General features: G+C 40.9%; 1 protein-coding gene across 8 annotated transcripts; it reads left to right on the top strand.

Annotated features, from left to right (window-relative positions):
* The first annotated feature begins 26,168 nt into the window (after positions 1 to 26,168).
* LPAR2 (lysophosphatidic acid receptor 2) lies at positions 26,169 to 70,615 on the top strand. Of its 8 annotated transcripts, none has more exons than XM_070741082.1 (4): positions 26,169 to 26,189; positions 53,536 to 53,614; positions 54,479 to 55,226; positions 68,600 to 70,615. In XM_070741082.1, exons 3-4 carry the CDS (start codon positions 54,494 to 54,496, stop codon positions 68,899 to 68,901), a joined length of 1,035 nt encoding a protein of 344 aa, XP_070597183.1. In that variant the 5' UTR covers positions 26,169 to 26,189; positions 53,536 to 53,614; positions 54,479 to 54,493; the 3' UTR covers positions 68,902 to 70,615. The 8 variants fall into 8 exon arrangements, with proteins under 8 accessions (XP_070597183.1, XP_070597177.1, XP_070597178.1 ...); XM_070741076.1 differs by lacking the exon at positions 26,169 to 26,189 and adding an exon at positions 32,405 to 32,998; XM_070741077.1 differs by lacking the exon at positions 26,169 to 26,189 and adding an exon at positions 32,455 to 32,998 and having other exon boundaries at positions 53,536 to 53,690.
* The last annotated feature ends 1,474 nt before the right edge of the window (positions 70,616 to 72,089 follow it).

Here is a 72,089-nt window from a genome sequence, read left to right as displayed (position 1 = left end):
GCGCGGAAGGATAAATCTTTTAGAATAAGAATGGCATAGAGAATCTACTTCTATTCACCAGTCATCAATTTCCATGTACAGGTGCATATATTTTTTAATGGATGTCAGGTATATTGCACTCTGTCTCAAAGTCAGATTAATATATGTAATGATTTCTTCTTCGAGTATAACAATTTTACACATTGCAAAAAGTAGTTGTAATTAAGTGCTGTTTTCATTGCTGCTCTAAGAATATGATGATTTACTTGTTGGTTCCCCTACAAATTCAATTGGCCAATAAGTCTGATGTTTTCTTGTTGCATAAGCATGGTCTACATTGAATGCTTTGAAAGACACTGACAGTTCCCCATTTTTTAAGACAAAATGATGACTTCCATTTTTTTTATCCCGTTCAGTATTTAAAATTCACATATCAAAAAGAATGATCAATAACAAGATTTAATTGTGGGCTTTTTTGTTTTCAAAAGCAATTGTAATCATTTCTAATAATTTTAAGTATTTTGAAGCTGAAAATGTTGATTTAAATCAATATATCGGCAGATGTTGTAAACACTACAAATTGGTGGCAACTGACAGATGATATTTATCCAACATAAGAAATGTTGAAAACTCATTATTATCACCCAATAACTGAACTGTAAAAATTACAGCTTCTAACCAAACCTTTTGTGTAACTCTCATTGTTTTCAGTGTGTTGGAACAGTGCCCCAAATTGTAAATCCAGTAGATCTGCACTATAATTGTATTCCTTATCTAGAAGAACTGGTTGCAGAAGTTGATGGAGCTGGCAGAAATGGGAAAACTGAGTACAGTGGTCCCCCGAGTTTCGCGATCTCGATCATTGCGAAACACTATATCGCGATTTTTCAACCCGGAAGTAAAAACACCATCTGCGCATGCGCGCCCTTTTTTCTATGGCCACGCATGCGTAGATGGCACCGGGCAGATCAGCTGCTGGGCGGCTTCCCTGGGTCTTCCCCCTCTTGCTGGCGGGAGGGCGAGCGGCGGGCATCAGCGAGGAGTTTGCGTGGGCGGCGGGGAAACCCCAGCGCCGCTTCCCAGCTGACTCCTGAAGCCAAACACGGAAGTTCGCTTCAGGACTCAGCTGGGAAGCGGCGCGAGCGAATGGCGTGGGCGGGCGAAGGGTGGGCGCGCGGGCAGGCAGGCGGCGGACAAGCGGCGGGCGGACAAGCGGCGGGCGCGGCAGCAGCGAGGAGTTTGCGTGGGCGGCGGGGAAACCCCAATCTTCGGCTCCTCGCTGCTGCGGCGGAAGTAAAAACACCATCTGCGCATGCGCAGATGGTGTTTTTACTTCCGCACCGCTACTTCGCGAAAAACCGATCATCGCGAGGGGTCCTGGAACGGAACCCTCGCGATAATCGGGGGACCACTGTACTTTGATTAAAGAAAATAATAGAATAGAATAAAATTCTTTATTGGCCAAGTGTGATTGGACTGCATCTCTATAAGTGTCTGGTTTGGTCCTGCAACCCAACCAGACACAGACTTCAGAGGATAATCAGACCTGCAGAAAAAACAATTACTGCCAACCTGCCTTCCATTGAGCACTGTATACTGCACGAGGCAAAAAGAGGGCCGTTAAAATATTTACGGACCCCTTGCGTCCTGTACATAAATTGTTTCAACTCATGGCCTCAAAATGTCGCTATAGAGTACTGCACACCAAGACAACTAGACGCAAGAATAGTTTTTATTACCGAATGCCATCACTCTGCTAAATAAATAATTCCCTCACCACTGTTAAACTATTCACTAAGGCTGCATTACTATTACTATTAGTTTTTCTCATTATTCCTATCACCCATCTTCTCCCACACTTGTATGATTGTTGTACGAATGGGTGTGATTGATTTTTAATTTAATCAAGGATTTTAGATTGTTTTGTAATTTTAATTAATTGGGTTGATTTTATTGTGATTTACTGGGGGGGGGTTATATGTTGTAAGCCGCCCTGAGTCTTCAGACAGGGAAGGCACAGAAATCCAATAAATAATTAAATAAATAATAAAATGACTGTATGACTATAGCTTGTTGCTTTTATCCTTATGATTTATATTGATTGTTTCCTGATTGCTTATTTGCATCCCATGACGATCATTAAATGTTGTACCTCATGATTCTTGATAAATGTATCTTTTCTTTTATGTAGACTGAGATCATATGCACCAAATGTGTGTCCAATCCCACTTGGCCAATAAAGAATTCAATTCAATTCAATTCTAAAGAATAGAATAGTACAGTGGTCCCTCGATTTTCGCGGATTCGAACTTCGCGAAACGGCTATACCACGGTTTTTCAAAAATATTAATAAAAAAATACTTTGCTGTTTTTCCCCCTATACCACGGTTTTTCTCGCCCGATGACATCATACGTCATCGCCAAACGTTCGTCCACCTTTAATAATTTTTTTTAAAATAAACTTTAATAAATAAACATGGTGAGTAATAATCTAAATGGTTGCTAAGGGAATGAGAAATTGCAGTTTAGGGGTTTAAAGTGTTAAGGGAAGGCTTGTGATACTGATCATAGCCAAAAATAGTGTATTTACTTCCGCATCTCTACTTCACGGAAATTTGACTTTCGCGGGTGGTCTCGGAACGCATCCCCCGCGGAAATCGAGGGAACACTTGTACTTGTTTTTCCACATGAAAACCCCTTCTGAACTTTGTGGGGGGAAATGTTGAAAATAATATAAATTTGACTTTGGGTTTTACAAATTAGACTGATAGATCTTTATAGAAATGACTTGTTCATACTATTATGTAAAAGCAAAAGGTGGTGATTTGATGTTAATGCCTTATTTTACTGTAACAGAGTCGGAAGTCAATGCTTCTCTCCCCCCCCCATCTTTTTTCATTTCACTTCCCCCTCCCACCATTGGTCTTCTATATACTTTTGTATTTTATAATACTCTATAAGCTAATAAAAATTACCAAATAGAAGAACTTCTGAACACTGTCAATAGCCTACAAATGACTTGATTCACCAGTCAACCTACTCAAAGAGCTTTCACTCAATGCAGGTCCAACAATCTGATTTACCCTTCAGTAGATTATGCTTTTTAGCTATCTGTAAACAAATTCAGAAACCCCTTTAGTGACATTTATTGGATTCTTACAATCCCAAACTATACATAACGAATTTGCAAAAGTGTCCCATTCATCATATTGAGTTTGTCACCTCTTTATATATAGCTTTTCTTCCATCTCCCCTTTTGGAGGGGACCTTGAAATGAACATTAAAAATGTAGATTGGCTCTTTTGAGAAAACTTTAAGTCTACTGGCAAATCATCTGCTCTATTTTTCTTCTTTTTTCTGAGCAGCTCTACCTTTCTCTGCGACAAACCACATTCTCTATTGCTTGGTAGGAAGAAACAAATCAACAACCACCTACATTCATTAATCAACCGTGTACAGAGAAAGGTACATTCATTTGCATTTGTACTCAATGAATCTAGCCCATCTCCATGGCTCTTGTTGCTAACAATCTAAAACCTGCTGCCTAAGCAAAAGCCAGAATTGCAGCTTTGCAAGTTCTTTTTTTAAAATAAATGATAGAGCAGGGGGCGACCACAAACAGCTGGTTGAGAATGAAGTTGAGCTTGATCTGTTCCAAATCTGCTCCTTGGCACGTTCTCTGCTTGTTTTTACTAAAGCAAGAGTCGGCCTAGGGTATTTTCCGAATCTGGGGCAGAAATGATAGAAACATTGCCAACCCAGGGTATCCAACAATGCCTTTCAGGTAGTACGGTGTTTGATTTGTTGATCTGGTTTAAGACTGGATGTCATATGTCTGGTTTATCAAGTAAAATGTGCCCTGAGAGAAAAATGGCTTGCTTTGCAAGAGATATCGTTGCCATCTTTTTGGAAATGTTTGATAAAAGTTGGCATCATCCACGAGTGCCCGTTTTCCCTACTCAATATCAGAGTATCACATAAATTGCACTTCCTGTTGTCTAGGATCAATGACTCTTGATCTGTTGTCGTTGTTACTTTAGGAGCACTTGTAGTCGTTAACTGAATTCTTCCAGTAATTCGGATCACTTGAAGAATAAGTATTTTGTTTAATATTATCCTTTTCTGTTTTCTATAAACTTGAAAACTTCATAGCTAAGAATACTTCTAGCCAGCTCCTGCTGTTATCAAAACTTCAGCTGTCTTAATAAAACACACATCTGAGCTAATTCAACCTAGAAATAAGGAAGAACTTCCTGATGGTCAGAGCGATCAACCAATGGAATGGCCTGCTAGCGGAGGTTGTGAACACCCCAACTCTTGACATATTCAAGAGGAGATAGGACTGCCATCTGGCTGGAGAGGTGCAGGGTTTCCTGCTTGAGCAGGCAGTTGGACTTGATGACCTGCAAGGTCCATTTCAACTCAGATAGATAGATAGGTAGGTAGGTAGGTAGGTAGGTAGGAAGGAAGGAAGGAAGGGAGATAGGTAGGTAGGGAGGGAGATAGGTAGGTAGGAAGGAAGGGAGATAGGTAGGTAGGAAGGAAGGAAGGGAGATAGGTAGGTAGGTAGGTAGGTAGGGAGATAGATAGATAGGTAGGTAGGTAGGTAGGAAGGGAGATAGGTAGGTAGGTAGGTAGGAAGGAAGGGAGATAGGCAGGTAGGTAGGTAGGAAGGATGGAAGGAAGGGAGATAGATAGATAGATAGATAGATAGATAGATAGATAGATAGATAGATAGATAGATAGATAGATAGATAGAATGTTTAAAGCAACAGATGGGATTTCTGTAATACAATAGTACAGCTGTCTCTGTTTAAGGCTAACCATCGTCACAGCCATTGGTTGTTATATAATAACTGAGGCAAAGAACTAATACTGATTACTCAACTGACCAATGATACTCCTTGCTAAACTTCAGCTTTCTTAGAGCTGGTCTCTGAAGAGAGATGTTCTGGCTAGAAGAACTAGGAACTCCCCTCCTGAGTAGTTAAGAGAGTGTCAGACATTTTGGCCAAACTGATGGTAAGATCTGATGATTATCTTTTACTAGATAACCAGGGCCCCATTGGGTCATTGTTTCAAAAATATTTCCTTATCTAAACAGAGAAACAGAATTAATGTGGGTGGGCAAAAAAAGCAGTGGGGGTAGGAGTGACATTTGACTTCCTACCAACTTCCCCAATGAGTTTCCTTGTGTGAAGCTCAAGCAAGCAGCATCAGAAATCCCCCACTTCCTTCCCTCCCTCCCTTCATCCCTCATCTCCTGATTAGCCTCTTGTCAGCCTTTCGAGACAGTCAAGAGAGGAAGCAAACCAAGATGAACTAATTTTAATTTATTATAAGGTTACATTAATAAAATCTTGCAAGTCTACTCCATTGCCATTATGCGCCAAAAAAATAGGGAGGAGCCCTTCTGATATGCTTGCTAAGCCCCATTTCTTTTGTGAGTTAAGCCGTCTTCATCACTCCATGCCCCTGCTGTGGTTCCTCCTTTTTGTCTTTCAAAATCATACCTACATAACATTATACTTCCTATCAAGCTGTCAGAAGTTTGGACAGAGTTTACCCATTTTCCAGAGAATTGGTTGAGAGGTTCATTGTTGTCACCTGAGTTGGAAAGGGGATCTGACAGAACTCTTTAATTTCAACCCAGTTCCCAAATGTCCCACATAAATAAGGTGGAGGATAGCAATATTGGAGTGGCCACAGTTGGCAGCACCTAGAAATACTCCATGGAATATGCACAACTGTATTAGAATAGTCAAAATGGAACTATCTTTAGTTCCATTAACAGCTCAACCAACTATGATGCTATGATGAACTCAGCCAATGTCAGTCTATCACCAGGACCTTGAAGGGTATCATAATAGCTATAGCAATAGCACTTAGATTTATGTATCACCTCATAGTGCTTTATAGCATTCACTAGGCAGTTTGCAACATCAGCGTATTACTCCCCACAATCTGGGTTCTCATTTTACTGACCTCGGAAAGATAGAAAGCTGAGTCAACCTTGAACTGGTCAAGATTGAACTCCTGTAAGGCTGCGTTCTGATCACTCAGCTGCTATGGCTCTGTTCTTATGTTCCAATAAATTGTTCCTATGCTAAGATTTGCTTTCAGGGAAGAAGGAAAATGCAACCTTAAAACTGGAACACACGGGGATGAATTTAAATTGCTGCCAAGAATAAAAGCCTCTATTATGAGGGCATGTTCTGTAGAAACGGTAAAAGGAGCATTTCAAAACCCAGTTAATAGGATATACAGATGGGCTTTGACTTAAAGGTCATTTGCATATTCCAATACTGTAACTACTAGTGTATGAAGATATCCTACTATCCAACTGCTAGGATACAAGACAGAAACAAAACAAATCAATCCAGCAACTGCTAGCAGCAAGCCAATTACTTTGAAATCCCACACATCAACCACAGATATTTTTCAAAAATATTTATTGACAGTCTTCTCTGTTCATTCCAAAATCATAATGCTGAACTGTAGCTTAAAAGTCCTTTTCCTCCCCTGATTATGAAACATATACATATGTTCCCATATAACAATTAACAATTCAATAAAAGTCGATTGAGCCCAAGGGAAGACATCACAGAGAGAATTTCAATTTAAATCAATACAGTCAGCTTTCCTAATTAGCTATATGTTAGGTTTTTGAACACAAGTTCTATAACGTGATTATTGCAGAGAGTTTGATTGGAGAGAGAGACAGAGCTCTTGTTTGACTGTCTAAAGATAGCTCTTCCCCCACCCCTCTTCATTTCTTCTTCTGAACATGCGACCTTGGCTTCATAAAATGCAAGGGATAAGTGAAAGCAAGCTGCTTCCAAGAGAAGACTGGTTTGTTGTTTCTCAATCGATGGCAGTTCTCCATCTTGGGGGTCTTGGCTTGAGCCAACAAACCAAATTTATTCATTCATTCATTCATTCATTCATTCATTCATTCATTCATTCATTTATTAGATTTGTATGCCGCCCCTCTCCGAAGACTCGGGGCGGCTAACAACAGTATAAAAAGACAATGTAAACAAATCTAATATTAAAAATAATCTTAAAAACCCCAATTTAAAGAACCAATCATACATACAAGCATACCATGTATAAATTCTATAAGCCTAGGGGGAAGGGAAAACTTTCAATTCCCCCATGCCTGATGACACAGGTGGGTTTTAAGGAGCTTGCGAAAGGCAAGGAGGGTGGGGGCAACTCTGATATCTGGGGGGAGCTGGTTCCAGAGGGCCGGGGCCGCCATAGAGAAGGCTTTTCTCCTGGGTCCTGCCAAATGACATTGCTTAGTCGACAGGACCCAGAGAAGGCCAACTCTGTGGAACCTAACCGGTCGCTGGGATTCATGCGGCAAAAGGCGGTCCCGGAGCAGTGTTCCCTCTAATTTTTTTTTTGGGGGGGGGGCGGAAAAGTATAAACAAACAAGCAAACAAATAAACAAACAAATAAATAAATAAACAAACAAATAAAAAACCCACCCTGTTTTGCCTCAGAGAATTTCAAAATAAAATACTGTACTGTGTGTCTATAACAGTGAGCTCATAATAGGGCAACTCTATCAATATCAAAATGCCACTTAAATAGTTGAGCTAGTTTCAAACTAGACTTTGATTTTCTTTCTCTTCCTTACTCCCATTCTTTTTCTTTCTCTTTTCCTTCCTCTCTTTTTTCTATCTGTTTCTCTCTCTTCCTCTGTCTCTCCTTCCCTCTCACTCTTTCCCTCTCGGCTTCTGGGCAGGTTTGGAAAACTCTGAGTTGATGATGATTTTTAAGTGAGCGATTGCTCACTGCTCAGCTTAGAGGGAACTATGTCCCGGAGATATTCTGGTCCAATGCCATGATTCCCCAAAGCTGAACCCAACATCCTCAGATTATCGCATAAAATTGTAATGGTACAATGAGAGATATTTGCCAGTTCCATCTACATAAATGGCCTTACAAAGGAGAGTTTTAGGGAGGGAGACAAAAGACATGCATTCAATTTACCAGATTTTGGGGGGCCTTACTAGAAATTCAGAAAGTGTCACAATCAGGCAGGGGTTGCTACTTAACACCGCTACCGCAACGATGCATGTGCAAGCGCTGTGCGCCTGTGCCCGAGCAAGATTTTACTTCTGCATATGCACAGGAAGCAAAATCTACAAGAGGACACATGTGAGAGAGATTTAGGCATGTTTTTAGCTTCAGCGCATGGGCAGAAGCAAAAAATTGCCAAAATCTTGCTTATGTGCATCCTCTTGCAAGATTTTGCTTCCTGCGCATGCGCAGAAGCAAAATCTTGCTGGGGCACATGCACACATGCCGGTGACCCAGAACTGCATGCACAGCTCCATTTTTGCTACCGGTATGCAGTGTGGCCCCTACAGGCTAGCAACCCAATACTGGTCACAATGGATTTGCCCTCTCCTTGAAGAAACATGCATGTACCCTGTTTCCCCGAAAATAAGACAGCGTCTTATATTAATTTTTGCTCCCAAAGATGTGCTACCGTTGGATATATGTTTCTTTTTATCCCCAAAAGCCCCACTATGTCTTACTTTCGGGGTATGTCTTATTTTGGAAAAAACGGTGCCCGTTAAGTTACCTCGTTGAGCAGGAAGGTAGCGCTGGAGTCAGAAAAAGACATAGACAGATGGGGAGGGAGCCGGCCGGCCGGCGAGGCCCGGAGTGCACTGCCAGCTGGGAAGGAAGGAAGGAGGGAGGGAGGCGGCCCCCGCCCCGGCTGCTTTCCCCGCCGCGCCGCTCCCAAGCGCCTTCCTCGCCCTCGCCGCCGCCGCTGCCTTCTCGCTCTCCAGGTCCAGCTAGATGAGAGGCGATGGCAATGGCGGCGGCTGCGCGGTGCCCGTTAAGTTACCTCGTTGAGCAGGAAGGTAGCGCTGGAGTCAGAAAAAGACATAGACAGATGGGGAGGGAGCCGGCCGGCCGGCGAGGCCCGGAGTGCACTGCCAGCTGGGAAGGAAGGAAAGAGGGAGGGAGGCGGCCCCCACCCCCGCTGCTTTCCCCGCCGTGCCGCTCCCAAGCGGCTTCCTCGCCCTCGCCGCCGCCGCCGCCACCTTCTCGCTCTCCAGGTCCAGCTAGATGAGAGGGAGGCGGCAATACCCCCATGTTTCCCCGAAAGTAAGACATATGTCTTACTTTCGGGGTACGGCTTATATTAGCCGACCCCCCTGAGACCCCCGATACGTCTTACAATCGGGGGTGTCTTACTATCAGGGAAACACGGTACGTCTTATTTTCAGGGGATGTCTTTTTTTTTTTTCAATGAAGAAGAATTCACATTTATTGCTGAACAAAAAAAAAAGAACATTTTTTATATACTGTACAGTAGCTGTCATCACAAACCAGCATAACCAGGCAAACTGTGAATCCTATCAAGAATTTCTTACTACTACCCTATTATTATTTCCATGTACAATTATACTTTCTTCAAATATATGTTATATATGTTCTGTTCGGGAATGCTGAGAAGCGACGTCTCCTACGTCTTACTTTTGGGGGATGCCTTATATTAGGCAATTCTACGAAACCTCTCCTATGTCTTACTTTCGGGGGTGACTTATTTTCGGGGAAACAGGGTAAATACAGGTTTTCCTGGTCCTAATATTGTCACGGATTTAAGAGCCTACTTTCAAACTTGTCCAACCTGTCCCATCCTGCACAGCTTTCCAAGTACAGTATTTCCCAGCCTGGCCGTTAAGACAATTGAAAAACTCCTTGCTCACATCTCTTGCCAAGCTTTAAAATGCTCAAGTATGTTTTCTGAACTCTTCAGTACTGGATGAGGTGGTTTCCCCTGCCCCCTATTATTATATGCTATAAGGAAGAAATATTATATATGATCTTGCTGTTCTCCTTGCTTGCTGAATGTAAAATATCCAGGCTACTTTTGTCCTGGTTTCATGTAGCAATTCAGGCTTTTGGCTTTCATTTTTTGATTCCTTGTTATCTAATGTATTATAAATTAGATGAGACTTGGTTTTAACTCGATCCTGCAGAATCCAGTGTGATTACATAGAAACATAGAAACATAGAAGTCTGACGGCAGAAAAAGACCTCATGGTCCATCTAGTCTGCCCTTATACTATTTTCTGTATTTTATCTTAGGATGGATATATGTTTATCCCAGGCATGTTTAAATTCAGTTACTATGGATTTATCTACCACTTCTGCTGGAAGTTTGTTCCAAGGATCTACTACTCTTTTGTAGTAGATTGTCCAAAAACAAAAAACAAAACCCATGCCATAAGCTCTATGTAAATGGGTGCACCTGCAAAAGTGGCAATTGCTTTGACGTGTTTCTTTTTTGCATGTCTGTGTAGTTTAAAAGTTTCCTTTTCTCTCATGGCTTGATCATATCAGTACTACTAATGTACTGGACAGGTTTCCTCCTCTTATGTGCCTCTGCAATCAATTTATAAGCATAATGGAAATAACCAGCAGTGAGCGTGTGGGCTGTAACATTCTCTGAAGCATGACACCTATGGGGATTATGTGTGGGGAGGATGCTGGATGGAAGCCTAAATTAAAAAAGAATTTAGATGACGCTTCAAACCACCTTATTATCAGAGACCACATTTGGAATACTGTGTTCAGTTCTGGAGACCTCACCTACAAAAAAATATTGACAAAATTGAACAGGTCCAAAGATGGGCTACAAGAATGGTGGAAGGTCTTAAGCATAAAACGCATCAGGAAAGGCTTCATGAACTCAATCTGTATAGTCTGGAGGACAGAAGGAAAAGGGGGGACATGATCGAAACATTTAAATATGTTAAAGGGTTAAATAAGGTTCAGGAGGGAAGTGTTTTTAATAGGAAAGTGAACACAAGAACAAGGGGACACAATCTGAAGTTAGTTGGGGGAAAGATCAAAAGCAACGTGAGAAAATATTATTTCACTGAAAGAGTAGTAGATCCTTGGAACAAACTTCCAGCAGACGTGGTTGGTAAATCCACAGTAACTGAATTTAAACATGCCTGGGATAAACATATATCCATCCTAAGATAAAATACAGGAAATAGTATAAGGGCAGACTAGAGGGACCATGAGGTCTTTTTCTGCCGTCAGTCTTCTATGTTTCTATGTTTCTAAGCCAAGTGAGAAAACAGTCTCCTCATGAATTTTCAGCCTTGTAAACTGAGGCAATTTGCATTTTTAAAATCAACATTAAACATTAAAAACACACCCTGCAAAAACACCACACACAGTTTGTCCCTAACATGATACATTTAAGAAATCTGTGGGTCACGTTGTTTCCTACTGTTTGTAAGAATTATCCCGGTTGCTATTTGGTGAAGAGCGGGTCAAAATAGGACAAAGGGCACACAACCACAGACATGAGGCCTTATTTCCCCTGGCCTCCCTGCAGATCGGAGGCGCCTGCTTTTGTGTTGCACATTTACCCATAGCTCAGCTGGTCACTAAAGCAGCACTGGACTCAGTGGGATTGCACTGAGTTCTAATTCCACCAGAGGTCAGCACATTTAACTCAGCTGGAGCTCCAATCAAGATCTCTCCAGCTGCAAGGCCTTCAGGAGGCCTGTTATTGAGTTGATGATAAGACAAGTTCCTGATTATTTCTCAGACACAGACTCCCTTTTATTGAGGGTTGATTATGGACTTGTTTTGTGAGATGAATTACTGTTGACTCCTACAATCTATACAAACTTTAACTAATTCCAAACAATTTTTGCAAATGATTACTCCCTGTGCCAGATACCCAGGAGGCAGAAATAATGGAGGTAATTTGGAATTGGAAAACAATCCATTATAAGGGAACAGTTGAAAACCTCTACGTTTCTAGCATTCGTCCATTCATTCTTAAAGAAGTCTGTTTCATTTGCCACTTTTGCACATGATGTGTAATGTGCTTCTACGAGCGCATCAGAATTCTTAGATGATTAGTTCACAAAAACATCCTAAATCAAAAACTGACAAATATCACCTATACACACCAAGAAATATTTTAGTTCTTTTAATGTATACCTGTCAGAATACATATTTTTAAAATATATTTTTTGCTATGGGAATGCGCGGCCGGTGATTAATCCCTGGCCCGGATTTGCTGCCTTCGGCGCAGACACGGCCCTCGGCGCAGCCGCCATTTTGTAGCCAGGATCTCGCGAGATTTCGTGAGATCCCGGCCATTTTCTGGGCATCGGCCTCGGCCGATGTTGTCGTCAGGGGCAGAGCCTGCCAGCCCTATATAAGAGGCTGTGCAGGCTTGGGGGCCCCTTTTCGCCTCGACAACGACGAGCAGCGAACACCCGCCTGCCCTCCCTATCTTCCAGTGTGCCACTGTGGGTCGCCCTTAGGGGGCCAAATAGGAATTTTTGGCGGTCTCGGCATTTTCTGCGACCGTTTTTTCACCTATTCCACACTGTGGTGACAGATGGCGGTTAGGGGGTGCTTCGCCCCCCGATTAGTCTAATTGGCTTACCTTTGGTCATTTGGGTAGGCAGGTTAGGGGCGGAAAATTGGGTGTGTTTAGCAACTGCGTGTTCTCCGTTGGGCATCTTTGGGGATGATTGACAGGTTCTCTCCAAAGGTCATGGTGCCTTTAGCTCAACCTGAGCAATTGGGGGGAACCTGTCTTTGGGTCCCGCCCATTTCTATCCCCTTGCAGGGGTTAGACGGCGAGACCTCCCACATGCAGGTGCATGGCTGGGATCCAGGTGAGGGCAGGGCCCTTCACCTGGATCAGCATGGAGCTACGCCCATAAGTTGCCCAGGAAGTTTTTCTGACATCATTTTCCGCCCCAGAAGTAATTGTTTGACCCTGTGGGTCCTTGTTAGGTTTTTAGTTAAATTTATGCTAATTTAATGAATAAATTATGCAAATGTAATTAATAAAAATGACCCAGTTTAAATCCAGCTCTCTGTGTCCGTGTCGTTACTCCACCTCTGCTGCAATTTGGGAGGGGTCATTGCACAAGGGATGTCTGCATGTAGCCATAACAAATTCCTTCTGGACTGTCAAGGTCATCCTTTGTCTTTGCACTTCTGCACCTGCCCAGAAGGAGATGGGAGTTGCTGCTAAGTTGGTAGGTGAAGATTGGTCAATGTGATGAATTTGAGGTTGTGGGGAGAAGGGATTGAACTTTCAACTGGGTGGAGAAACTTCAGAACTTCAGATTTGGGGTTCTCCCAGATGTGCCAACATGGCTCTGCTAATAAATTGAAACTTTGAAAAATACTTTGCCTCGGACTCTGATTTAGGTCTGGATAGTATTTGGAACCCTGACAATGCCACAATGAAGAAAATCCTGCAAGTTAGGTGCAACTAACTAAAGAGGTTTTTCCCACGCAACAAATTGACAAACTGAACCATATAATTTTCCCAGATAATTGGGATCAGATTTGGCTCACCGGAGAAAGGTGATATTGCCATGCCTGTAGTAACTTGGGGCCAAAACACAATAATCTCCTTTGAAATGAAAAGTGTCTTCTGAACAGCTGACAAAAAGATAAAACATTCCATTCAGAATGTCAAAAAGCCATTAGACTTTTGACATATAGATAACAAAAATAGAAAAAAGAGCCTCTGGGGATGTATATCTTAGTGCAAAGAATTTGTATGTTCTCAATGGATGGAGATGGTATGGTTCATACCTCCCCAGAGGAGACATAAATTTAGACATCTCACACTCAAGCCAATCTAAGATAAAATGCACTCTCAGTGCCAATCAATGTTCACTGTATGGAGTTCCATAAATATAGAGATAAAGTTCCATCTCTCATCCCAAAGAGGATGTTCAAAAATTTATAAAATAAAGAGTAGCACTACTTAATAGAAGGCTTTATGAATTAGGATTAATTCACTATAACTGAACAGTGACTAGCCAAAAGTAATTTTTGGTTGACAATATCTGATTTTGGCTGGAGACAACTGATCTGGGTAGCCAGAGTTATAGTGAGAATAATTCTGAAACATTTTTAACAAATTGTTGAAAAACTGTGTTGTCAAAATCTATGTAACAAAATGCTTTGGTGCATTTTATTTTTTTCCAGAAAAGACTTATATCAGATAACTCTAGAAATCAACAAATTAATAGTTATTCTGAATTCCAGAAAGGGAGCGTATAACCCTGGCAGATATGACTTCTACATGTATCTGAGCATTGACAGTTGAATAATATCAAGTAGGGCCAGGTTAAAATGTAATTAGAAATTATCTCACTTTTTGGTTATTTATTAAAGGCAAAATTGAATGCCAATAGCATTGAAACTTATATACCACTTCAGTGCTTTTACAGCCCTCTGTTAGCAGTTTACAGAATCAACATATTGCCCCCAACAATCTGGGTCCTCATTTTAACCACCTCGGAAGGATGCAAGTCTTAGGCAATTGTGGAAACACCAACCAAGCCATCAATAGCTGGGTCATATCTGCTATATGATGCATTGCTGGGATTATTAACCTGGATGTAAACAGAACTGGACTGAAAAAAAGAAAATTGATAACTATTCAATATGCATTACATCCTTACAGTGGTATTGATAGATTATACCTACCCTACGGAAATGAAGAAAAAGATGTCAAGTCAAACAAATTGTCAAAAAAGAAAAACGTGCATTGGCTGATTATGTAAAAGTCAAGAACAAGCACCGATGCATGTTAAAAATGGGAGCTTACTGAACGTACAAGAAACAAAATTTGAATATCAAAATAATGTAATAAAAGCATGAACAGAATGCTAGCAAGAAAAAAAATAGTGTAGATAGTCAATTTCTACAAAAGTTTGAGAGGAAAGTGGATAAACAAAACTTGGCAATGACTTAACAGTGAAACACTAATAGCAAAAAGAAACTGAAATCTTGACTTTGGTTGCTCAAGAGGAGGTTGTATGAAGTAATGCAATCAAGGTCAAAATTGAAAAATCATCAACTGATTCAAAGTGCATAGTGTGCAAAGGACAGAAAAAAGAGCAGCTCATACACTCAGCTTGTGCAAGGAGATTGCATAAACAATGACAGTTGCCAAAATTATTCACTGGAGTTATCGGTTAAAAATGATCATCTATAAGATAAAATAGGTGGGAACATATAGCTGAAAATATAGTTGAAAACGAGCCGGTTACAATACCAATACAATACAATTTCCGAATGCTACTTGATAAAGTTTTGGTGCCTAACACATCAGATTTAACTGTGATTGGAAAAAAAAAAGAAAGTGTGGATAAGTGATCTGGCAATACCAGAGAATAGTAAAATAGAAGGTGAAGAATTGCAGAAGATCACAAAGTATCAAATTCTGAAAATCAAAGTTGAAAGATTATGGCAAAAACAGGTACAATACCAAAAAAACCTTGGGCAATGCTAGAAAATGTGCTCATTGACAAAATGTCCATGTCAATTGCAAAACGCCATACCATACTGCTTGGATCCGCAAATATATCCCAATACTTTATAACATCCTAGGTCCTTGGGGGGAAACTTGATGTGAATGAAAGCCAACACTATATCTAAAGAACTGGCTGCTGTGATTTCACATTATTGAGTATATTATAATGCACCAGTAATTAAAAGAACTGAAGAAAATTACAAAATACAAAAAACTGTAAATTGAAATAGAATAACTGTGGCAAAAGAAAACAAAGATAACATCAATAGTAAAAGACGTTTTGGGTGCAAATTCAAGACATCTGGCACACTAATTGAACACCATTGGCATTGACAAAAATCATCAATCAATTGCAATAGGTAATTTTACTAGGAACAACTTGCATCCTGCAACAATACCTTTAAAACCATTAAACAGCCACCTCTGCCTATCCCAAATCCTTGGGAAGGACTCAATAGGTAGATAAATATGCCAGTTCCAATCTAACCCTCTGGCTAACTGTGAGACATTGTAATAATCTACTGCTGTTTACAAAACCTTTTCATCACTAAACTTCTGACTTGCTGATGTGATAAACTGTGACCCTGCTGGCAATTATAGGCCAACATATCTGCAGTGCACAAGGTTTGGGAAGACAGCATGAAAGTATATTAGCTCTGTCTGCATCTGCTTATCATTGCTTATACAGAAAATTATTTGTGTTAAAGCCATAATTATACCATGGCTTACAAACTGCAGAGTTCATCCAACATACTAAGCCAGAACTGAACAAACCATCTTCTTAAATACCCAAAGGCAGTAGGAAATTGACATGACCCAAGATGGAAATTTTTCACATTCTTATAAACCTGTCACAAAATCTTCAAGAGTATATCCTGTAGACAAAGAGCTACAGGAATTATTCAAGAGGTGAAAACAAGCTGTGCTTTATGAATTTGAATGAGTTTGGGAGAAGGAGGTAAACACGGCCCTCAAGAAGAGGAAAAACAAAACAGCTCTTCAAAATGCACCTCAAGTTCCAGTGAAACAAGGATTAGCTTTTAAAAAGATGTGCATACAATCAGCAATCCAGAGTGGAGAACAGGGTCTATTCAAACAAATCCCAAGAATTCATGGTTGTTTTTTAAAGTTTACAGAATGCTTAGAGACAACCACATTTTGATGCAATCTAAACTTACTTTTTAACTGCAAGTTAAACTAGAATGATAAACTTCAAACTAAATGAGTCTAGATTGCAACTCCAGTCAATTATTTGCAGAATATCCCAAAATCTTCATACTGGGTAGTTAATTGCAAAAAGTAATAAAATTGTGAAAGTTCAAGATCATCAAATTCTCTTTTTTGGTACAGGTAAAGCTAAAATTATCAGGGATGAAGTTTCCAATATTTTCTTTTTATTTTACAAGCCATTGTGGCACAGTGGTTAGAATAAACTATTGCAGGCTGCTGACTGTCAGCAGTTTGATTCTGCCAAAGCTCGAGAATGACTCAGCCTTCCATTCTTCCAAGGCCAATAAACGAGGACACAGTTTATTGGGGGCAATATGCTGTCTCTGTAAACTGCTTAGTGAGGGCTGTAGTGTTTAAGCCTAACTGCTATTGCTATTTTCAGCTTTCAGAAAATGTTAACTCACCCATAAGTCTCCCAATTTTAGCTAAATATGACTGTAGTCTTCCAAATACTGTATGTACCTGCTTAACATCATAACTGTCTCCTCACCAGTAAACATTGAAGGGGAGAGGAAAATCCATTAAATAGTTTGACAACAGAAAACAGTGCAGAGCTGGGAACTGGACTTCTCTTTTCAAACAGAATATAGATCCACTAAGAAAAGGAAACAGAGATTTTAGCACCAATTGTTAATTAACAAAAAATGTTTCAGTTTGGGATTAAACACATGAAAGACTGCCTTCCCTTAGATTTATTTTGTTTTATTTATGTAATTTCTAGGCTGTCCAGGGGACTCAGGACATCTTACAAAATAAAATAAATACAACAATTATAAACCCCATCATAAAACTCTAAATCCTAAAAATCCCATATTTAAACACATTCATTGGACCTCATCCAGTCACAATCATACTATCCACTGGAGCAGAATGTCCATGCTCAACGACCCCAGGCCTGCCAGTAAAGGTATGTTTTTAAAACCTTTTGAAAGGCCAGAAGAGCGGGGGCATTGCAAAACCCCAGGGAAAGTTGGTTCCAAAGGACCAGAGCTGCCACAGAGAAGGCCCTTCCTCTAGGCCCCACCAGACGACATTGCTTGGCTGACCTGGAGAAAGCTAACTCTGTGTGGGATCTAACTGGTCACTGGGTTACAGTTCAGAGGTGGGTTCCAGATTCTTCAACTATTAGTTCGCTTAGAGATGCTCTGCGCACCACTGTACTATGGTCAAACTAATACTATAGAGATTAGTTTCATTCAATATGGCAAAAAAAAATAGTTGCATCATCTGTAAAACTCCACATGCTTTGTTTGCTCAATGATTGCCTGTTTATCAAAGTAGGTGAGGTCAAGAAACAGAGTCAGCAGACACTTTTGGGTGTTCTTTGTTTCTGTACAGCATTGTAACAAAAGGAAATCTTCAAGAGGTGGGAGGAGGTTTCTACTACCTTATGCCAAACAAAATTAAGGTGGGGTTATTTTGAAATTCATTCTCATTATTATTTTTTTCTTTCTTTCCCAGTACTAAGAAATCTTTGTTTAAACTCCACCTTAACAGTTCATTAATTCCATCTCCATTTTCAAGGTCAGATCTACATAGCATTACAACAGTCACAATGGTATGTTTGTAAAACATATTCACTTGAAATAGAAATCATTTGTTAATCTGCAGAATCCTCATCTGTGATCATACAACTATACCATACAAAACAAAACAGAAACCAAGCTCTTACGGTATTGTCCCATCCTGTCATCCTGCCTTTTGCCAAATGAAAATCTCTGCACCACATCTCATAGTGGTGGTTGAAGAACATTTTTGGGTGTAGACTTTCTAATAAAATGGGTGAATGTATTTGTCAATATTTACGGTATGGATATTGTTGTTGTGATAGTTTTTCATCATCCCGGCTTTATTATGCGTTACCACATTATATTTGCTGAACATTTAGCTCTTCATTCATGCTTTCCTTTGTTATGTGATTCAGTAAGCAGTTATTGATTTACTTAGTTTACAGCTTGATTTGATTTGATTTACTGGATTTGTATGCCGCCCCTCTCCGGAGACTCGGGGCGGCTAACAACAATAATAGAACAGTATACACAATAATCCAATAGTAAAAACAATTAAAAACCCATTAAAGTAAAAACCAAACATACATTCAGACATACCATGCATAAAATTGTAAAGGCCTAGGGGGAAAGAGTATCTCAGTTCCCCCATGCCTGACGGCAGAGGTGGGTTTTGAGTAGCTTACAAAAGGCAAGGAGGGTGGGGGCAATTCTAATCTCTGGGGGGAGTTGGTTCCAGAGGGCCGGGGCTGCCACAGAGAAGACTCTTCCCCTGGGTCCTGCCAAGCGGCATTGTTTAGTTGATGGGATCCGGAGAAGACCCACTCTGTGGGACCTAACTGGTCGCTGGGATTTGTGCAGCAGAAGGCGGTCCCTGAGATAATCTGGTCCGGTGCCATGAAGGACTTGCTTTTCCCCCCAATACTCAACTACTAAGATAATCAATATATAATATATAAACAAACAAATAAGGAGGCTCATGATGTATATAGTTTTAACATAGTAGCAAGCATGGGCAAAAAAAAATAGCCTGTGACACTCTGGAAAATGAATATTGTTATGGATGTTTGCCTTGCTCCTTGTTGCAGCAGGAAGACATTAAGGCCAATGCTTGTTGAAGATCTTAGATGCCAAAAAGTAAGCCAAGATAAAAAGAAACAAGAAGAATGAAAATGAACATCAACATTGTGCCTGTGACCTAAATTACATTAGTCTTACTAGAATGCAGAACTTTTTTCATTTCACTAGTCCTTAATTCATAACCTCTCGCTTCAATAAATGCATAAATATAAGAATCCCCAGAGGATGCAAATCTCTCCAGACTAGTCTAGTTTATCCTGGAAGCTCTGGTGCCTATTTATTATAATCAAATCCCACATGTTTTCTAGGAGCTTAAAACAACATCCATTAGTCTCTCTGTTCCTTCTATTATCCTCAGAACCAGCTAGTGAGATATTGTTCTTGCCATTTGCAAAGTCATGCCCGACTCATCGTGACCCCATGGACAATGTTCCTCAGGTCTTCCTGTTCTCTATCATCCTCTGGAGTCCATTTATGTTCATGCCGACCGGTTCAGTGCCTCCATTCAGCCACATCATTTATTTATTTATTCTCTGTCGTCCCCTTCTCCTTTTGCCCTCAATCTTTCCCAGCATTAGGCTCTTCTCCAGTGACTACAGTGATATAGATAGGGGCTAAAGGCTATTACACAGTAGATCAAAAATTTGAAGAGGACCTGACCTTGACTTCACATTAGAAGACAACTTGGATAACTTGAAAGTATTTAATGAGTTGTTGTTGATTTTTTGCTTCCCTATTGAAGGTTTTTTAAAGGAACTAAATTGCAAATAACTTTACTAAAATTGGCTATTGTACTCCAAAAGTTGTGCTATGTCTTATTTTCGGGGGGATGCCTTATATTTCTCAAATAAGACAAATTCACAGGCAGAAAAGCTGACACCCCCAAAGAAAGTGTACCGTACTGTACACTGATTACGGTACGGTACCTGTCAGTATGGCATCCACACACACAAACGATGGCACTTATATGGTACAACAGTATACTCCTGTAATTGCAGCTTCCAGCCACCAGAGGAACTATAGTCTACGCACTGTAGTGGAGACTGTAATGGCGGTGAGACAGCAGCAGACTGTGTCTGCTGTACTGGACGGTACAAAGCGATGGAAGGGGCCAGCAGGGGACGCCACATTATTACAGTACCGCTATGAACAGCTTTGAATGGTACCGTATGTTTTTCCACCGTACCGTATGTAAATTTGACTACGCCTTATTTTCGGGGGGTGCCTTATATTAGCAAATTCTGCAAAACCTCTGACATGCCTTACTTTCGGGGTACATCTTATTTTCGGGGAAACAGGGTATGAGTTTGTAAGATTGGAGTGTTCTAGTGGATTAATTTGGATTTGGACTATTAATGTTATTCAACAGAATACTGTACCAGTTAGAAGAAAGGTGACAGAAGAACAGAGGGGGGGGGGAAGGTTAAATAAAATTTTAAAATTTGGACAACTGGGAAGATACATATTGGGAAACTTTGAGGTTATAAATTAACAAAGAATTTTAGAGAGTATAAAAGGAGACTTTGAAACTACAGAAATATACAGGTAGTCCCTGACTTATGATGTTGATCCATTCCTATGGTGGATTGTAAGCCGAATTTCGGTGTAAGTCGGAATCTTCCTCCATTTTGTTATAACGCTGTCTTGCCTGATCCCCCCCAAGCCTATAGCATGGCCAGCTACTCTACAGCTCGATTTGAGCTTTGAATACGCAAATTTGAAGGACCTTGCTGCCCCTGGGGTCGTCACATCATGACGTCACCGCGACGACTAAAAAAACTGCCTGCTTGCTAAAGTGCTTCATTCATGCCTTCTTCCAACCCCCGTGGTTCAGAAAGCACCGGAGTTGGCGAATGCCAGCGATTCTGGAACCTGCTGCCAAATTTGGGGCACTGAGAGCAAACCAAGCGAGCGGAGTGTGGCAGAAGGAGGGGCCAATTTCATGTCGTAACCATGAAACACTGTAAGTCGGGGAGGGTGTAACCTGGGGACTACCTGTATTGAGCAATTTTGATTTATTGTTATAAAATGGATTTTCAGGAGATGATAGAAGTATATGAAAAGATAATTTTGATGTTAAAAAGTGTGTGTGAATCTTTAGAGAATAATGACACAGAAATGAATGTAGATGTCACTCCACAAGTGTGTGTATGTGGGGAAGAGATACATGATAATCAAGAAATCAATGAGGAATTAGAAGAAACTCAAATGAGATGGAAGAAGCTAAAAACAAAGCAGAGAAAGGATTAATAAATAAGAATCACTTAGATAACTCCTTAAAAGCTTAGAATAGAATAGAGAGAAAAGAGAAAAATATTCCCTCAAAATGAAAGATTTAAAGAAAAAAAAGAAAAACTTATTTTAAAAAAGAAAATGATACAGCAGAAAGAGACACAGGACATTCAGAAGGGAATGTTTAGCAGGCACAAAAATATCAAAGAGCTATAGGAATCCAAGAAAGAGAGAGATAATAAAAAACTGACTAAAAAGTCAATAAACAATAGGACCTTAGAAAGATTTAGAGATGATGGGTAATGAGAAGACATATTAATAAAATGGGACAATACTAGGAGAGAAAATAATATTGTATATCAGGGGTGGGTTCCTCTTGGTTCAGACCGTTTTGCCCAAACTGGTACCGACCCACTAGTGATGTAATGATGACATCACCAACCCGGTTCAGTCAGTGCCAGTCTGTGGGTACCACCATCTTTTTTTTCCTGAATTTTTTTTATTTTTCTTCTGAGTGTGTGTAGAGTTTCTGTCCCCAAATGTCTATGTTTATATGGATTTTTTAAAAAATTGATATAAAATAAAATTGAATTTAAATCTCCTATATCTGTGTAAAAGTACAGGTAATCCTCAACTTACAACTGTTTGCTTAGTGATCGTTTAAGTTATGACACTGAAAAAAGCAACTTACAATTGTTTTTCTCACTTATAACTATTGCAGCATCCTTGTGGTCACATGATCAAAATTCAGACACTTAACAACAGATTCATATTTATGACGGTTGCAATATCCCGGGTCACATGATCCCCTTTTGCCACCTTCTGACAAGCAAAGTCAATGGGGAAATCATATTCACTTAACAACCATGTTACTAACTTAACAACTGCAGTGATTTGTTTAACAATTGTGGCAAGAAAGGTCTAAAATGGGGCAAAACTCACTTTACGACTGTCTCATTTAGCAAAAGAAAGGCTCAGTTATGGTCATAAGTCAACTACCTGTACAGTAAAAATATCTATAAGCTTTTTGGTTGGATAGAAATTTGGAGACCATTTGCAAAATGGCTACAGGGGACTTGTCCATTTACAAAAGATGTCATAGATAAGGTTACCAGACATTCAGCAAAAGGAGGACAACAGCCTTAAAATCAAATATTATATAGCTTTTTAAATATCTTTTTAAATTTTATTTCATTTTGGATTGTTTTTACAACCTGCCATTCACATTTTCATGTACTGTGACATTCTCTGCTTCTTCTTCTTTCTTCACCCAATGACAGACACAACAATCTAAATTTACCTTCTGTCCCGATTCCAGCAATCAGCTTCAATCTCACGACTCATCGTTACGTTTCTGTGGTGAAATTTGAAAATTAGGTCATTGCTGACTCTCTATTATTGCTAACATAGGTTCTCAAAAATAAATATTAGGTAGAAAAATACTGCAACTGAAAAACTAGACTTACTGATGTTGGGAAAAGTAATTTCATAAAAATGTAAGCTTATGTACATGTTTTTGGCTATAATTTTTTGCCATAAATACTAAGAAAGTAAAGCAATTAGTGTATTCTCTTCCCCCTCTCCTGTCCTTTCCAATGGTCGACATCTCCCTTTGCTTATTCAAATACCTTGGCACACTAGTTTTGAGAGACCTAGCCAACTACAAAGCACACAGTCACAGTTTATCAAAAACTATGGTCTAGCGGTTAGGATTCCTGGTTTTCACCCAGGTGGCCCGGGTTCGACTCCCGGTATGGGAAAGTTGGAATTGTATAGATGATATACAATTCTTTCATAATGCTTCCCTCCAGGAGGCATTCTGATGCCTGCTTATTGTTTTCCCTTCCCTGGGCAGAGCAGTGGAATTCTTGAAAATAGAAATAATATTGGAGATTACAATCTTGCTTTGCAATACAGTGTTCCCTCAATTTTCACGGGGGATGCGTTCCGAGACCGCCCGCGAAAGTAAAATTTCCGCGAAGTAGAGATGCAGAAGTAAATACACAATTTTTGGCTATGAACAGTATCACAAGCCTTCCCTTAACACTTTAAACCCCTAAATTACAATTTTCCATTCCCTTAGCAACCTTTTAGATTATTACTCACCATGTTTATTTATTAAAGTTTATTAAAAATAATATTTATTAAAGGTGGACGAATGTTTGGCGATGACATATGACGTCATCGGGCGGGAAAAACCGTGGTATAGGGGGGAAAACCGCGAAGTGTTTTTAATTAATATTTTTGAAAAACCATGGTATAGACTTTTTGCAAAGTTCAAACCCGCAAAAATCGAGGGAACACTGTATATATACTGTACATATTTTTTTACTTTTGAAAAAATGGCAGTTGGGGAAAGAAGCCTGGTAGATAGATGTTAAAGGAGGCATTGAGGGGAGAAGGAATTCTGAAACCCCGGCTCTAACCAGTATTTTACATTAGCTATTAAAGGGAGAGAGTCAAAAGCACAGCAGGTAAGGGGTGGCAGTCGCATTGAAGTGTTTTAACATGTGGATGATAACTAAACTAAAGGAAGACAATTTTATAGCTTAACCCTCCTCCTTCTCCTCCTCCTTACACTTTTCATAAGCCTTGACATATAGTGCAAGCAGTGGGGGAAAATGCTGGATAAAAATGCAAATAGCACCTCCAATTTATAGATAAAGAGTAGTCTATTATAATTTAACGTTAAAGTGGAGATCCGGTGTGTACTGATTCCTCAACACGTTTTCCACTGATTGGGAATATGGACCATTTGTAGCAACCTTCCCTAATCTATTATTCTCTGGATAGATTAATTTTGAAGAGATCTGATTAGGAAAGAGTCGTCTAGGTTGTATTTGTTGTTGATGCTTTTAGTAGTATTTTTTTTACACATGCTCTTATGAATTTTTTTTTTAAAAAAAAATTGTAAGCCACACTGAGCGCCATCTAGTGGAAAAGTAGTCACGAATGTCTATCAATTAATCAGTCAAACACCACTGATTAGAAAGTTTTCTATGAAATAAGTCATAGCCGGGTAAAAATGTATCATCAAGTAGAGGATTTGTATGACCATGGAAGCTTGAAAATTCTCTTGCAGAAATATCATCACAACTAATTACAGTGGTTTTGAACTGCTGATTTAACTTTCTATAAGACAATTATTGATTCAGCAAATCTATACCATAATACTAACTGAAGAATACAAAGGAATATAACTTGCTGGGTTTGGGCCAGGGGTGGGTTCCTCTTATTTTCCTACCAGTGCGTTGTGTCTGCATTGCGACGTTTCGCATGTGCGTCTCCTCACACGATGTTGCTTCTGCGCATGCGCAGAGGGACTATTCCTTCTGCACATGCTCAGAGCACAAAAAAACCACCAAAAATTAGGGGGAAAAGATGGTGCCACACATGGACCGGCAAAATCCTGAGTCCTTTGGGATTGGGCGGCATAGAAGACAAAATAAATAACTAAATAACAAAAGAAAGAAAGAAAGAAAGAAAGAAAGAAAGAAAGAAAGAAAGAAGGAAGGAAGGAAGGAAGGAAGGAAGAAAAGAGGGAGGGAAGGAAGGAAGTAGGAAAGAAAGAAAGAAAGAAAGAAAGAAAGAAAGAAAGAAAGAAAGAAAGAAAGAAAGAAAGACAGCACCAGAGCCCTTGTGCGCAAATTGTGCAATCGGTGGGCCACTACCGGAGCGGTATGCCGGGGTGCACCAATAGGAACCCACCTCTGGTTTGGGCTTAGCATCAAAACCCAAGAAAAATGATTTTTTTAAAACAAAATCACAAATCCTACTTTATACTATGTCTGAACATAGAATACTGGCTTATTCCTGCTCTAACAAGAGACCAAGAGCCTAAAGAAAGCACAGATTGAGAGCTAGATATCGATTCTTCCAAGATTTACATAAGAACTGCTGTTTTCTAAATCCTCTGATTCTGAGGCTGACATGTCTAGGAACTTGATTCCCCTCCCCACTCACCCCCCCCCCCAAATCCATCTAAATAATGTTCCACCCTCCTTCAGTCAGGTTACATTTGCCATCATTCTTAAGAGAAAAATCCTGGCTATTTACTATTATTTTCAGAAAATCTTTATTTTCTGTCATCTTTAGCTTGGAATTGGATGACTCACACCCTGAGAAAGGGGAGATGAATAGAGAAACCTCACGCATATGGCAGCTATTACAGCAAGTTGGTTTTAAATTACTCCATGCTACAGCTGGCTGTTAAGGGGGAGGGGGTGGTGATGGGGAGGGGGCGAGTCTTAACATCCCTACGGCCCCCTACTAGAGAAAAAGGAAAACGGGGGGGGGGGGGGGGGACGACTATTCTACTTCCTGCATGCCCTGCAGAAATTTTTGGCCAGGGGTGCTATAATTCACTGACTTGTTCAAGAAAGGGGGATGGGGCCCCAGCGGGAACTCTGGAAGAGGAGAAGAAAATTAATGTTAGAGCTTCTACCCAAAGCTAAACAGCAGCGCTAGAAGGATGCTGGGAGTCAGAGGGTGGGGGCTTGAGGAGAACATCACTTGGTTGATTTAGTACCCTTTGCAGATAAGGTGCTGCAAAAGAAAAGCAGAGCTGAAGCAAATTCTGAAGGCAAAATCAGCTATCACAATTTTATATACAGGAGGCACAAAATGAGAGAGCATGCAGGGCTTTTAATCAGTACGTCGAGCACTTAATACGGTACAATTTTGTCTATTGAGAACTCCTAAGATTCACCAAAATTTCTCTAATTAGAGCCTTCTAGATGGATTGGGATGGTAATTCCCAGAAATTCCAGTGAGATCTGAACGTACTAAGAGAGCAACAGGTTAGTTCTCTCTTTTCTCTCTCTCTCTTCTATCTGTCTATCTGTCTTGGTAACAGAATGCAGGAGATGCTACCAGCTGCAATAATACACAGAGGATGAAAAATCCTGAGATCCACTACCTGGATGAATCATTTTCAGTGTCTGCTTCAAGTCTTAGTATTCCCTAGACCTGGTTTCTGCTTCACTTCATCTCATCATAGTATATTGAATATATTGTAAGAGGTTAATGACTGCACATCCTAAGCCAAAAATCAACAAAAACAATATAGTGCTTTAGTGGGATGTGTGATCTATGTCGCAATCACCTTAGTGCTTGGAAACCAGGTTCAGGAACTGCGTCAGAGCCAGCAAGTCCCACATGATACTAGGAAAGGAGAAGGAGGAGGAGGAGGAGGAGGAGGAGAGTACTGGCAAAAATTTATTCTTTCTATCCAGTCTTTTCTATTGATAAATTAAGATTGCAGAATATATGGATTTCCTTTCATTTTATCCTGATCACAAACCTATGGTAGCATATGGGGCTTCAAGAGATTGATGGAACTAAACTCAAACAGCTCTTTTGTATGTGCCTGTATTATCCTCAGCTACAGTATTGAATTTCTGCATTATTCTTGCTTTTAGTTATGTGCCACCAGGTTGATGCTGACGTCTCTCAGCAATGACAAGGATAGATTTTCTTCATGATGCTCTGTCCCCAACCTGGTTCTTCAGGTCTTGCAACAGTGTTGTACTGTTACAGGAATAAACTCTGTCACACCTCCTATTTGTATTCACCTAATCATAGGGGACAGAAATAACAAGCTTTTGACATGGTGAACTAGTTTGTATCAGATTTTGATTCTAACTTTCATGATTGAAGAAAAATATTTGAAATGTGCAGCCTGTTTTAAGAATGGCCTTGTATTAGTAATTATTCACTCTGTCCATGCTTTCTAACTAAAATGCATTTTATCTCTTCCCTGCATATAAAAGACCATCATTTCTCCTTGTCTCAGCCTACTGTACTCGCATCTGATCAACAGATAAGGAAACCCATAAATATAACTGCTTCTTTTATTTATTAGCCACCCCGAGTCCTCAGAGAGGGGCGGCATATAAATCTATAATAATAATAATAATAATAATAATAATAATAATAATAATAATAATACTAGTAGCAGCAGTAATAATAATAACAATAATTAATAATAATAACAATAAATAATAACAACAATAATAATAATAATAATAATAATAATAATAATAATAATAATATTCTTGCATATAGCGTCTGGATTTAAACTGCAATTGAATCAAATCAGACTGTCTTGTTTCAAACCAGCAACACATTATCCACCATTAGACTGCAGCCTTAAATTCGCTAGTTTGGCTACTTCAACTCAATGACCATATCTATTTATCCAGAAGCAAGCCTCACTTACTTTGGAGTTTGTTTTTCTTTAAGTGAGCTTTCTTTTCTTCAAGTTAGTGTGCTTAGGGCATATTTGCCTGGACATTAGCTCCATTGAGAACCACAGGACACCTTTCTGAATAAATACACATGGGCCTTGCTTGCCTGTCCCATTGAAATAGCAAGGGCTTATTTTCAAACAAACATGGGAAAGAGCAGGGCTTCTTAGCTGATCTTAAGCACCGTATTCACAAATAACTTTCCCCATCAGAAATCCATAGGGGGCTGATTCCCATATGAAGACATTTCATAAGGCCTAAGATGTGGGATTTCCCAGAGTCACATGAAAGATCTTCTCATAAATCTCTTTGCAGCAGCCACACCAATTCCTAAGCAAGGATTGCACTTTAATCCCTTGCTTCCTTCCTCTTCTTTTCCCAACATACCCTTCCTAAAACAGCCTTCCTAGAAGCTAAACTATAATCTAGAATTCTCAGAAGAAATGGAAAGAGAATGCACCTCCCCAGAAGCATCCTTGGGCAGCAAAGCCAGCTTGATATGGCGTGTTAAGGCATCAGAAGAGATCATGTGTTCTAGTCTCACCTTGAGCAAGAAGCCAGCTGGGGGACAAGTTGGGCCACTCCATTTCTTTCACGAAGGAGACAAAGGCAAGCCACTTCTAAAAACAGTGCAGTTGCCAGGCATCAAAAACCGACCTGAAGACATACGCAAACAAAAAATTGGGAAGAATTCACATATTACTTATGTATGAATTAATAATAATATTAGAAACATAGAAACATAGAAGTCTGACGGCAGAAAAAGACCTCATGGCCCATCTAGTCTGCCCTTATACTATTTTCTGTATTTTATCTTAGGATGGATATATGTTTATCCCAGGCATGTTTAAATTCAGTTACTGTGGATTTATCTACCACGTCTGCTGGAAGTTTGTTCCAAGGATCTACTACTCTTTCAGTAAAATAATATTTTCTCATGTTGCTCTTGATCTTTCCCCCCTATTTTGTACCAACCCATTCAATTCTGGGCAGTGGGCACACTAATAAAGTAAAAGGGTATCTGCTAAAAACATCCCATGCCCCAATACAAAAATAATCAAACCAGCCTAAAATACAATAATTTATTTTTAAAAAAAAATATTTATTTATTATTTATTTATTTATTCCAATACACAATACACATTGAAGACAATAGATATTTAGTAATATAACTAAAGAAACGAATAGAAGAAAAGATATAAAAGTATAGGTGAACAAATTTGAAAGGAAGAAAAGATAAATGAGATAAGGAGAGATAATTGGACAGGGGACGGAAGGCACACTGGTGCACTTATGTACGCCCCTTACTGACCTCTAAGGAACCTGGAGAGGTCAATCATGGATAGTCTAAGGGGAAAATGTTGGGGGTTAGGGGTTGACACTACTGAGTCAGGTAATGAATTCCATGCTTTGACAACTCGGTTGCTGAAGTCATATTTTTTACAGTCAAGTTTGGAGCAGTTAATATTAAGTTTGAATCTGTTGTGTGCTCTTGTGTTGTTGCGATTGAAGCTGAAGTAGTCATTAACAGGTAGAACGTTGCAGCATATGATCTTGTGGGCATTACTTAGATCGTGTTTTAGGCGTCATAGTTCTAAGCTTTCAAGACCAAGGATTGATAGTCTGCTTTCGTAGGGTATTCTGTTTCGAGTGGAGGAGTGAAGGGCTCTTCTGGTGAAGTATCTTTGGACATTTTCAAGGGTGTTGATGTCCGAGATGTGGTATGGGTTCCAGACAGATGAACTGTGTTCAAGGATGGGTCTGGCAAAAGTTTTGTAGGCTCTGGTGAGTAGTGTGAGATAACCAGAGCAGAAGCTGCATAGGATAATCACCCATTCTGATCAGATTAGGTATTCCGATATGTTGTAGGCCTACTTTAAAATTCTTTTCCGACTATTATGACTCACAATTTTGGTGTTACCACAGAAAAGATCTGTTTTCTGTCCCACATTCTTTTGGGGACAAAATCTTGAGTAGGCTATTTCTAGATCAGTGATTTTCAACCTTTTTTGAGCCGTGGCACATTTTTTACATTTACGAAACCCTGGGGCACATTGAGCCGGGGGGGGGGGGCGCTAAAAAAGTTTGGACAAAAAAATTATCTCTCTCTCTCTTCCTCCCCTTCACTCTATTTCTTTCTCCCTCCCTCTTTCTCTCCCTTCCTTCCTCTTTCTTTCTCTCTCTCTCCATCCCTCTTTCTTTCTCTTCCTTCCTTCCTCTTTTTTGCTCTCTTTCTCTCTCCCTCCCTACCTCCCTCTATGTCTTTCTCTCTCTCTCCTTCTCTCCCTCTCTTGCTTTCTTTCTCTCTCTTGCTCTCTCTCTTTCTTTCTCTCTCTCTCTTGCTTTCTTTCTCTCTTGCTTTCTTTCTCTCTGAGCTTCGCGGCACACCTGACCATGTCTCGCGGCACACTAGTGTGCCACGGCACACTGGTTGAAAAACACTGTTCTAGATAACCTCCCAGAAGGAAAATAATCATTTGGGACAAGGTAGTCCTTAATATTTTAGGTCACAGTGGTTTTACATAAAATAGAACTTGTTCAATCAGCCACCATGCCTCATGGTAAATTACAAAGTATAGTTTGGAACCTAATGGAAAAGTCCACACAAATACTATACACAAAACCAGATTGCGCCAAGCTTTTCCTTGATGTGCTAACCCAGATAAGCATCAACATAACTTTTTAAAATATATACATTTAAGGGATATAAACCTAACAAGAAGAATAAACTACTTTGCCAGTTTATGTACAGTACTTATTTGTTTGAATTGTGATTTGTTGAATAATCTACATTGACTGATTCATATACAGTAGTACCTCTACTTAAGAACTTAATTCATTCCGTGACCAGGATCTTAAGTAGAAATGTTCTTAAGAAGAAGCAATTTTTCCCATAGGAATCAATTTAAAAGCAAATAATGCATGCAAACCCATTAGGAAAGAAATAAAAGCTTGGAATTTGGGTGGAAGGAGGAGGAAGAAGAGGGGGGACCCTGAAGCGGCGAGGAGGAGCACGCACCTCCCATATACTGGCTGCTGCTGCTGCTACCTACTGCCTCTTCCTTCCCATGCTAAAGGGCTCCCCTCCCCTCTCCTATCACTCGCTCGCTTTGTAGCTGGCGCCTTTCCTTCGCTGTGGTGACTCCTCGGCTGCCCAGAACGAAGGGAGCGTTTCTTTTCTCTGGGTGCTGCTGGCAGAAGTTTATTCCCTCTCCAAGCGCCCAAAGAAAGGAAAATGCTTTGTTCACTCTGGACTGCCAAAGCCTCCTTAAGCACCACCGAAAGGTTCCTCTGGCAGCCCAGAAAAGCCCAAAATGGTCGGGATTAAAGGGAGAATGGCAGGAAGCTGGCTGTGCCTTTGTGCCACTCTCAAATTTCCTGGGAAATTTTTCTGGGCTCCGGTTCTTAAGTAGAAAATGGTTCTTAAGAGGCAAAAAAATCTTGAACACCTGGTTTTTATCTAGAAAAGTTCTTAAGTAGAGGCGTTCTTAGGTAGAGGTACCACTGTATTACCATGTTTATCAACCATAATATGGCTTGCTTGGATCTGGCTTATGTGAATTCAACCACAGGTTTAATAGACTTGTGGTTCATTGTATGTTGCTTCAACATATACATTATGCTTACCCAACACACTGAACCAAACTAGGCAACAATATTTTAGCATGTACACAATTCAAAACAAACCTTTGTGATTAGTTTATGTCACAAAGACTCAGAATATAGAATAGAATAGAACAGAATTCTTTATTGGCCAACTGTGATTGGACAAACAGGGAATTTATCTTAGGTGCAAATGCCCTCAGTGTACATAAGGAGAATAAAATACATTCAACAAGAATAAAAAGATACAGCATTTGTTATAGTCAAGGTTACTAATATGCTATCAAATTGTACTAGGAAACAAATAAAAACAATATAATTGAAAGATACAACCAACATGGTTATAGTAATAAGTGGGAGTAATAAGGAAGAGAATAATAGTAATACAGTTTTAGTAAATTATTTGACAATGTTGAGGGAATTAGTTGTTAAGCAGAGTGATGACATTTGGGAAAAAACTGTCCTTATGTCTAGTTGTTTTGGTATGCAGTGCCCTATAGCGTCATTTTGTGGGTAGAAGTTGAAACAATTTATGTCCAGGTTGTGAGGGCTCTGTAGATATTTTCACAGCCCTCTTTTTGACTCATGCAGTGTACAAGCAGTTTTAGAGCTGCCCAAATTTAAATTTAAATTTTAAAAAAAAGAAATAAATTTACTTTAATTGGTGAATTAAACTAAATTCAGTTAATCATGAGTAAATGTGTCATGCAAATGTAGTCACACAAAATTCTTTTAGAACAGGGGTCCCCAAACTTGGCAACTTTAAGACGTGAACTTCAACTCCCAGAATTCTCCAGCCAGTTATGCTATGCTGGAGAATTCTGGGAGTTGAAGTCCACAAGTCTTAAAACAGCCAAGTTTGAAGACCTCTATTTTAGAACATCCTTCTCCAACAGGGCACATACAGAATGTGTTAGAAGTAAAACCCATCATTCCCAACCACGGGCTCACAGACCCTGCTGGATGGAGATGATGAGCTCTGTAGTCCATTACACCTTAAAGGACCAGCTAAAGTACTTAGGTTAGAGTTAGACCCTTTACTGTCTAAACCTGGGAGCAGAATCAAAATGGCTGGATGGATATGTCTCCACCAATTCATTTCCTCCTCTGACTACCAAACCCCTGCGCTGAGTGGAGATTCCTACACCCCCTCCTCCATTTTACTCCACAGCCTCGTTAAGTAAAAAGCCTTGTTTATCTCTTCCCTCAGCCTCGTTATGGTTTCCCGCTCCCATCTTCTTCCCAAAGCCAGCCAAAATACCCACTCTCCCCGCTCCTTTGCAGAGACCCCCTCGCCAAACTTTACATCTTTCCAGGCAAAACTGGACGCTCTTCGACACCACAGAGGCTCGGCTACCTCAAAAAGAAAACCCCATATAAAGGCCGTTAACTAGACTCAGGTTACAATTCCTGGGTGGCTCAGGTCTCCTGCTAAGGAGGGTAAGGGGAAGGCGGGCCTCGGGGAGGCCACAGAGAAGGGATGGGCCGAGGGAAGGAGGGAGCTTGCAACATTGCCTTTGCAGAATCACCATTTCCAAAGGCTTCCACGGTGACAAGAGGTTACTCGGTGTAGTGGCGGCTTGGGGTTTTTTTTTTTAAGCCAGGAAAGGAGAATAAAGGAGAGGCCGAAGCCGCCCGCCCAATGGCCCCTCCAAGCAAACACCCTCGCTCCCAGGGGTGGGGAGATCCGCGGTAAAACCAAGCAAAACGAAGCGGTCAAACCGGAGTGTCGGTGTGTGTGTTGCTCCTTTTCGCAGGTAAGGGCTTTCCGCTTCAGTTCAAAGAAAAAGGGAGGATCGCAGGGCGCGGAAAGTTTGCACGGGCAGGAAGAGCCAGCCCGCAGCTTGCTTTGTAACAAAAGTTGGTCCGCTGTAATTTTGTTTCAGCCTCCCTGCCTGTTGCAGGGTAGAGAAGTCTTTTTTCTCGGTGGCGGTTGTTGTTGTTTTTTGTTCCTCCCTCGGGAAAGAACTGCTCCCCAAACGATTGCAAGTGAGTAAGTAAGTACTGTAAGTAAGGGAGGGATGCTGGCTGGGTCTTCCGCCGCAGAACCTGGTCTCGCAACTCCCGACTCGGGATGGAGGAAGGGCAGGGAGAATGTCCTGTTAATTGAAAGGTCAGCCTTGGGGAAACGTGTCTTGACTCGCTTTTAAGGAAAATAACAGCTTAAAAAAAACAGCTTCTGTTCTTCTGGCCCAGGAAGAAAATATACTGCTCAAAAAAATAAAGGGAACCCTGAAAGAACACATCCTAGATCTGAATGAATGACATATTCTCATTGAATTCTTTGTTCTGTACAAAGTTGAATGTGCACAACATCATGTGAAATTGATTGTCGATCAGTGTTGCTTCCTAAGTGGACAGTTTGATTTCAACGAAGTTTGATTTACTTGGAGTTATATTGTGTTGTTTAAGTGTTCCCTTTATTTATTTTGGTTTCATCAGGCATGGGACAAGAAATGGTTTCTTCCCAGTTGGTTTTGAATTTTAAGACTTGGGGACTTCTAGTCCTCATGGTTAGCAGAGATGGGGGAAGCTCTGGTGATGGGTCTTTTCTGATATGGAAAAAAACCCTGCTCATATCTGCATCCATCACTCCCTCAAACACTGAAGTTTCATGCTAATAATCCTAGTTCTCTTAGAGATGTTGGTCTCTCTGTGTGTTTTTCCAACAAATGGAGTTGCAGAACTATGTACAGCAATAAGCAAGCATGAAAGATAATAATGAAAGCCACATTTAGAGCAGAACATGATATGGAAGAAAGTTGCCAGCTAGGCAGGATTTTTTAGTCATAGGTTTGGCTGAAGGTTAAAAATGGAGCCAGGAATCACAGGTGCTAATTCAAAAGGTTAGGGTGTGTTGGCACAAAGTTTGAGGTGTGATATGGTACTAACCATGGGGAAGAAGGTATTTATGGGATATATTTAGGCTGCTTGAGTGGTAGCACTTTAAATGTTGGCCTGGCATGAAAGAGTCCCTCAGCTGTGGAATCCCACCTAGTAACTTTAAGCAACTTGCTGTCTCTAAGCCCAGTTTGTGTCACAAGATTGTTGCTGTGGGCTAAAGTAGAAGTCCTGTTGTTTAAAGAAATGGGATGCAAATGAAATCTATCAATAAATGAATATGCCCACTGGTCTAGCACCAAGGGAATCAAGAAATCAAAGCTAGGCCTGATTTCTTGTGTAATCAGTACCACAACCATTTTTGTTGGCTAATTACTGCTGAATCCTGGGTTAATTTTTTTTTTCAGATTTAAAAAAATACTGTTTTACCTTTACCAGATTTACAAAGTGTAGCTGAGCATGGACTTTCTCTTCTAATTTTCTATTCCCTTCTTCCAGGAATATGTCCTTTCACACAGTTGAATACACTCAATATGAAGAAAATGTTAGCTGATTGAGTACTCAAATAGTTGATACCAGTTAGGATAGTTGTTCTGAAGTGATTAAGTAATTTTTTTTTTCCAAAATATCTGCTCATTCTAATAAGAGGTGAAATGGTGTAACATGAAATAAGATAGTGGTGGATTTTTCTCCAGAAAGAATGAATTACCCTTGGCTAGCCTTTATATTTATATCCATATACAGTGGTACCTCTACTTACAAACTTGATTTGTTGTGTGACCAGGTTCTTAAGTAGAAAAGTTTGTAAGAAGAAGCAATTTACATTGAAGGAATCAATGTAAAAGCAAATAATGTGTGCGATTGGGGAAACCACAAGGAGGGTGGAGGCCCTGTTTCCTCCCAGGAGATTCCTAGAGAGGCCCCACAGAGGCTTCTCACCACCTTTTCCGGCCCTGTTTTCTCCCAGGAGATTCCCAGAGAGGCCCCACAGAGGCTTCTTCCTGCCTTTTCCGGTTACAGTTTTGGAGGCTCAGGTTTGTAAATGGAAAATGGTTCTTGAGAAGAGGCAAAAAAATCTTGAACACCCGGTTCTTATCTAGAAAAGTTCATAAGTAGAAGCATTCTTAGGTAGGGTACCACTGTATACTGCATGTTTTTTTTAAATTTGGCATCAGTCTTTTTCAGCCAGCATTCCCCAGATGTATTTGAGAATTCCCATCATCCCCATGTATCATATGGTCAAAGTTCTAGTCTGGGGTCCCCAAACATTGGTCCAAGGACTGGCACCAGTCTGCAACATATCAGAAACTGGGCCGCACAACAAGCAATCCTCTCTTCACAGGATGCAGGCAGCACCCAAACCATGCCCCCTCTGATCCACAAAAAAACCCTCTCTCCATGGAACTGGACCCTGATGCCCAAAGGATTGGGGGGGGTCACTGTTCTACTTCAGCAAGATACTAGATTGTCCTTTTCCAAAAAAACATCAAAGGTCATTATTTCTCGAGAGCCAATGAAAGCATTCCTGACTCCACATAATGAATGTTCTATTCTCATTTGCCAGTAGTGAATATTATCTGGATCATAACACATCCTCCATGGTCCTCCATCATCTGTCAGATTCAGACTGAGGCCTTGGATGAATTTATCACCTTTAGTAATACTTCTGCTGCAACTCCTCCAACAACCATAAATTCATAATTTAATCAATTGATTTAAGACAGACATAGATATGTCACCCTCATAGCTAGGATTAAAGGTAATGAATTCTAAAATACTGGAAACATTTTCAGTTTAAACTTATCCAGATTTGTGCAAGCAATGGAAGGGCTCAAAAGGTGTTCAGGGTTTTCGGTCTGCGCTGGACAGTTTATGATACTGCAGAATTGTAGAAGTCTTTCATTTGTGTGTGTGTGAGAGAGAGAGAAATGTTCATTATAGAAAATAAATTGTATAATTATTTCTTGTCCATCTCCAGTTCTAATGATAAGATTAATATTTGGGGAAGGAAGATTTGCCGAATGGATTATTACTGCATTTACTACAACATTTGAGGTGACAAAATAATGATTCAAAGATGGCCAAAAGTGCAAACATCTGGGGGAGGGTAGCCAAAGAAATGCAAGGATTTTATAGTTTAAGTCAGTTTCGTTCAGGTTTCACACTTCTCTGTATTTGAGAAGCAGTTGCCTTGGGAGTGAAACATATGTTTTCAAACATTCGGGTTTTCAAATTTGACTTGTGAAAGTTCATTTTTACCCCCAGATTCGAACTGTGTATGCTTTATAATTCCTCAATGCTTTGAAGACTGGCAGATGGAAATACAGTACCTCTTTGACATCTGCTCAAACAAATGTGTAAAATATCAATGCATGCTAATAATCAAATACCAGGAAGTACCAACAAGAGTGGCATTTTGTATTTGACCAAATGCTATCAAACAGGAATACCAAAACAAAACTGTATAGGGTATGTTTGTAATGAGTCATACACAAGTAATAATTGCTTTGCAACCATTTGAAATTATGACAGATCTCCTAAAAGCTACTTACAACCTATTTCTGGAGTTAGAGAGTCCTCCCTCCCATGGTCACATGACTGCATTTTGGGTGCTTGACAATCGGCTCATATTTATGACTGTTTACAGGGCTCCATACTCAGATGACCACGTTTTACAATATTTTTTTCTGGAAAATGGCTTTCCGGTTTCCTGAAAATAATGTCAGGTAGCAAACAATGGGTTTGCTTAAAGACCTCAGCATTCACTTAATGACAACCTACAAAAAAGTTTGTAAAATCAGGTCTGGTCAAGTGACAACCTGCTTTATGACTGTCATGACATGGCAGGTTCTATTATAGTCATAAATTGAGGATTACCTGATTATCTAAATCAGTATAAATCTGATAACAAAATTTGCAAGGAAGAACATTGAAAGGAATATTGGAAGTAGATTGGTTTTCACCAAGTTAGCAATATCCGATTGTGGGAGAGGTTTAGGTCTATTAAATAAGTGTTGTGCAGGTTGCAAATCTGGACTGAACACACCTGCACAGATCTACCTAAACACTTATTTTTAAGTTAAGTTAGCAATTTTCTCATCACCTTTGTGTTTGGTTAACTTATAAACATCTGTCATGAAATAATGCATGCAATAAGGCGATCTGGGAAAATATCAGTGGCATTTTCTCAGATCACCCACTGCCAGTGCTGGCCAGGTATTTTAAAATTGCATTGATTTTTTTTAACATGTTAGAGGATTGGTTAGTAGAAAACCTTATGCAGTCATATCCATCTTCTTAAGAAAGTGTGCAATATAAGAAACCTCTGGGATACATAGTTAAACATTTCTGTAAGAAAATTCCTCTTCATTTAAGCTTTTCATTGTAAATTAACAACCATAAAACTACATGCAGTTCACAGGTCTCCAAAATTCATTTTCCTCCCTTCCTTTAAATGCCACTGATACAAACTTTTCAAATACTGTAATGGTCCCCGAGAGAAACCGACAAATCTCTCAATCACTGTAATGTTTGCCGTATATCAAAACTGTTTTCCAGACCAGTCTCCCGTGTATTTTTCAAACCTGGAGAACAATTTTGTGTATAGTTGTCTATTTCCAGTAGTAACATATATTTTGGAGATTGTGTTTTACATTGAAAAAGGTAACTTAACATTAATTTCTGAAAACATATTTACCAGTCATTTGTAAATTATTTTAACTTTCTTTTACAAAAATAGTTCATATAATTCCACAAAGCCACAATATGATATACAGTAATCCAATTGCTGCTCTTTTTCTTCTTTACTATGAGATAAAGAATTCTTATACAAATCTTATTGTGTACACAAGTAGTCCTTCACTTACGACAGCTGAGCCTCAAATTTCTGATGCTAAGCAAGGAAGTTGTTAAATGAATTTTGCCCTGTTGTGCAACCTTTTTCTGCCCCAGTTGTTAAGTGAATCACTGCAGTTATTAAATGATTAATTCAGTCGTTAAATGAATCCAGTATTCCCCATTGATTGCTTGTTGGAAGCTGGCTTCCAAATGGTTGCAAATGGCGATCATGCTACCCCAAGATAAGGAAACTATCATAAATATGTACAAGTTGCTAAGTGCCCAAATGTTGTCATGTGACCGTAGGGATGCTACAATGGTTGTAGGTGTGAAAAGAGCATAAGTCACTTTTTCAGTCACTAAATGAATGGTTGTAAGTTGAGGACTGCCTAAATAGATTTTTATTAGTCAAGTTCTGTACTCTCATAGATCATTTGGGATATTAAAGTAGACGCACGGTATAGAATAGAATTAGAATTAGAATTGAATGGAATGGAATAGAATAGAATTCTTTATTGGCCAAGTGTGATTGAACACACAAGGAATTTGTCTTGGTGTATATGCTCTCAGCGTACATAAAAGAAAAAGATACATTTGTCAAGAATCATGTGGTACAACACTTAATGATTGTCATAGGGGTCAAATAAGCAATGAAGAAACAATATATCAATATTAATAAAATATCTTAGGATACAAGCAACAAGTTACAGTCGTACAGTCCTAAGTGGGAGCAAAAGGATGATTTGCCCAGGTTCACCTGGTGCACCAGTTGCCCTATGTGGATAGGGACTCACTGCTCACAGTCGCTCATGCCCTCATCACCTCGAGATTCGACTACTGCAATGCTCTATACATGGGGCTACCTCTGAAAAGTGTTCGGAAATTTCAGATCGTGCAAAATGTGGCCGCAAGAGCTATCGCCCACGTCTCGGCAACACTCCGCAGCCTGCACTGGTTGCCGATCAGTTTCCGGTCACAATTCAAAGTGTTGGTAATGACCTATAAAGCCCTACATGGCATCGGGCCAGAATACCTTTGGGGCTGTCTTTTGCCACATGAATCCCAGCATCCGATAAGGTCCCACACAGTTGGCCTGCTCTGGGTCCTGTCGACTAAACCAGTGTTTTTCAACCAGTGTGCCGCGGCACACTAGTGTGCCGTGAAACATGGTCAGATGTGTCGTGGGGAAATGAAACATGGGTCCCCAAGCTACCATTTCTGCCAGGATATCCCTTTTGTGTTCATTGAAACAGGCCCAGGTTTCACACTAAGTGTGTATAAATACATTTAGAAACTATATTATTAACTATATGTATAATATGTACTGTGTTAGAGTGTCATTTTGTGTCATTTTGGTTGGTGGTGTGCCCCAGGATTTTGTAAATGTAAAAAATGTGCCGCGGCTCAAAAAAGGTTGAAAGTCACTGGACTAAACAATGTCGTCTGGCGGGACCCGGGGAAGAATCTTCTCTGGGGCGGCCCCAGCCCTCTGGAATCAACCCCCCTCCAGAGATTAGAACCCCCCACCCTCCTTGCCTTTCGTAAGCTACTCAAAACCCACCTATGTCACCAGGCATGGTGTAACTGAGTTGCCCCTAGGCTATGCTAAGGCTATGGTAGAATTGTGTATGGTCTGTCTGAGTTGTATGGTTTTAATAATGTGTTTTTAATGTGTTTTTAATATATTGGATTTGTGACATTGTATTTTGTTGTGAGCTGCTCCGAGTCCTCAGAGAGGGGCAGCATACAAATCTAATAAATAATAATAATGATGATGGTGATAGGAATGATGAGAAAAAACTAGTAGAAATAGAAGTGCAGTCTTAGTAAATAGTTTGACAGTGTTGAGGGAATTATTTGTTTAATAGAGTGATGGCGTTCGGGAAAAAACTGTTCTTGTGTCTACCGTGTTTCCCCGAAAGTAAGACAGTGTCTTACTTTCTTTTTACCCCCAAAAGCCCCACTACGTCTTACTTTCGGGGTATGTCTTACATTGGAAAAAAATGGAAAGGGTCGCGTTCCCGAAGGCATCTCCCCAGAGTCCAGAAGGGCAGCCGTGGGACAGGAGCCTCGTGAGCCCTTTTCCAAGTTCAACCTCAGGGCTCCAAGCGGCATGCACGCGTGGAGCCACAGACGCGTGTCGGGGAAGCGTGTGTCTGGAGGGGAGGAGCCACTCTGCGCACTTGGGCAGCCCCACCTGCCTGCCGGAAAGGAGGTGGGTGAAGGAGGGCGCAGCTCCGGCCGCTCGCCTTGGAGCTGGTCGGCCTCGCTGGCCGCTTGCAGCCGAGCCTCGGCAGGACTCGGTTGCTGGGACGAGTGCCTTCGCTGCAAGCCGCCGCCCGCTCGGCTTGCTTCGGACCAGCGCCGTCCTTCGCTTTGCCAAGCCGGGGAAGAGGCGGTGGCGCCGCGGCGAGGCGAAGGCGAGGGGCGCGCGGGGAGCTTGGAAGCAACGTCATCGGGCTCCCCCCCGGCAATACCCCCGTGTTTCCCCAAAAGTAAGACATATGTCTTACTTTCGGGGTACGGCTTATATTAGCCGACCCCCCTGAAACCCCCGATACGTCTTACAATCGGGGGTGTCTTACTATCGGGGAAACAGGGTAGTTGTCTTGGTGTGCAGTGCTCTGTAGCGACGTTTTGAGGGTAGGAGTTGAAACAATTTGTGTCCAGGATGCGAGGGGTATACTTCTTCATAGCTATACTTCTTCATAAAATTGCTTGATGTCAAATTCCTTGTGTGTCCAATCACACTTGGCCAATAAAATTCTATTCTATTCTATTCTTTTAAAGAATGAAAAAACTTATTCAAATCATGTTTTCAACATCTACCCACTGTTCTCACTAATCTTACTTTGGATAATGACATGGCTGGCATAAAATTTAATAAATAAATATTCCAAAATGGATGGGATGGGATGACCTAGCTTGGGAATATAATTTAGTCATAGATTCCCCTCTCTTCCTTCAAGAATTACTGGCTATCTTTCTATTGATTATTGGAATTTTTTGAATTGAATGGAGCCGTGATGGCAAACCTATGGCACGTGTGCCACAAGTGGCACGCAGAACATCTCTGTGGGCATGCGAGGCATCACCCCAACTGAGCTCCACAGAGCATGTGGGCCTGCCTCCCACCAGCCAGCTGGTTTTTGGGTTTCTGTCGCATATGCACGGGAGGCAGGGCGCATGTGGGAGATGTGTGTGCAAGTGCAGGGGGTGCATAGCATTATGGGTGCTCTTTTGGCATGCAGCAACAAAAAGATTAGCCATCACTAGGATAGTGTGTTTCACCACTCTTTGACCATAGTGTGAAAAGTTTTTCTAGGATCTCCACAGGGAGGGCCTGCCATAAGACATTCCATTTTGAAAAGGCCATTGTTTTACCTATAGCAATTTTATAGTTAAATATTGACACAGATTTTTGTTCTAGTGCTTAGGGTTTTAATCTTATATTATTAATCAAGCAGCAGGACAAAGAAAATTATGCAATGCTAACAAATTTTAAAATAGCGTGATAGGCTCTGAAAGAACTACTGCACGGCGAATGCATAAACCAGAGAATGAAAAAGAAATCCTTACAATTAGCAATTAATGGAATCTTGATTGGAAAACAGTAATTTGTTGATAAAATAAAGAACAAGTTTCCAAAAAATACATGAACAGTTAAATATAGGAGAAAGATTGGATATTTTAGAAATTAATATCTTCCCAAAACTTTTATTTCTAAAACATTTTCAAAGTAGAAGGATGTTCATTGTCCCTTTTTCCTTATTTATAGAAGTGCTGTATATAGTAAAAAGTGTATAAAATTGTAGAAACTTCTCATGAATAATAAAATCAAACAAATACTAGGGAGATGTTATTAACTCATAACATCTGTAGATGTGTGTAATATTAACTTTCTGAAACCTAGCACATTCCTGGAAAAAGAAGTTGCAATATTTATTAGAAATATCAGGTTTAACATCAAATGTAAAAAGGCCCCAAAGCCTCTATTACTATGTATTCATTCGTATTCTCCAAGAATACAAAGAAGTACAGTGATACCTCGTCTTACGAACCCCTTGTCATACGAACTTTTTGAGATACGAACCCGGGGTTTAAGATTTTTTTGTCTCTTCTTCTGAAATATTTTCACCTTACGAACCCGCTGCTGCCACTGGGATGCCCCGCCTCCGGACTTCCATTGCCAGCCGAAGCGCCCGTTTTCGCGCTGGTGGGATTCCCCTGCAGCATTGCAAAATCCGGAGGTGGGGTTTCCCATGGAGGGGGAGCCTCAGGGGAATCCCACCACCAGCATGAAAATGTTCACTTCAGCTGGCAAAAGGGGTGAGCTTTGGGCTTGCACGCATTAATTGCTTTTCCATTGATTCCTATGGGAAACATTGTTTTGTCTTACGAACTTTTCACCTTACGAACCTCATCCTGGAACCAATTATGTTCGGTACGGTATAGAAATACCTTGGGTACTTAAGTCTTTGAAATACTGAGTTAACAAAACAAAAAATATTTTTTTAAAACAATCATTGAATTAACAACTGTGTTCCAGCATGGCAAAAAATAAACTCCAGAATTGTCTTTGTTTTTACTCCTCTGGGCCAAATTGGGATTCAAGTCCTGTTGTAAAGCTATAAACTGTCTGTTCTTTTCAACTACATCTAAGAAGCTTGAACTGAACAGTCTGTTTTTTGAATAGCAGCTCCGGCTTCTTTGTTTGTCATATCATACCAGTTAGATCCTTTTATTGTTGAGTCTAGTCTTGTTTGTGGCCACCACCACCCTATGCTAAGTCCCAAGGTCAGCTGCTGCTAATTGCAAAGCAAGGACAGGCATCCCTGCAAATCAGGGAAGGATTTACCTGTCAACAAAACACACACAAAACACACACACACACTCCACTCCAACTCAAAAATTTTATCTCTCCTTCCCTGCATTTCAAAGGGGGAATATCTGAATTCCTTATCCAATTATTTTTGCCTCCATTTTTTGCAGCTGCAGTTTTGGGTCCCTCAAGCTTTTTGAAGCAGTTGCTTACGAACCAGGAATGTCCTTGGGTATGGAGGGCGGAGTAGCGCTGGTGTTTTGTACGCCTTGTTCTGTGGCTACCTCTGCTGAAACACGCTTGACAAGTATGGGGAAGATGAAGTCAATGTTAACACCCGCTGCCATCACTCCAGTAAAACCTGTTCAGATGTGGAAAATGTGGGATGTGTAGGAGAATGGCAATGAAACTTAAGAGCCTTAAATGTTTCTCGGTAAATCACAATGGAAACCCATTCATTAGCCACAAGCTGCTTGCATGTTAAAAGACTCATACTAGAAGAGCTAATAAAAAAGGGGGGTGGGCATAACAATTGGGAAACCTACCTCCAAATCCTTTGCTCCAATATTCAAGTAAATTAATTATATATTAGTTGTCTCATGCCTTTCTGGAAATGACTCGCTGCTGGAAAAGTTGTAAATTCAGAAATACCGGTTTGTGTTTCCAGCTTCTGACCTCACCTTTGCTATTATGCATGATATTGGACTCACTGCTTCTCTTTTTTTTAGCGTCCACAGTTTAACCTTCATACCTCACAACAGCCTCATGCCTCTCAACAGCTAATAAGGGCACACAGGGCTTGCTTCCTCCGGATACTGTCCGCCAAACAATATTGGCTGGTGGGGAAGGGCCTTCTCTGTGCCGTCTCCAACCCTTTGGAATCAAATTCCTCCAGTAATCCCACCCTACCGGTCTTCCAGAAAGCCATTTATTTATTTATTATTTTATTTTATTTTATTTTATTTTTTTATTTTATTTTATTTTATTTTATTTTATTTTATTTTATTTATTTATTTATTTATTTTATTTATTTTATTTATTTTATTTATTTTATTTATTTTATTTATTTTATTTATTTTATTTATTTTATTTATTTTATTTATTTTATTTATTTTATTTATTTATTTATTTGTTAGATTTGTATGCCGCCCCTTTCCGTAGACTTGGGGCGGCTCACAGCAATAATAAAGACAATGTAAAAACAAATCTAATAAATTAAAAAACAATAAAAATCCCATTATTAAAAGGAAACATTCACACAAACATACCATCTTTAAACTGTATAGGCCCGGGGGAGATGTCTCAGTTCCCCCATGCCTGACGGCAGAGGTGGGCTTTAAGAAGTTTATGAAAGGCAAGGAGGGTGGGGGCAGTTATAATTTTTTGGGGGAGCTGGTTCCAGAGGGTCGGGGCCGCCACAGAGAAGACTCTTCCCCTGGGTCCCGTCAAACGACATTGTTTAGTCGACGGGACCCGGAAAAGGCCAACTCTGTGGGACCTAACCGGTTGCTGGGATTCGTGCGGCAGAAGGCGGTCCCGGAGATATTCTGGTCCGATGCCATGAAGGGCTTTATAGGTCATAACCAACACTAACATTAAGGCCTGGCTCTTTGGGAAGGTCTAGGATTAGGAATGACTGAGTATCTGTATGGTTTTTAGGGCTTTTTAATGTATTTTGTGTCATTTGCTGTTTTTATCATTATTACACTTTATATTATTTTTAGTTGCTGTCACTATTGTGACCCACCCAGGGTCCTGCTGGAGTTGGGCAGCATATAAATATCACAAAATAAATAAATATATGGACGCTTGGCCCCTTCTGCGTCTCAGATTCAAATTCTTCAGCCAATTGTTCAGATTTTAGCATTTTTGGTTTGCTTCACTATGTAATGAATTGGTTGGGGTTGGTTGTGATTGCCATTTTGCTTTCCCATCCTAAAAGGATGGCTAGAGGCCTCATGCAAAATAGAAGCCAGGAATAGGATAAAAAGATATCGTGAGTTTTGGAGGTTTTTTAGTTTTTCACCACTACATTAATGGAAAGGGTTGTAAGGCGGGAAAGAAAATTTCTAGGAAATTTCTTACTCACCTGTCCTTTCATCCCCTCTGAATTGGCCCAAAGGACCCCTTGGTTTAAAAAAAAGGTCATTAGAAGAAAAAAAAAGTCCTTGTCCATTCAATATTAAGTTAAAAGTAAATCTGCCTACCTCACCAAATGCAAGCTTTACTCACATCTCTTTGACAACTGCTGCCATTATGACATCACTGAAAAAAAATGAACCAATTGCAATCTATTCTCTTTTGCCAAGAAAAGCCAGCTTTCTGATTTGTGTCTAGCTTTATCTTGGCATTAGGAAGATCTGCCTTTCCCCCATTGGTATCTTCCAGATGTGCTGTTACATCTGGAGGGTGCCAATGTCGGAAGAGACAGTAGATTTTAAAAGTGCTGTGAGGGGTAGTCAGGTGTTAATAACCTATCTGGCCCTTTCTGGTTATTTTCATCATAACTCACTCAGCACTTTAAAAACGAAGCAATCATTTGATGTAAAGTAATAGCTGGTGCTCTTCTGCTGACTGAAACGGTGTTGTAGCACATTGCAGAGGCTGCCAGAGAGAAAGCCCAAATCAAGTAGATGACTAAAGAAATTTCAGTACTGCGTAGCCAGTGGCTATTAGGTAATTTCAAATTCTGGGCTTAATTATGTTTCTCCACGCATCTTTAGAGGGCAATGAGTGTTGCTTCAAAATGTGTTATGTCCTAATGTTCGGTTACAAGCTGCACACTTGTATACAAGAAGTGAATAAGATGCGTTATAGGAGCTGTCTTCCCTTTAATCAGAGTGAGATGCCTGCTGAGAAGCTGTCTCTTGGGGGATATGAAAAAGCAGCTGACTTGTTAGTTAAAAGCCCTGATCTGGATTGATAGTGTCCTTGTTCTTCTGATTAGGGCAAGCCTGCTTGTAATAGGCCCTGCCTAGTGTCTTGGGTGAGATGGCACTGAGATTTGGGTTGTAGTGTGCCATTTTGGAAATGTGCCTACTTGGGTTTCAGGTTTGGCATCAGCTGATATCTCAGGACAGGGCTGGAGAGAAAGAGAAGCTAATGCCATTTGGCCAGCTGTGATGACTTATACAGAAGTCCCTTGCTATATCGTGCTTCACCTACCGCGGCTTCACTTCATCGCGGGTTTTGAAGTCAGCGTTGGCACAGATACGGCGGTTAGAAGTTTGGAAGGGCAGGACAAGCGCTCAGCTCATGCTCAGAGAGAAGCTTCATTTGAATCATTTCACCACACAAACAAGCGCTAGAATAATTCCAGCGGGACTCCCAAATGATGAGCGGGGCGGGGACTGAGCTCCAGCGGAGGCCCATCCCCTCGTTCAAACCGCCTCGCCAGTGCCGAGAAGGCAGTCTTTAGAGGCGCACTTAGTGGTTGGCTACGGCAGCGGTGTGCTTGGGGTTGTAGAAAGAGCTCCCGGCAGCGCGCGAACGAGCGAGCGCGAGCAAAGAAAAGAACGCGACGCGGTGGGGATTTCCAGACTGGGCTCGAGGGCAGAAGAGGAAGTGCTGGGCGGGTGGAGGGGGAAAAAAAAGAAAAGAGAGAGAGAGAAAGAACCAGCCGGGGCAGCTCACCAGGGACTTTCCAGCCGGGGCAAGGCAAAAAAGACAACGTTTGGCCGAACTGCTGCAAAGGTTAGCCGTTGCTCGCCTCCAGGCATCTGGAGCTGGTGGGAAGGAGGATAAATTCCCCATCGCGGATTTCACCTATCGCGGCCAGGTCTGGAACGTAACACCTGCGATAGGTGAGGTCTTACAGATTGTTTCCTCTGAGTTAAAAGTTAAATTTTGGGGACGCATACTGTATTTTTCGGAGTATAAGACGCACCTTAGTTTTTGGGGAGGAAAATAGGGAAAAGAATCTGCTTACCAGGTATTCATCTGGCTAGCATCCTTAGTCTGGTCAGCTTCAGCACATTATTTTATCCCCTGGTTAGGGCTTCAAGAAAAACCTTATTCGGAGAGAGCAACGATGAAAGAGCTTGCAAGCTGCAAAGAGCTGGGAAAATCATTTGCACCTGGTTAGGGTTGGAAAGAAACTTATTCAGAGCAAGTTATAGCAATGAAAGAAACCCTACAAAGACTTGGGGTTTGGAAAACATTCTTTGCAGAGAGAAACAATGAAAGAGCCTGCAAAGTAAGAGATGGGAAGATCGTTAACAGATAGTTAGGGCTGGGGGGGAAAAGCTACATTCAGAGTAAAAACGCACCCAAATTATCAGCCTCTTTTAGGGAGGAAAAAGGTGTGTCTTATACTCCAAAAAATACAGTACATATGACACTACAAGTGGCATGCCATTCATACACTGATTTTGCACCCAGGTGGAGTGGGATTGTCAACCTATACTATGCCCTTGTCAATTTTAATAGCTTTATTTACCAGACTTTAACCCTGAAAAATCTCATTTTATATAGAGATAAAGTGGGGGGGGAAAGGTTTCCTGCGGAATATTCTGGCAGTGACCTAAAAAATAAGGAATTATCTGATTAATAAAATGTGTAAAAGGCTAGGGAAACAGTCTTGAGACGTTTGATGTTGCTGATGCCATCATTGTGAGAATCCTATGACACTTTTCTCCATATGCTTTATAGCATATTCTCTACACTTCCTCTAGGGCAAAGTGGTTCTCAACCTGTGGTTCACGGACCCCTGAGGGGGAGCATGATGTAGACTTAGGAGGTCTGTGAAACTTTGAAGAAATGTTATGATTTAAACTTGAGTTAGGTCTTGGTGGTCTGTGGCCACAAAAGGTATTTAAAAGGGGTGTGCATGCAAGGTGAAGAAAAAGTTGAGAACCACTTTACTAGTGGAAACTCTGAATTTGCTTGAGCCAGTAGCACCGTGGCAGAAGTGAAGCATGAACGCTGCCTTTTCAGTCTTGCACTTATAATAATCTATAATAATTTCTGGACTGTCAAAACAGTTATTTTAAATTGAAACCAGCATGCAATATTCTCTAATGATACCTTCGTGGGGACAAAAAAATTTAAATATTTAATCCAGTTGCATAGAAGAATTCCCGAGCTAAGCATCTCATTTCCGTCTTCCATTTGTTTACATGCTATGTTATTTCACAATTTCACAAAATATACTTTCATAGCCTGATTAGTTCATCCAGAGCTCAGGCAACTCAGCCAGGGCAGCCAGATGCCAAGGGAGAATTTGAATAAACAAATTCTGGGATGACTTTGGGGATTAACTCTTATTACCCAATACGATTGTATCATCATCGTCCTGGGTAAAGGAAAGAAATTGCAATTACAGGTAGTCCTCAACTTACAACTGTTCAAAGTTACATCACCGCTGAAAAAAGTGACTCGTGATCATCATCTCTTATGATTCACTTAACATCCATGTTATGAACTTAACAACTGCGCTGATTCACTTAATAACTGTGGTAAGAAAAGTTGTAAAATGGGGCAAAACTCACTTAAGAGCTGTCTTGATCAGCAATGCAAATTTTGGAGTTTATTGTCCTAAATCGAAGACAACCTGTACAGGAAGGCTAATGGACAATAACTATATATGAGTCTTTCATATACTCTCTTAAAGATGTCCTGTTCAAACTGGAACCATCCAGAGGTTCTGGATTTGAAATGCAACGTATCTTCAAACTTCAGTTTGGAAGAACTACAGTGGTATCTCGTCTTACAAATGCCTCTTCTAATGAACTTTTCGAGATATGAACCCGGTGTTTAAGATTGTTTTGCCTCTTCTTCTGAACTACTTTCACCTTATGAACCCAAGCCACTGCTGCTGGGATGCCCCACCTCTGGACTTCCGTTGCCAGCCAAAGCGCCCATTCTTGCGCTGCTGGGATTCTCCTAAGGCTCCCCTCACTGCGATTCCCTTCATTTTTGCCAGTGCTGCTTTGAATCCCAGCGAGGGGAGCCTCAGGGAAATCCCAGCACCACAAGAACCGGCACTTTGGCTGGCAACGGAAGTCCTGAGGTGGGGTTTCTCAGCGAGGGGAGCCTCAGGGGAATCCCAGCAGCACAAGAATGGGCGCTTTGGCTGGCAACGGAAGTCCGGAGGCGGGGCATCCCAGCACCAGTGGCTTGGGTTCATAAGGTGAAAGTAGTTCAGAAGAAGAGGCAAAAAAATCTTAAACACCAGGTTCATATCTCAAAAAGTTCGTTAGAAGAGGAATCCCACCAGCACAAGAACAGGCGCTTTGGCTGGCAATGGAAGCCTAGAGGCAGGGATTCTCAGCGGTGCAAGGCAAAAGGAGTGAGTTTTGGGATTCCACGCATTATTCGCTTTTACATTGATTCCTATGGGAAACATTGTTTCATCTTATGAACTTTTTTACTTACAAATCTCGTCACGGAACAAATTAAGTTCATAAGACGAGGTACCACTGTACTTTCAAAAAGATGGGAAAACCTGGCTCTTTTGACTGCCCCCTATTTTATCATCACAACAACCTTATGTGGTAGGACACACTGAAAAACAACAGGCCAATGTTGTTTGGGATAAATTTACTGCAGAGTTACTGAACTCCTTTTGACACCAGTAGTTGGATTCTCACATTCTGCTCAGCCAAAATTATGCTTTTCAAGCTGCAATTGCTGAGTTCGTGCAACATCAGATCCAAAGAAACGGTTTAACACAATGTGTGAACCCAGCAAAAACCACAGTTAACTCAGTTAAACCACAGTTTAAACCCAGGAATGAATCTTCAATCAATACAATATACCATTTAGCTTTGGAAGCATATTGCTGTCCTGGAATGATAGCATTCATAATCCATTTCCAAGAACTGATAGTTGAAGTTCAAAATACCTCCCCCATCTTAATGTTTTAAACTCTTCTATCTGCTGAATATCATTTCGAAATTAGTTTTATGTTTGTCTTCGTCTTATCTGTACTTGATAGCAAATACTGAACAAGTTTTTGAATCTCTAATTATAAATCTAAGAATAGACTTTATGTGAGTTTCTGGTAATATGCCACTCTCTTTACATTTCTTGCAATCAGGCTCTACTTAGGGTCAAGACTGATGGATGCCAAGAAGGATTAAATGGGAGGAGGACACAATCTGTATTTCCGTTTGTTTTGTGTTACTGAGGTTTCAGGAGTGGATTTGTGTTACAATGATTAATAGGAAAACCATTTGTTATAGGCAGAGGTGATATTCAGTTTATAGGTGTGGTTGAGTCCAGTAGTGTTTCATTCTGTGATTAGAACATTTAATTTATTATTTATTAAGATATTATTTATTAAGATATAAATTATTTCTCCAGAGGAAAAAAGAGCTGGTAGAGCTTTTGCTCTTAGACATTTAGGGGATCCTTGGATGTCATCCTTGTTCTGAGAAATTATGCATAATGCAGGTAGTCCTCAACTTATAACAGTTCATCTAGTGACAATTCCAAGTTACAACATCGCTGAAAAAAAGTGGCTTCTTGTGCGCATGTGGGGGGGGAGGGCATTGCATTATGAGTGTGGCCACTATCATGCCTGCACGCACTCTTTTGGCACCTGAGCCAAAAAAGGTTCACCATCCCTGATCTATTATTGTGTACTTTGTCTGGTTGTACCTTAGTTCTGTATTTCAATCGGCCATTCTTCAATAAATCATGGTTACTCAAATGTTGGCTTAGCAAGCACCATGAAGTCAGTTTTAGGTTTCCTAGACGTAGATAGCAATTACATTTAGCTAGTTTTCTCCAGCTTGAAATTAGACTACAGTTGTCAACATTCTTAACCAAGGAGAACTCTGGCCAAAATCCTATACAGTGGAACCCCGACATAAGAGCTGCTCTACTTAAGAGCAACTCGAGATAAGAGCTGGGAGGGGAGAGATATTTTTGTTCTACTTACAAGCCCAAATTCGAGATACAAGTGCCAAGGAGCTGTCTCCTGAAGCCAAACGCTAACTTCCGCGTTCGGCTTCAGGAGACAGCTGCGAAGCGGCGCGCGTGTTTTAAAAGGTTGCAGCCGGCCTGGGGGGCTCGGGGGGGGGGGGGCTTGCAGCTTTCTTTCTTGCTCTTTTTCTTTCTCTCTTTTACCTTCCCTTCCTCTATTTCTTCTTTTCTTTCTCCTTCCCACCTTCTTCCCTCCCTCCCTCCCTTCACTCATTCCTCTCTTACTCTCCCCTTTCATAAGTTTCCTTGCTTCCTTCCTCTGTTCCTGTCCCTTCCCCCTTTCTTTCTTTCTTTCTTTCTTTCTTTCTTGCTCTTTTTCTTTCTCTCTTTTACCTTCCCTTCCTCTATTTCTTCTTTTCTTTCTCCTTCCCACCTTCTTCCCTCCCTCCCTCCCTTCACTCATTCCTCTCTTACTCTCCCCTTTCATAAGTTTCCTTGCTTCCTTCCTCTGTTCCTGTCCCTTCCCTCTTTCCTTCCTTCCTTCCCACCCTCCGTCCATTCATTCACCCATTCCTCTCTTGATCGCTTAAAGCCGGTCCCTGGTGCAAAAAGGGTTGGGGACCTCTGTCCTACAGGATTGGGTGGCAGAGAAGTTGAACATATGTAAATTTAAAAGTTTAAGAAAGTTTACAAGTTAAGTGAAAGAAACTTCATTATTCATTTATATGTACATGTACATTTCTTCATTAAAAACATGTCTTTCTGCATAATTTAGACTAACTTTGTGAGTTTTTTGAGGGCTGGAACCAATTAAAATTATTTACATTAATTCCTATGGGGAAAAGTCGTTCGAGATAAGAGCTGCTCGACTTAAGAGCCCAGGTCCGGAACGAATTAAACTCGTATCTCGAGGTACCACTGTACCTAGTGTTTTTGTTTCCCCCCACTTTTTGCAATAGCAGCATTCCATTTGCATATTTTTCACCCTTTGAGACTTTTAACAGGCATCTGTCTTGGGAGTTACTAACTTGTAATGAGTGCCAGTAAAAGTGTAGTGGATACATCTGGAAATACAGAAAAAAGGAATTGGAATGGCAGTTTCGTTACAGAATGATAAACAAAACTCGGCAGCATTATTTTTTGATATTTTCTGAGTCAGAGCAGCTGTGGTTGCAGAAAATCTTTTAGCATCTCCACCTCCTACATAGCCAGTTTAGGGAGGAAATATTTCTGAGGAAGGGTTTCTTAACAGATATAGGCATCCCCCCCCCTCGCCCCCAGCTTGGCTTCTGTCTTATCCCAAGGGTTCTGCATCTTCAGCAAAACTTAGTGGGTGAAGGCTAGTGTGATACTCCCCATTATTCCTCATCTCCTATCAGCTCCTCATTTCTGCAAACCACATCCTTTTGTACATGTGTTTTCTCCTCTACTACTTGCAGCCTAAAGTGGAAAACACTTGGTCTAGTAGTTGATTCCCTCTAACTATAGATTAGATAGTTAGGCAAAGTTTAAGGTTTTGGTTATTAGAATAGATTATTAGGTTATTAGAATCTTCGGAGAGGGGCGGCATACAAATCTAATAAATTGAATTGAATTGAATATTAGAATAGATTATAGAAAGAAAAGAGTTACCGCATTCTTTGGAATATAAGACGCACCGGAGTATAAGACGCACCTAGATTTTAGAGGTGGAAAACAAGGGGAAAAGTATTCTGAAGCAAATGGTGTAGTAATATATTATTTAATAAAATACCAGTGTAGCAGAATACTTTTTATAAACATGTATACTTTTTACAACCATGCACACTTTTTACAAACTTCAAACTTGACAGCTTTAAGACTAGTGGACTTCAATTCCCAAAATTCCTCCTCCAGTCATGCTAGATGAGATAAAGCAAAAACAGTCTCATTTTTGCAAAAAAGGCCAATTTTCACCTGTTTTTTCCACAAAAATGGGGTGGACATAGGGTCTGGGAAGTCTGCAGGGAGCTCCTGGATGCTGGGGGATGGCAAAAATGTCGCTGTTTTTGCAAAAAAACGGGGCATTTTTTGGGACATTTTTGCCTTCTCCCAGTCCCCCAGAATTCTCTGCAGGCTTCCCTGATGCTCTATCCACCCCATTTTTGAAAAAAAAAAAACCTGGCCTATTTTTCACAAAAATTGGACAGAACGGGGCTTCAGGACAGTAAAAATGTGCATTTGGTGTATAAGACTCACCGACATTTCCACCCTTTTTGGGGGAGGAAGTGCATCTTATACTCCAAAAGTATGGTATGTTGCAACAATAGACTTAAGACATAAATGTATAATTGGATTTAACAATATCTGTAAATAAGATCAAAAGCTCTATTTTTTCTCCCCCCACCCCTTCTTGCAGTTTTAGCTTTCTCTTTGATTTCTTTTTTCTTTTCTTACATTATAGTTTACTTTATAGCTTAGAAATCTAATCTTACTAATAAATAAATAAAATAAATATATTCGTCTGTACTAGTTTTTCTCTTTTTGAAAGCAATAACTGGATTTCGAGTTGTTTGTGTGTCTATCAGATATTACAAATCAAGGCATACGGCGTTTTGCATTGTTGTAGAATGCCAAAAATTGCTTTGGAGATTATGAGAGTGCCCGTATAGGATTTCACTGCAACAGTTTAAATGTGTTTTTCCCCAGGATCATGCTTTAGCTGCAGAGAACAGCCATGCATCTTATGAAAGATGTAGCTGCTTTAAGGACATTTAACTAATATGTACAATGTGATTACTTTAATGCATTTCAGAGTACCTTTTGGTCTTCAAGTCTGAAATGCTGCATAGTTGCACTATGAATATTTAAAGCATGAGGTGTGTATTATACAGTATTCTGAAAAATATGGTATATTGTTAGCATCAGCCTGAATCTCTTCTTTATTTTCTCTTTTGCGCTCTGTAGGTCACCAGCAATGTTGTTGCTTTTGTCGTGACAAATAAGAAGCTTTTGTAAACAACAGCCAGTCTTGGACACAGCAGAGGTATGCAACCTGGCACTTTCCAAATCCTTTAGCCTGCAGCACCTATCATTCCTTACTAATTGGAGATACATAACTAGTGAGTACAGTAGTACCTCTACCTACAAACACCTCTACTTACAAACTTTTCTAGATAAAACCTGGTGTTCAAGATTTTTTTGCCTCTTTTCAAGAACCATTTTCCACTTAGAAACCCGAGCCTACGAAACTGTAACCGGAAAGGGCAGGGAAAAGCTTCCGTGGGGCCTCTCTAGGAATCTTCTGGGAGGAAATATGGCCAGAAAAGGTGGGGAGAAGCCTCTGTGGGGCCTTTCTAGGAATCTCCTGGGAGGAAACAAGGCCTCCACTCTCCCTGTGGTTTCCTTAATCGCACACATTATTTGCTTTTACATTGATTCCTATGGGAAAAATAGCTTCTTCTTACAAACTTTTCTACTAAAGAACCTGGTCACAGAATGTATTAAATTCATAAGTAGAGGTACCACTGTATTGGATTTCCTTCCTCTAAGGAAGGATGTACATGGAAGATGTATAATATTTATGAAGTAGGTACTCTTCAAGATAATTCTCAACTATTGGTAGAAGAGACAATCTTTAGTTATTTATCTTCAGTGAATCAAGACATATGGTAATAATTGTATCATGGGAATACCTAATGGGATTTTCTTGAGTGGAAGATTGGCGGGTAAATTAAGTTCAATGTGAGCAGAGAAGTTGACATTAGCTAGAAATGTCTTTTATTCTCTCTTCAAAAGTTAAGATTGTGGAAACAAAAGCCTTCATTTCTTTCCCCCCCCCCCGCTATTTTCTGTTCTCTCTTTAAAGGCTCAGATTGTGTCATTTCGTTTCTCCTTCCTTCCCAATCAGGACTTGTTCGAAAAGATGACTGTGTGCTATTATAATATGACAGTAGAGTTCTTCTATAACAACAGTGGAAAAAAGCTATTCCATGAATGGAGATCCAGGGATATTTTGGTGGTTGCCCTTGGCTTGACAGTCAGCATCATTGTACTGCTCACCAACTTGCTGGTCATCACAGCCATCGTTATCAACAAGCGGTTCCACTATCCCATCTATTACCTCTTGGGGAATCTGGCCGCAGCCGATCTTTTTGCTGGGATTGCCTACATGTTCCTGATGTTCCACACTGGGCCAAGGACAGCTAAGCTCTCCCTCAAGACTTGGTTTATCAGGCAGAGCCTCTTGGACACCAGCCTGACCGCCTCCGTGGTCAACCTTTTGGCCATTGCAGTGGAGCGTCACCAGACAATCTTCACCATGCAGCTCCACAGCAAGATGTCCAATCAGAGGGTAATCATTCTCATTGGCTGCATCTGGATAACAGCCCTGCTGCTGGGTCTCATCCCTTCATATGGCTGGCACTGTTTGTGTCAGCTGGATGATTGCTCTACGATGGCGCCCCTCTACAGTCGTAGGTATTTGACCTTCTGGGCACTCTCCAATCTCTTCATCTTCCTCATTATGGTGGTTGTCTACACTCACATTTTCATCTACGTCAAGAGGAAGATGGCTCGGATGTCTAAGCATACTACGTTTCACCCACGCTACAAGGAAACGATGATCAACCTCATCAAGACAGTCATCATTATCCTCAGTAAGTAAAAGTACTTTTCCTTCAATCAGAGTTTCATTTATGAACACATGCAAATGCTTGTTCTTTCCTTCAGTAAGGGTTAAATAAGGTTCAGGAGGGAAGTGTTTTTAATAGGAAAGTGAACACAAGAACAAGGGGACACAATCTGAGATTAGTTGGGGGAAAGATCAGAAGCAACATGAGAAAATATTATTTTACTGAAAGAGTAGTAGATGCTTGGAACAAACTTCCAACAGACGTGGTTGGTAAATCCACAGTAACTGAATTTAAACACGCCTGGGATAAAATCCTAAGACAAAATACAGGAAATAGTATAAGGGCAGACTAGATGGGCCCTGAGGTCTTTTTCTGCCGTCCATCTTCTATGTTTCTATGTGAATCCATACATATGCAACACATTTCCATTTTAGGGTAAACATCATTTGCAGAAGTACACAAAAGGTAGAGAAATACAGAAAAAGTACAAGAGGTACTGAGTAAAAGAATTTAAAACAAAAGAAAAAGAAATGGGAATTAAATTTAGTTTATACAGGTAACGGGCAGCACAGTGGCTCAAAGGTTAAAAAGCTGGGCTTGACAGCCTGGGTTCAAGACCTGAGTGTCCCATGATGGAGTGAGCTAGCTCCTTTCCCTAGCTCCATGGTGGTGAGCCTATGGTTGTGCGCATGCCCTCTCTGTGCGCACACAAGCCGTCAACATAGTTTAGCTCTACTGCGCATGTGTGCATACTTCCCATCAGACACGGTGGGGTGGGGTGAGGTCTTGCATGCATTGCATTTTGTGGGTTCATGTGTGCACATATCAAGGGTGGAATTCAATTTTTTCCCCTACCAGCTACGTGAGCGTAGGTTGGTGGGCAGGTCACAGAGTAGCTGTGGCCAACTCAATGTCACACACGGCAAGGTGGGCAGCACCAAGCTATGCCCACCAAGACACCTTCCCTCCATTCTTTGCCCCTTGCTCCCTCCCTCCTCTCTTTCTCTTTCTCTTCCCCTTCTCTTTCTCTCTTCCACTTTCCTCCTCCTTTTTCTCTTTACCTCCCTCTTTCTCTCCCTCCCTCCTTGCTTTCTCTCACTTTCTTTCCCCCTCCCTGTTTCTCTTTTCCTCCCTCTCTTTCTATCTTTCATTTCTCCCGCTCTTTCTCTCTCTCTCCCTCCCTCCCTTTCCTCTTTCTCCATCTCTCTCTCTTTCCCTCTCTCCCTCCTTTCTTTCACCCCCCTTTTTTCCTCTTTCTCTCCCTCTCCCCCCCTCTCTCTTCCTCCCTCTTCCTCTCTTTCTCTTCCCACTTTCTTTCTTCCTTCCTTCCTCTCTTTCTCTTTCATCCTCTTTCTCTCTTTCCCCCTTCCTCCCTCTTTCCCTCCCTCCCTTCCCTCTCTCTTTCTCTCTCTCTTCCATCCCACCCCTCTCTTTCTCTCCTGGAGGGGGGGGGGCTCACCCCAGCCCAGCTCTATCATGTTTCTCACTATATCATTTCTGGAACTAAAAAAACCCACACAAAACAGCCTTTCTCCTTTTTCGTGGTACATTTGCTGTTGCTGCCCTGAGCACCAGCACAATAATATTTCACTTCCCAATGAGGTTGATGGGTACCCTCCTCCTCCTGGAGCCCATGACGACGCAGAGCCAAAATGCGACCCTGCAGGGTCTCGCCTCCCAATAGCTTTCCCAGCAGAGCTGCCTATGTTGGGACACCCCACCACCTCACCGGGCTGCAGCACAGTGACATTTAGCCCACTTTCCAATGGGACAAAGTAATTGGGAAAGGATTGGTGGTGGTGGTGGGAAATAAGGTGAGAAGGAGGAATGGAGGCTTCTCCGCTCACTCTCGCCTCCCTGTTGGCTTTTCCGGAAGAGGTGCCTGTGTTGGGATACCCTGCATCCCTCCCTCTCTCTCATAGGGACTGGGGGGAAGGAACCCCTGAACTGTTGCTGGAGGGTGGGAATCTGATGTCTGTCCGGAGGCTGATGAGCCCAGGAGCAACACGCCCACAAAGCCCAGCTGATCAGAGGAAGCTGAAAGTGCAGCAGAAAACAGAGCTGGAAAGCAGATTAGGAAGAAATGAAGGTAGCTGTGTGACTAGGGACGTTGCCAAGAAGGGATGGTTTTTATGGCTCGGCGAACCAGTTGAAATCATCCCTACCGCCTTGCCCAAGCCAGGCAGATGTCATCAAATTTCACAGGTGTTTTGGGCACTCACTCTGGAAAAGGTTAGCCATCATGGCCCTAGCTCCTATCAACCTAGCAATTCAAAGGCATGCAAATACAAGTAGATAAATAGGTACCACTTTGGTAGGAAGGTAACAGTGCTACATGATATCATGTTGGCTGCAGAAACATCTTTGGACAAAGCTGGCCCAAGGGGCTTTGAAATGGAGATGAGCAGCATCCCCTATAATTGGCCACAGGCGATTCTCCCTAAAGAATGCTAATTGGGACTGGAAACACCATTGTTAAATGATACGATCATATATCCAAAAGACCATGTGACTGAGTTGCGTAGTGATGGCAATTCCAGCAGTCCCTGTTGCTCTCATTAAGCGTTGGCTATGTAGGTATTAAGGACCTCACACGACTGTGACTTGCCACTTCCTTCCAGCTTCTCCTTTGTTTGTCAGAAGGCATCAGGGAAGGTCACAGATCTCAATTATGGGACAATATCAGGACCCTAACTACAAGGACCTATTGTAGCTTCCACTTCTTCAGTGCTGCTGTTAAGTTTGAATTGTTGCTGAACGAATGGTCGTTGAAAGAGGACCACCCTTATGAACACCCTTCACTTTGTGTCTTCATAACTTTGTGTCTGTACAAACCATTGTTGCTTCTTTTCACCTCTTAAGAATTTTATCAGCTTCCTCTATCTCTGACTTTTTAAATTGTCTCCTTCCTCCTAATTCGTTCATTCTACCTTTGTGTACTACTTTTGCAATTCAATCCTCATTCATTCTCTCTGGACGATCCCTCACTCCTGTATTCCATAGATGGCATTCTTGACCTTGTATGTTCTTGTTTACCGTACTATTCTTAAATAACTCCTTCCAGACCCATGTCTTTCATATCACACAATGTTCCTATTAGCTTCTTTTGTTTTAGAAGGAACATACCAGTAGATAAAAAGTATTCCTCCTTCTTGGTTTGGGTTTTTTTTTTTCATCATAAGAACAGGATGTTCGCGACATCATTAATAGGAGCAGAGCTAGCATTTTCTCTTGACATGTCATCCTAGACATGATGGTGGTTTTGGGAATGCCAGAAGACAGCTACAATAAGAACATACAACTGTCTTGTTTTTTTAAAAAATGGAAATACTGGGGACTGAAACAAGAACTTTCATATTTAAAAGATGTAATCCCATCAAGGCCCTTTGAAAAATGGTTGGTGTTGGAATCTTTTGAACAAATGACTTGAGAGTCAAAGCCAACCTAGAAGTAATCAGAACAACTAGCTTTTTATAGTTCAGTAAATCTGTTATTTTCCCCCCTTTCTTTCATTGTGTTATTTGAATGGATTATTCTGCTGCAGCGCAAGAAAAACAGCAGGAGGCTGTTTTGCCTTAGCTGAAGTTACAGGGAACTGAGCCATATTCTAACTGATAATTGCTCAAGCTGTATCATTCCCTGAGGACTAAGAGACAGCCAGAAGAATGCAGGGGGCCGTTCCCTCTGTTATGATGAGCTGTCTTGGCTTTGTGTAGATGTGTGTGGAGGTGTGGCTGGGAGAGAGGATGAAGGTTCTCGCTGGGAGAGAGGATGAAGGAAGAATGCATGACTAGACCAGAGGGCAAATTAACATCATTTCTCAAATGGAAACCTGAACTGTTCTTTCTTTTGCTATGGATGGGTGGATGGATGAAGGAATGTGCTTTCCTTAACAATCTGCATGCGAAGTGGGGTGGGGGGCTTAGGTCTGTGTTTTTTTCTGAGTATGCAAGCTTTGGGGCTCGCTTTGGCTGGTTATTCTTTTAACATTTGAAAGTTTCAGCCCCAGCTCCTTTCATAAATTTTAATGGGGTCATTAAAGTAAACTGTTCCTCAACTGCAAACTCTCCAGCTATGATACTTTGTCTGGGCTTTGTGTATTTCAGTCTGACTGCCACATTACTGCTTCAGTCGGCTTCAGGGGTATTTCAAAGAGGAACTGACATTTTTAAAGGTGAGGCCAGCCAGTATATGCTAGTTGTGCAGCTCCAGGTTTCCCCATTTATCCAAGTGGCAGTAACTGTGATGGCTACAACAGTTGCAGGCCCTTTCATCTGCCCCATCATGCAAGAAGTTGAATGCCTGTGGTTTTGCTTTATTGCTGTTCTTATTTAGTGCCATCTCCTGTATATTTAGTCCTTGATAGTTTTGCCTTATTAGGCCACACCACCACCAATAAATAAAATCAAGACGTAAATGGAAATTTCCCCTAGAATTTATGATCCATAATGTTTACTGTTGTTAAAAAATAGCTGAATAATGAACTAGACAATTAAGGAAGGATGGCATTTAGAAGAGGCCAAGAAGCTGGGCTTACATGCACAGATGCTGAGAAGTATTAGAGGTTTTTTTTAGGGCTGACATAAAGCTCAGCCATTTTTATTTAACCTTGGTTTCTGAATTAGTGTGCTGTGTGAACTGAGAAGCCCCGGTTCAGTGTGATGCACGAATTCGTGGTATGGTGGTGTTCAAGAAGTACAGTGATGCCTCATCTTACAAACGCCTCGTCATACAAACTTTTCAAGATACAAACCCGGGGTTTAAGATTTTTTTGCCTCTTCTTACAAACTATTTTCACCTTACAAACCCACCACCACCGCTGGGATGCCCCGCCTCTGGACTTCCGTTGCCAGCGAAGCACCCGTTTTTGTGCTGCTGGGAGTCCCCTGAGGCTCCCCTCCATGGGAAACCCCACCTCCGGACTTCTGTGTTTTTGTGATGCTGCAGGGGAATCCCAGCAGGGAAATCCCAGCAGCGCAAAAACGGGTGCTTCGCTAGCAAGAGGTGGGGTTTCCCAGCGAGGAGAGCCTCAGTGAAATCGCAGCATCGCAAAAACACAGAGGTCTGGAGGTGGGGTTTCAAGAACTTTGGTGTTTTTGCGATGCTGCAATTTCACTGATGCTTCCTTCACTGGGAAACCCCACCTCCGGACTTCTGTTGCCAGCGAAGCACTCGTTTGTGCGATGCTGGGATTCCCCTGCTGGGATTCCCCTGCAGCATTGCAAAAACACAGAAGTCCGGAGGTGGGGTTTCCCATGGAGGGGAGCCTCAGGGGAATCCCAGCCGCGCAAAAACGGGCACTTCGGCTGGCAAAAGGGGTGAATTTTGGGCTTGCACGCATTAATCGCTTTTCTATTGATTCCTATGGGAAACATTGTTTCGTCTTACAAACTTTTCACCTTAAGAACTTCGTCCCGGAACCAATTAAGTTTGTAAGACAAGGTATCACTGTACTGTGCTTTGTTGAAGAATAGGCAACATTATCTGGTTTCTTCCTCCAGTACAGTATATTATTTGCAGAAATGAATTGCAGTTGTGGGGGGTAGTTAGGAGCCTACATTCTACTTGATATACAGTAGAGCAAAGTTTGAATGGGGCATGGTAGAATTTGTGTTATGTGAAAGTATTTCCATAAGTGTTCACAATCATTAATTGTGTTTATTTTGATCCCTAAATTGTAACTGTGATTTCAGATTGGATTATTTCAATAAACCTTTATTAAAATTAACCATATTTTTCATTTGGTACATAGTAGTAAACTGTGCTTAGGTAAAAGCAAGAGCACTGCTGAAGTCATTGCAGCTGCATCAACAGAGTGGATTGGTGAACTAGAGCAGTGTTTCCCAACCTTGGCAACTTGAAGATATCTGGACTTCAACTCCCAGAATTCCCCAGTCAGCATTCGCTGGCTGGGGAATTCTGGGAGTTGAACTCCAAATATCTTCAAGTTGCCAAGGTTGGGAAACACTGAACTAGAGGACTCTTCTAAAACTTGAACATTAAAATATAATTTAGCATTGCAGCAAAATAGAGGGTGCCTTGAAGTAAAGATAAAAATCAACCAAATGAAAAATATTTTACTGAGATGTTAGAAAGAGCGGTTATTTTTGTGTATGTTTGGATTTCTTGTGTTAAGTACATATACTGTATGCTGATACAATACTACAGTTTTTTAAAAGGTGCAATATTCTATGTTTTCAATAAGAGCTTAATCTATTTTTTGTACATGGAGGGGTATCCATACTTTGGCTTATTTATTTTTCAGTAGACAAGATGAAGAATACGTTGTAGTTTCCTAGGCTATTTACATTCATGAAACATTTTAGTAAGCTTGTTGTTTAGCCTTTATGCAGTGGGATTAAATACCAAATTGAATTTTGTTTCTTGCAAAGTTAAATCTGTAGAGACAGAACTAGGAACAGGGAGAAAAGGTGTCAGTAATCTGGGTTTTTCTTTTTTCTTTTTTCTTCTCCTTTTCAGTTTTTGTAGCAACTTGTTCAGAAATTGGCAGGTGAAACTTTTCACTCTTTAAATTTTAAAAAAAACTTTTTTATAAGATTACTGGAAAAAGTCTTAGACTAAAAGTAGGTCATAACAATTTGACTCTGGTTGTTGGTTTTTCAGTTATGACCTCGTGATCTTCTGGACCAAGCCCCTTCCTGGTGCCTACAGTGCTACAGAATGGATTGATAGAGATGATATCCATCTAACCTTCTAAAGGTTGCATGGTTGTCAGTAGGATTTGTTCCGCAAGTGTTTACTCAAGGCTAAATTTCATAAGCAACTAGGATGTTCGAGGGGGAAAATATCCTTTATCTTGATAAGAATGTTTTGGGGGAAAACTACTAGCACTGTGAAACTCCCTGCAATTTCCTTGGCAAGTGTTTTTTCAGAGGTAGTTTGTCATTGCTTCCTTCTAGTTCTGAGAAAAGTGAATGGCCCAAGGCCAATCAGGGGACTTTGTGCCTAAGGCACATCTAGAATACATGGTCTTCCAGTTTCTAGTATGGTGCCTGTTAATATCTTCGCAAAGCAACCCTTGAATAACAAGGATATGCACATGGAAAACGTTTATGAGAATAGTTATGAATAATTATACAGCCACACACAGATACACTAACTTGAGTTAAAGTTTACTTTAAGAAATAGCACAATCCAATAAACAGTCCAGGTCATAAACGTAATAGTCAGAATAACAGTCCAAAGAATATCCAAGTACAGTACAAAGTTTCTTACCAGTTGTCTCTATGTCATGCACAGTAAACAAAGATAAAATAGAGAACAGAATGTCAAAGAAAGCGTATCAGACAGAGAGAGAGAACTATGATTTCTATCTCCCTTTTATGACAACGCGCAACACAACCAACCAATCAGAAGTAGCATACAGTAAAAACTATATACATTAACACAGTTAAACATACATGTTTGGTTTATATATTTCCAACTGAACTGATTGGACAGAGTCCTAACAGTGCCTTAACCACTACACCATACTGACTTATTCCATCTATAAGATCCTTTTTTTAAATTACTATTATTTCTGTTCAAACTTCCTGACACTTTCCTCTTGGATATAGAATCTTTATAATAGGAAATATTCAAAAGTGAACTTCTCCCAAAAGGGCTGAGTTCTACCTTATTGTAAAAGGGGCAATTTCCTTGGGGGTGGGGTGGGGTGAATAGTATGCACATTTTTAAGAGTAAAAGACAATGAAATAATCACATAGTTCATAATAAGACTAGTTGAGACAAGATCACTTCATATATAATTCCTGCCGGTTGTAATCCTATTGGGGAGGGGGTTTAGTGTACAGGTATCATTCAGTTTCTCAGTGTCTCATTATTTTCCCTGGCAAGGCTGGATAGAAAATACTGTACTCCTGCTTGGAGAGAAAAGTCCATCCCATCTTGGACTCAGGAGCCTTCAAGAACAATGGATAGAAAATCATTTTTTAATTTGAGGCCCAATCCCATGGGACTCCGGGCCTCATTGACTGAAAACTCTGCTATGTTCATTTTCATCCTAACTTGGTGAGAAATTTATGGCCACTTTGAATCAGGCTTAAAAGGTTTTTCAACCTCCAATAAACCAGTGAAGGGGAAAAAATCATTTTTCTTGCTTTGCTAGGCTCGAATTGTATGGCTAAGGAAGCTTTAAAATACCTAGCTTGGGAGTTCTCCAAGATTACTTTTTTGCATAAATGAATTGACAGTTCATATCTGCCAATAATCTTCCTGAATGCAGTATTTATTTATTTATTTTATTTTATTTATTGTAGTTATATGCCGTTCATTCCAAAGCGGACTCAGAGTGGCTAACAAGTGGGGTAAATACAATAGTACTAAAATGCAATCAAAATACAGTGGTATCTCTACTTACGAACTTAATTTGTTCCGTGACCAGGTTCTTAAGTATAAAAGTTTGTAAAAAGAAGCAATTTTTCCCATAGGAATCAATGTAAAAGCAAATAATGCGTGGAAACCTATTAGGAAAGAAATAAAAGCTCTGAATTTGGGTGGGAGGAGGAGAAGGAAGAAGAGGAGGAGGACAGTCGCTGCCGAAGGAAGAAGGTGAGGTGAGGGGAATCAAAAAAATCCAAAACTTTAAGGCTTAAAAAAAAAAGAGGGACTCTGAGGCAGTGAGGAGGAGCACGCACCTCCCATACACTGCACCAGAGAGAGAAACCCGGGCAGGCGAGAGGGTGGAACCTCCCACTCCTTTGACCGAAAGGTGGCGACTGCTGCTGCTGCTGCTACCTGCTTCCTCTTCCTTTCCATGCTGAAGGGCTCCCCTCTCCTCTCACTCGCTCGCTTTGTAGTTGGCGCCCATCCTTCACTGTGGTGACTCCTCAGTTTGGCTGAAGCTGAGTTGATCCGCCAGGGCGCAATGCCCCCTTTTGCCTTTCTGTACCCAGATGCTCCAGGAGGCAACCTCATGCCGGGTTTGTGGGAGGCAGCACAAGGGAGTCACAACAGCAAAGTGGTTTATTCCCTCTCTAAAGGCCCAGAGAAAGGGAAAAGCTCCGTTTGCTCTGGACTGCCAAAGCCCCCTTAAGTGCCACCAAAAGGCTCCTCTGGCAGCCCAGAAAAGCCCAAGATGGCCTGGATTAAAGGGGGAATGGCAGGAAACTGGCCGGGCCTTCGTGCCGCTCTCAAATTCCCTGGGAAATTTTTCCAGGCTTGGGTTCTTAAGTAGAAAATGGTTCTTAAGAAGAGGCAAAAAAATCTTGAACACCCGGTTCTTATCTAGAAAAGTTCTTAAGTAGAGACGTTCTTAAGTAGAAGTACAACTGTACATAATAAAATCAGTAATATAACAATAAAATAATATCCTAAAAAGAACCATACACACATAGCAGTCAATCTAATTCCAGCAGTAAGATTGCTTTCAGTTGTATTATCCTATTAATAAAGTAGTATTTATTTATTTGTTTGTTTGTTTATTCATTTTTTTTATGCCGCCCTTCTCCTTAGACTCAGGGCAGCTTACAACATGCTAGCAATAGCACTTTTTAACAGAGCCAGCATATTGCCCCCACAGTCCGGTTCCTCAATTTACCCACCACGGAAGGGTGGAAGGCTGAGTCAACCTTGAGCCGGTGAAGAGATTTGAACCGCTGACCTGCAGATCTAGCAGTCAGCTTTAGTGGCCTGCAGTACTGCACAGTAATTAAATTGTATATGGATTTTAATACCGTAATTAAAAACCTGTGCAGGATTGAATGACAGATACTGAAGTGTTTCCAGAACAGACTGAATCTAAGAGTTTTTCAGCAAGTGGGTCAGTCTTCTCCACCAGTGTCCTTCCTTTGGGACTCCCTTGGTCTTCTTGAAGGTTTTCAAGTCCCAGGTCTTCCCCAAAGTAGATAAACCGGAAGTTTGGGAAATGCACATCCGGTTTGCCGTTGTGCTGTTTTTTGCACTCTGGAGAGCTCACGGAAGCAAAAGCTGCATTTGGGGGCTTTAGGAAGCTTCCCTGAAGTGGTCTAGAGGGTAAAACGGCCCTTCACAAGGCCAAACATTAACTGGTCAGCATGCACATGTGCACTGGAGCTGACATAGGGCAACATCTCACGTGTCCTCCGATACGGCTCCATATGCCACCTGTAGTATGCGTGCCATAGGTTCACCATCACAACTACAGGTAGTCCTTGACATACAACCATAATGGAGCCTGCCCATGTGACCGACCTGATTTTGCAAGCTTTTTTGTTTAAAAAATGTCCATTTTAACAACTGAAATAATATACCAGCAGTAAAACATTTTGCGCCTGCCATTTCTAATATTTCATATACCATATTTTTTGAAGTATAAGACGCACCTTAGTTTTTGGGGAAGAAAATAAGGAAAAAATTATTTACCTACCAGGTATTTATCTGGCTAGTCCTTAGTCTGGTCAGTTTCAACACATTAGTTTGCTAGTTTTGAGCCCATGTGCTTTCTTTTTATTCTCTGGTTGCGGATAAAAAACAGTTTCTAAGCACTTCACTTCTCTTTCTCTTCAGAGAGAAACAGTGGGAAAAGCAGGCAAAAGGAACCTCGCTTTGCTAACAAAGCACAGAAGATCACTTCATTCGTTAGCACCTCATTGGGATTGAAAAAAGGCAGAAGATCGCTTGCTAGCAAAGCAGGGAGGATCACTTCACTGGTATTAGGGCTGAAAAGAGGCTTCTAAAGCACAGAAACCTAGCTGATTGTCGGAGGGAGCAGCTGTGAAAAAGAACAGGCAAAGAGAAGATCGCTTAACTAGCAATGCATGGAAGATCGCTTCACTTTTTAGCACCTTGTTAGGGCTGAAAAAAGCCTAGTAAAAGCTACATTCGGAATATAAGACACACTCAAATTTTCCGTCTCTTTAAGAGGGGGAAAGAGTACATTTTAGACTCAAAAAAATACAGTAAACTTAATAATTTTGCTAACATTCTTTTTGCTGGGTATCCATTATTGTGTCTAAATTCTGAGGACCCAGATTGTTGAGGGCCATATGCTGACTCTATAAACCTCTTAGAGAGGGCTGTAAAGTACTATGAACATACAGTATGTCTAAGGGCTGTTGCTGTTTCTGAGCTCTGAATTAGCTGCTCAAAATCCTTATTGCTCATCTTATCCAAGGTCAAGGAGGAAAAAACTGAGGAGGCCAGAGTTACTTTCGGCCCATAAACCTCTAGCTGTCCTCTCATGTCTCAGGAGAAGTTTAAAGCTAGAGCCATTTGGCTTGCAACACATCTAGAGTGCTGCCAAGTGTTAAACAGTTCCTCTACATCAGTGTTTCCCAACCTTGGCAACTTGAAGGTATTTGGACTTCAACTCCCAGAATTCCCCAGCCAGCGAATGCTGACTGGGGAATTCTGGGAGTTGAAGTCCAGATGTCTTCAAGTTGCCAAGGTTGGGAAACACTGCTCTAGATACAGCTTTATTTGTAAAATATATCTCTTCCTAGATTTAATTAGCATTCAAGAATCAAACAAAATTTGCACATGGTAAGGAATTGGGGCTGGACCCTGACACACTCATGTAGTGTGTCCTTGTATGCCATCCAGAGTCACTGAGAATGAATTTGCTGGCTGTATAAAGCTTCCTTAATAAAATAGTAAAATAAAACATTTCTTTCCTTATAGAAGAAAACAAGCAGGCAACCAGAAGATGTGATTAATAAACATAGTTTTGATTTGCATTATGGAAACATACTAAGAGCCCCAATGGATCATGCAATGTGCCTATATTATCCAGCACTCTCTCTTAAACTTTTGTATACATTATGGGCAAGTAATAACCAACTTTATCTCTATCTGCTATCTCTAGTGGTAGATATTTAAGGCTGTCCTGCATTGATTCTGGAAATAGTATGTAACAGCCACTAACTCTTGTTGGTCTAACATAAATTTTGCTTGATTTCATTCATTGATTTTGTACCATCAATTCATTTGTGACATTGAGCAACCACAGAGTTTTCTCCATGAAGATCTATCCCTAACTAGTTTTTTTCAGGTCTTTCAACGGTGTACTCATTGCCACTGTGGGCCCCTCTACCAGGAAACTGAATTCTAGTCCCACTTTTGCATGAAAACCATCTCGGTGACTTTGAACCAGTCACTCAACCCAACTCACCTCACAGGATTATTGTTGTAGAAAAAATAAGAGGAGGAAAAAGTGAGAGTATTAACTGTATTTGTTGCCTTGAGCTATTTATGCAAACAATAAAGGCAGGATTTTTTTTTAAATCCAGAAATGATTAAAAAGCCCATATGTGATGATCTTTTAAATAATTTTGGTTGTCTCTTTTGGAAAGATAATAAGTAAAAGTGCCATAATATACATTCCTTCTTTTGAAGGAGGACCTTGCCTCCTTGGGTCTAGGCCTAAATCTTAACCTCCAGCTAGTCTTGTTTTGGCCCGTCCACATCCCACACAGCTGGTCACAGTTCCCAAGGATAGAGAGACAATTGTGGTGCTGTATCATAGATCTGTACATCTGACACCTGAGTCCTATAGCAAGGAGGGGGGAGAGGATGTGATGTCACAGGCTGAAAGCCAACCAGGGCTTTTTTTACCTCCGGAGGCGCACATGAGTGACTCAGGAACAGAGGAGGAGCTTCTACTTGATGCTAGGGCACGTAGAGCTGCTACAAGGCAGGAATGGTTAAGCTAGAGAATGTCTCTGCGTGAAAAGATTGGTAGGACAATTGGCCACACCTTTAGACTATTTAAGGCTTAGTCACATCTTGATTCATTGCAGAAGTCAACTTTCATTATGTTCCAGCTGTTCATTCGGATTTCTCTCTAGGATATTATTGTTTCAATGATGAATTACAAACTGGCAAGTTGGAGTAATTATCTCCGGGCTTCCTGCCAACTTAGAGTAAGTCCCTGAATGAGATCTGTGTGATCAAAGAAATGATCTGTTTGTTTTGGTTTCTGCTTGGACGCTGGCGGTTGTGGGAACGCTAATTAGCAGCTGGCACCGAAAAGACTGATTTTCTGAACATTTAAAACAAAAGAACACTGTTCATAAAAATGTTAGAATTAAATGCTTAAATCTTGTAAAATCAGCATGTGTGGGCCTATTTCTTGGGGGGGCTCGTCGCTGGAACAGAAAAAGTCTGTCCCTCCTTTCTGGCAAAAATCTAACCTAGTGTTTCTTGCTATGCTGTGAGTGGAGCTTCCAGAATCCCTGTCCAGTATTGAAGCTATAATATCTAAATATTTGAAGGGGTTAGGCTGCGGAAGCCATGAATCAGGTCATATACTATAGTTAGCAATGCAGCATTCGGAACAAGTTGGCAGCAGTATCTTCCACTTCACATCTCCCTCCTTGGCAAGCGTGCAACCGCTTAAAGCCTTGTGAATTGGCTGTGGGTTTCTCTTTTTTTCATAGATTCCTCTCTCCTTTTTTTAGGTGCCTTTGTGATTTGCTGGACGCCAGGGCAGGTGGTCCTTCTGCTGGACGGCCTCGGCTGCAAGAGCTGCAACGTGTTGGCAGTGGAGAAATATTTCCTGTTGCTGGCAGAGATCAACTCAGTCATCAATGCCATCATCTACTCCTACCGGGACAATGAGATGCGAAGCACCTTCCGGAAGATCCTTTGCTTTGCCTGCCGCAGGATGCCAAAGTACACCCCTGCCTCGATGAAATCCAGCACCATAGAGCATCGAATCCTGTCTCAGAATGGGCATCCAGTAATGGACTCCACACTTTAACTTTGCAGTTCCAGGTTGCTCTCTGCTGATTGTCTGAAGCTGTTGGTTTTGATCTGCGGGTGGCCCTTTTGTACGAAGCTGGTAAACAAGGCCTGGACAGTTTTATTACCTGTGGACTGCTTGGGGGGATAGAGAGGGCTTCATTCTTAGTCTGTAGCTCCACGCTGCAACGGTGTGTGTGTGTGATGTAGCAGAAGCTGTTGTACCGAAACTCTTGTTGAATCATGCCTGGAATACAGTGACTGTCAGTCAACTGAGCTATGGAATTAGTGCCTTTGTCCTGTTACAGGCTTGAGAGACACTTTAAACACCTCTACTGCGTTGAGAACCAGTTCAGAATTGGTTTCCACCACAGCTTCTTAAAGGCTTTCTTTTTCTCCTTCCACAGGCTAACAAGTAAAGCTTGCTGCATCCCTATCTAACAAACCATGGGCGGCCCCTTAAGATAAACTTTATTTGCTTCTTAAACACAAATATTTGGAGAATCTTTACAAACTGGTGGGAGAAAAATACGGAGGTACATGTGTATGCATTCTTGTGAACTGCTCTTTTTAACCGCTGTGTTGATTTAGTTATTGTATCTTCCGCCGTATCAAAGCTCATCTCTGAAATGCTTCTGAATTAAATGCATTCATAAGCATTTCAGAGAAAGGATGAAGGATTTTTCTCCTGGCTTTTTCAGCTGCTACTTGCTTTTATTTTAGCATGGCTTCTCTCTACAGATGCAAAAACTATACTCGGATTTCTATGCTGAACCCTTAAGAATTTGTTGCAAACCGAATAAGCTTTTCTGCCAAACGTTTATTCCCCACCCACCCCATCTGTATAACTCAGGGAGATTTGAACACAGTACCAGCTTTACCTAACTCCGAGGTAAATTTTAGGCAGAAGAATTGTACTAATTCGGATCTGATAGCACAGCAGATGCATGAAATAATTCAATGCATAAAGACCATATTTTAACATACCGTTTGATGCTCAAAGGTGTTGTGATACACTTTAGGTAACCACTAAAGCACAATTTAATATTTCAGGTAACCTTTTCAGCCATGGTTGATTATGTTCACATTTCTTACTCTGTGGAAGAAATTTATGTCTGTATTCTTGATATTCGGGTGCCGTGTCCATACAGATTGTATCTACTCACGGGGTTGTCATTTCACAGAGATTAGCTATGGCATCATGTGCTGTTTAGGAAATTGTTTAAACAGCATCTTCTGGGGCCTTGAAATGTTCCATGGCAGATGTTCCATATGCTATTCCTCTGTAGTCACAGGATGGAGGGCTTCTTCTCTCAGGCATTGGTTGAGGACTAGGGCTTAAGGTTAAAGGTCTCAAATATGGGCTTTAAAAATCCAGGTAATCATTAAGATGACAGCAAAGAGTTTTTTTGTATGACTTTGTTGCCATCTAGCGATGGTCTACATTTTTCCCATCTGAACCTGGCTATTTGGGGTAATCTCCCAAACTGAAATTCCTGATAGAAAAGCACCTCAAGAGTTTCTGATAAGACCCATCCATCTGAAACAAGAAATCTGAATATCTTAGTGACCAAGAAATTAACATCTCTGTATTTACAACAATGTACTGACTCAAAAAGCCCCCAGCGTCACCATACAGTGGCTGACTTTAGACTGTGCTATGTTATACTTTTACCATGGTTTAATGAATAAACAGTTAACTGGGCTTTCAGCCTTAAACCTTGTTTTAAAAATAAGACTGGTTTAATGAGTTGCGTTTTGGGAGGGAAAAACTGGTTTGGCCTTAGAAAAAGACTGCTCTTACAGTGGCAAACCTTACTTAGTCCCGGCTACTGATGTTGTTTGCTCGATTTCCACCACTGGGATAGAGGTGAACAATGGCACTCACTTAACCATGTTCCTGTTTCTAATTCTCATAGAAACAATGGGCAAGTTTTAAATTAGTTTTCCTGACCTTCCATATTCATCCCTTTTATTTAGGTACAAGTTGGAGCTCACTCCTCTTTCAGCATCTTGCTATTTGATCATTGTTGTTTATTTTCTTCTGTATTGCTTAATGTGATAGTCTGACTCAAAGTCCAACTATGTCCCCTCATCCCTATTTGTCCATAAAATCATTCAAACTTTTAAAACAACTAAGAATTGCACTCTTCTTTTGACAATAGTCAGGTCGCCTATATTTGTACATAATGTGGTATTTTGTTAAATACGGGCAGAAGAGTCTATGGAGACTCTCAGTCATCCAGGTCATGGTTGTCCCAAAGGTATTTTGTCAAGAGGCAACTGGGCTTTCTGATTTTTCTTTAACGACATTTCACTTTTCATCCAAGAAGCTTCTTCAGCTCTGACTGGATGGTGGGGAATGGAAGGAATGCAAATGTCCAGCTCTCTGCAAGGAGTATAAATCCTTCCATACCCCACCATCCAGTCAGAGCTGAAGAAGCTTCTTAGATGATAAGTGAAACATCTTATCAGAAGGAGAAGGTCCAGTTGCCTCTTGAAAAAGCACCTTTGGTACAGGAAGAAGCTTATTTTAGTTAAACCCCCCCCCCCCCTTGAGTGAGGCTTTTGAATTCAGGACTAGCAGCGGAGAAAAATAATTTGACCTGTTCATATACCTTTAATGCTAGTTTGATTTACGCATGCAATTGCAAGACATTTCATGGCCATGAATAGTTTTTCCTAACCTGTTTTTTTTCTGGGTGTATTCTCACTACACCTGTGTTGCTATCGGGAGATGGTGGGAATGAAATTGTTGCACATTTGGACACCACCACATTAAGGAAAGCTAGCCTAGAACCAGTTGTGGTCATCTGCTTTGTTCCTTTCTTTTCTCTGTAGCCTCTTCCTTCATATCTTTTGCATTTCCCCATAGTATGAGGCCCCTTGTTGGACTGTTTGGAGAAAGTGATACACAATGTATCACATTTGGAAAAAAGGCATCTGAAAAGCTTTAGTATGCTCCATCTGAGCTCTTAAGACTCAGTCTGTCCTCTTAAGACTCAGTCTGCTTAATACAAAAAAGGCAATGCATTTGTAGATAAAAGAGAACTGGAGGGATGAGATCACACCCCCAAATATACCATAGTTTTCGGAGTATAAGGCACACCGGAGTATAAGACTGCACCTTAGTTTGGAGGGAGGGAAATGGGGGGGGGGGGAATTGCCTACCAGGTATTCATCTGGCTAGCGTGCTTAGTCTGGTCA

Source organism: Erythrolamprus reginae, chromosome 2 (assembly GCF_031021105.1).
Source record: "Erythrolamprus reginae isolate rEryReg1 chromosome 2, rEryReg1.hap1, whole genome shotgun sequence".
Taxonomy (NCBI): Eukaryota; Metazoa; Chordata; class Lepidosauria; order Squamata; family Dipsadidae; genus Erythrolamprus; species Erythrolamprus reginae.
This window is presented reverse-complemented; position numbering and strand designations above follow the sequence as displayed.

Coding starts and splice junctions, on each gene's coding strand:
- LPAR2 (XM_070741082.1), top strand. CDS start 54,494: ATGACTGTGTGCTATTATAATATGACAGTAGAGTTCTTCTATAACAAC. Junction 55,227..68,599: donor GACAGTCATCATTATCCTCA/GTAAGTAAAAGT, acceptor TCCTTTTTTTAG/GTGCCTTTGTGATTTGCTGG.